This window comes from Callithrix jacchus, chromosome 2, assembly GCF_049354715.1.
Source record: "Callithrix jacchus isolate 240 chromosome 2, calJac240_pri, whole genome shotgun sequence".
In the NCBI taxonomy this organism is placed as follows: domain Eukaryota; kingdom Metazoa; phylum Chordata; class Mammalia; order Primates; family Cebidae; genus Callithrix; species Callithrix jacchus.
In genome coordinates, this window is record NC_133503.1 from 117734046 (window position 1) to 117806134 (window position 72089).

General features: G+C 35.8%; 1 long non-coding RNA gene across 1 annotated transcript; it reads right to left on the reverse strand.

Moving 5' to 3' along the window:
- Nucleotides 1-5023: 5023 nt before the first annotated feature.
- Nucleotides 5024-56044, reverse strand: LOC144581579 (uncharacterized). Its single transcript, XR_013532580.1, has 2 exons — nt 55739-56044; nt 5024-10113 (listed from the first exon to the last, which is right to left on the reverse strand). It is a non-coding gene; the product is annotated as an uncharacterized LOC144581579 (long non-coding RNA).
- Between the last annotated feature and the right edge of the window lie 16045 nt (nt 56045-72089).

Here is a 72089-nt window from a genome sequence, read left to right on the forward strand (position 1 = left end):
ATGCTGCTTAGATCTCTTGCATGCGGAGTTCACAATAGGGTTTGTGATCCTATGAAAATTTAAGCCCACCGCTGATCTGATAGGCAAAGCTCAAGCAGCAATGCTTACTTGACAGCCACTCACCTCCTTCTTTGCAGCCTGGTTCCTAGCAGGCCACAGACTCGTGCCTTAGAGCATTTTAAAAAGAATTTCTACCCGTGTATTATTCTGCTTCACTTTTCTCAAAGTACTTCCCATTGCCTAACAATTCCGAAATAATATGTAACCCATGATTTATTATATACATTGATTTATCTCTCTATGTTATATTCACTGTGATATCACCAATTCCTAAAACATTTGTTGAATTAATGAATGTATAAACAGATCAAAAGCAATAAAATTAAATTCTATATAATCCCTTATGGTCTTTAACTGCAAGTCTCACCAATGTGAGATAACATCAACACAATAGGGAACTGGACAAGAAGTGTAAAGACCCTGAGTATAAATTTATCTTGATGCCTTGAAACTCAGCCTATTATATCTAATGTAATTATGAAAAACATGTTATATAAAATAGTAAAATTATGCACATTAATAAAAGCTAATGATAATAATGAATGTTATCTTAAAAATTTATTAGCATCTACTTGATAAGATCATGAAGATGATTTTTAGCAAATAAGTCTTTCATTTTTCCCGTACCTAAACTCCTCTTTGTCAGTTCACTGCTCTGGGCACTACCCCTGCAACTGCTAAAAGAGGCTATTGATTATACAATTATAGCTCAATTGTTGCTTTTGTTTAAAAAGAGCTCCACCTCTCCCATAGCTTATTGATATAAGCTGTTTCCCAGAAGCAAATTGTAATCTAATACTTGACATTGGGCTTCTGAGGCTATTCAGATTCTTGCTTGTACTAACTCTTTTTATGATTGGCATTTTTCAGCTCATCAAACAGAAATTGAGTTTCCGAAGTTAGTGAATATTTAGATGGTGATAAAATGACTGTTTTTTTCTGACAGTTTACTATTTATCTTTATGTATGAGTGTGAGATGTGGATAAAATGTTAGAGAAATCATCTCTCTCATTTTTACACACATATACATATCTAGTTCTGCATTTTTGTCAGCTAATGAATGCTATTACTATTCCTTTCTATGAACTCTGTCTCCTCTAAACCCTCTAGTTGATTGCTTTATTATTCATTTGATAATTGTCTCCTGTTAAATATAGTTGCCATGTATCATTTTAACTAGATTGTTCTTTAAAGGCAGGGATCATGCTTCACTCTTCCTAATTGATCTCCTCCAATGCTCTGTACAATGTCTCAGATGGTGTCTAACGTGGTGGGCAGTCAATATTTCTCTTGAGTTTTTGATTTGAGTTTGAGCTGTAATTTTATGTCCCCATGATTCTGTCATTACTGGTACTGATATGATACTATTAATAATAATATGTTCTTATACTTGAGTGCTTCTTATTTACCGGGATAATACAAAATGCCTTCAATAAGTTTTTCAGCTTGAATCTCACACCAACTTTATGATGTACCATCTTTTTACAATTGAAGAAACTAAGCCTTAGAGAGGCTGGCACTGAACACATAACCTTTAAGTCTTGGTCAAGCTCTGATTACAATGCAAAAGGCTAATTGGGTTCACGGAACTGAACATTCAAGTTTTCTTCCTGAACATTTGAACCCTGTGTCTCTAAAAAGAGAGTAGACTAATAAATAAGGACCTTGACATATACTGATTTTTCACGGTTACCATGAACTGTTTCTCTATCTTCTTTCTTCTTTCTTAGCTTTCATTTAAAACAGAAAATTATTGCTTTACACCTTGAGAATGATATAGTACATAAATCAGGAAAAGGAATATGAAGTCAATATACAAATAATAGTGTGATAGTAAACATTAATAAAAGCTAATTTGAAGATTAAATCTTCCCTCAAAACCCTGAGTGATAAAAGAGTAATGGGTTAGCCTATGATAGGCAGGTTAAAATTGTTTTAAAAGGATTTTAATCAAAGTTGTAATCTTTTGGCCTTTTTCATGACAACACTCACAAAATAAAACAAAGACAACTTCAAATATAAAACAAGTAGCCTTCTTTATATCAGTTAGCTTATTTAAAATGTTCCTTTTATTGTTGAATGCAATAAAATACCTTTGCATCTTTCCAAGTGTGTTTTTCCTACCCCAGGGGAAAATTACTTTGAAGAATGCAGCAAATTATTTTGTATACTACATCCAAGGCTACTGAACCAGAAGAATAAGGACATACTGCTTGTGAGTTCAGCTGGATCAATAGCTCAGCCCTGGGATTTGCTTGTCTGCTGGATACTGGATGGAAAGCACTAAGTTGCCAGTTTGTACTGTGGATATTTAAGACCCCAATACAGCCAACTGACATTTTTCATAAGACAGAAAGTAACTTACTTGTAAAAATGTTTGGCTATATGAGCACATACCATACAAAGACTATGAAATGTCTTAGCACTCTATGTAGGAAATTTTTCCTTGCTGTCATACTATTACTCAAAGAGCACAAAAACACACAATTCTGTACTTAAAGATATGTATTTGTAGAATGCTGCAAAGCACTCCACAGACATGATGAAATTCATTCTTACATCTTTTTCTTGCTAGAAAGCACTGCATAGCTGGCCAAACAGGCTCAGAAGCCAGTTGTCTTTATCTCCCACTTTCTTGACTACACTCTCCCCCATTCTACACTGTCTGGGTGCATAATGTGTGATGTGTGTGCAATTTGATGAGTCATTAAATCAGAGTTCCGAAGAGGACTCATTCCTGTCTGCTTTTAGGCCATTTCTAGTTTTTACTCAGTAAGCAGCCATATGGGTCCTAATATCAGAGTAGCAAGATATGCAAGCAGTCCTATTAGACAGGATGATACTATCTGATATCTCACTAAAAGATACTAGAGACAGGTTTTTCTGCTGAGTTTGAGAGCTTTGTGATACTGTCACTGTTTCGAACATACAAGACTCTCCAAAATGGTTTTTAAAAACTGCCATGAGTAAAGGGGGACTACACACAAAGCAATTAAAAATGAAAAAACCAAGCAAAGCAGCTAAGGAAATGGGCACTGAGACAACAAAAACTTTTAGGCAGTTGGCTGTACTTATTATTCTGTCCCTTCCATCCAAACTCAGAGCAGAAGCTCGCAATCCAGAGTGATAGGATAAGTGAAAGCTTTCAATATCTATTCAGGCTCAGTTGCTGTTGTGAAGATCTAGGAGTTTTTTCCTGGCACATGGCCCAGTCAGGGTCAGCAAGAGAGGGAGAGTTGCCACTTAAATCTCTTTGTCATTGCAAAGTGGCCCTTGCCTTGGTATTCCTCTGACTTCAGCTTCTGCTTCAAGCAGTGGTACAGTGACTAAACTAAAAGAAATAATATAAAAGAATAATAATGTTTGGCAAGACAACTCCTTCCACTGTAGAGAAAAGGAAAATTCTGCTTTGATTTGGCAAATTGCCTGTGTGTTGGGGCTGATAATAAACCAAGGAAGTCAAGAGGAATTTTTTCCTTCTCCTCTCTTCTTTCTCTCTTTCTCTCATATGGTGTGTTGATGCCTTTTAGGAAGTGATTAGTAAAAATTTTCTATACTTATCCTGAGAAAGTTATTTTGAGTCACATAGTTCTCAGTCTCTCTCTCTACTCAGGATATCTTTTCAAGTAGAAGCATACCTGAATGGCCTCCATGTAGCACAACCAAATGGTTAATGTAGCACAATCTCTGCAATCAATCAAATGTGAGTCCAGTTTTTCACTGATACTGTTAAGCTGTATGAGGTTGGGTAAATTGTGTAATGTCTCTAAATCTTAAATTTCTCTTCATTAAATTACAGGTAATAATGTTTATATCATAAAGGGGTTGTGGGGATTGAATTAGACACTGATATGGTTTGGTTGTGTCCCTACCCAAATCTCATCTTGAATTGTAGCTCCCATAATTCTCACATGTTGTGGGAGGAACCTGGTGGGAGATAATTGAATCATGGGGTGGTCTCCCCAGTACTGTTCTGGTGGTAGTGAATAAGTCTCAAGAGATCTGATAGCTTTATAAGGGGAAGCCCTTTCATTTCATTCTCATGCTCTCTCTTGTCTGCCACCATGTAAGACATGCCTTTAGCCTTCCACCATGATTTTGAGGCCTCCCAAACCATGTGGAACTGTGAGTCCATTAAACCTCTTTTGCTTTATAAATTACTCGGGTACGTCTTATCAGTATGTGAAAAGAAACTAATACAGACACCATATGTAAATAGCAAAATCTAGTGTCAGGCATTAATTAAGTCCTTAGTAAATGGTGAGCAATTGGTATTTCTTGATGGTCCAACATTGTTCTTTTTCTGTCACCAATTAAAGACTTTTAAATAAGTGGATTGCCAAAAATTGTTTTGCTCATGGCAAGGGAACGTTGATCTGTGTCGTATGACTGTAAAAGTTTCTCCTCACAACTACAGTCTATGCTGGGTTTTGCACTCCCATTTACAGTATATTTTGATAGGAAACAAAGAAGGGTACAAAAAGACAAACCAGAATTAAAATAAAAAAAGAAAACAAGTTGAAAATAATTTCTAGGTGTGGGAAGAAGAACGTGTAATAGAAAATGTTATCTTATTAAAGAGCCAGTTCTATATTGAAGCACATGGTGTGGAGGTTACAAACAAAAATTAAAGATTTAGACACAACTAGCTTCAAATTTTGCCTCTAAACCCTTATTGTTTGTGAGACCACGGGTAAGTCATTCACCTTATCTGATTTTACATTTTTTTTCCCCTTGTGTCAGTGATATTAGAACATTAACTACTTCAAGAAAGTGTTGTAAGTATTAATGAAGGATATTTTATCTTGATTAAACTAAGAACTTTCTTCTCACCTTCTCTGTTGAAAATCATAGCCCTAAACACCCTGTGAAACCCAGCTCATTCAATCACTCAGCCCTGTAAAATAAAGATGTACACAGTGTTTTTAAAAAAAGTGGCTAAATAAAAACATATTCAACACATTTAGGTATAAAATTACTTTAATATAATCTTAATATTATGTGTTCTATTATTTGTTGAAATTCTACAAACAAAATGAAGTGTTCAATTTAATATTAGATCAGAGGGTACAGTATTTCAAACCTCGTAACCACCATGACATTGTGTTTTCAAAATAAATTTTAAAGTCTATCCAAAGCAGCTAAACAAAGGTACTTGTACCGACACCCATTTCAACACAGTTGTTAACTGAACATGGACTGTTTGATTTTATTGGGAAGTGGGATTGAGGTTGTAAGAAACAACCAGCTCATCAATACCAGTCATCATTATATATATAAAATATATATAACATTGTTTTTTATGTGAACTGCAAATTGTGCTCAGCTCAAATTCTACTTAGCCTATAAATGCTCAATATAGTAAAGCTTTCTTATCATGCTTTCAAATTTCTTGAAGAAAAATGCTATAAATAATAAAATATTTTAAATGGAAAGCATTTCAAATATCTACCTCAGGCCATACCCAAAGAGTGAGCACTAGAAATAAAAGTGTTTCAAATTGACTTTATTGTTTTGTTTTATGGATAGGAATTTTTTTAAAGGTAAAACTATAGAAAATGGCCATTAGCAATCTCTTGATCTCTTAAGTTAGTGGCTGTTTTTGGAAGTATGAAAAATTTTTACAGAACTACTGATGTCAGTATAGGTTTTAGGCATAGGAAATGATTAGATTTGATTATAAAAGGTTGAACCTTACTTTAGTTAAATAAAAAACTTCAGTAATAGGTTGAAATGAAGATAAAAACATTTTCTGCTTGTTATTCCAAGTCTCTCTAATAAAACTTCTATTTCTAATTGATAACATGTTTTCAAGCAGCCACAAAATATCCCAGAAAAACTTTTCTATATTAACAAGAAACATTCCAGTTCTACAGAAATCATTTTTGAACATTTAAAACAAATATTTTAGCTTAGTTTTAAACTGGCATCATTTGAAGAGGAAGTAAGAGTGTTTGTTTAGATCAGCTGACATTAAAAATAAGGAGATCTGAAAATAAGTCATAAATATTTTTACAATAAATATAATTAACTTTTCCCAATTATTTTTAGTTATATTGATAATTTAGGAGGAAAGTGGTGCATGATAATTATAAATATCACCCAAGTGTTCATGAAATTTCTGGTAGCCATTACAAAGCAAATCTTTTTAAAATATCAATTTGATCACCAGTATCCAAACATGTATCATGTATAAATGTAGTGACTGGACTTTTTCAACTTAAAATCTCCCCATGTCAAGAAAGGCTGCTATGGTTTTACCTCTCTGTTCTCTTACGTTATGTAGTTTATTAAAACAACCAAAAACTTTCCTCTAAAGTCCATCTCCCAAATTCTCTTATATTTCTGCTGCTTTAGGAATCTTAATCTGATACAGTTAGTCTATAAAGATGAGGCATTTCAGTATAAAGAGTTGATGTCTCTGCTCCTGATGGGATACTAAAGAGAGGACAAAGCCTACCTTGAATGTTCGCAAATGTCTTCAGACTCTGCAGCTTCTATAATGTCACAATCGTTACCTTCCTCTCACTGTATCTAGGTAGTTTTACAATCCTTCACCCTGAATTTTGACCTTGAGTGAAGAGTCTGGATTTTAGTCCTAATCTAGTGTTCTTTCTTCCCTCTCGAGAAAGAAAGTAATTTTCTCCCGTCTTCCCATTAGGTGGGAATTTGTCCCTGCCATGTTAGTTTTTCTGTTTCTCAGTTTTATGGAACTACTAATGTCAGTATAGGTTTTAGGCATAAGAAATGATTAGATCTCTCCTATGAAATCTCTCCTTTAAGCATTCTGGCTTGCTGTTTTTAGGAGAAAGAGTACTGATTCAACGATTTCAAAACCTTATCTCCAAAATATTATAAATGTGTCTGATATTGGGATGGGTTCTAGAAAACCAAGAAGAAAAAGCATATCCCCTGACTTTGAAGAGGTCACTGCTTATCGACCAGACAAGTTTGATATACAAGAAGGCTTGTAGCAAAGAGCAGTGGCAGGGAAGGCTTTTCAGAGGTAACATTTCAGTTGAGACCTGAGGAGTTTTCTCCTAAATTTGCATTCTAGGTAGAAGGAACTGAATTTCAAAAGTGCAGAAGACATAAGAGAGCATAGGGGTTGTAAGAAATGAGTTCAGTACATCTGGAGTTTAAAGCAGGAAGGGGAAATGATTAAAAATGAATTTGGATAGTTAGAGCTCTTTCATAAGGTTTCTAGTATGTCATGGAGCCTGTTGCCATTGGAAGCCTCTGAAGCATATGGGAGAGATCAAATTTGCACACTAGTAAGAGCTCCCTAATGGTAGAGTGAAAGGTAAGTTAAAGGTAAGAGTTGGAATTGGGTGGGAAATATTAGACTTCGAGAGACCAGGAAGGAAGTCTGAGTAACCCAGCTGTGTGCTGATGACTGTCAAGACAGGGTAGATGTGAACTTTTTGGCAAAGTGGAATTGATAGATTCAGGGATTAATTGTGAAACTTAAGAGGGAAGAAACATTAATAATAATGTATTGTATATTTAAAAATTTCTAATAGATTATAAATGTTTTGACTATAAAAATGATAACTATGTGAAGTGATGAACGTCTTAATTATCTTAATAGAATAATTTCACAATGTATACCTATTCCAAAATCTCACATTGTACTCCATAAATACGTACAACTATTATTTGTCAATCAAAAATAAAACTTAAAAATAAATGAATAAAAAAGAAGTTTTAAAACATACTGTTTTACTCTTCAAAAAGTAAAAAAGAAGAATGAGACTGACTTCTGGGATTCTGGCACAAACACTGAGTAGATGCCTTTATTTCCCTTAAGATTCAGAATAAATGAGGAGTGTTGGGGAACTGAGATGATTTTGCATTGGATGTCTAGAATTCTGTGTATATATCAAAGAATCCAGTGGCAGATAGCGACCATACTACACATACTTATTTTTAATTCCTATTGGCTCAGTTTTATACTTTAATGGTTAAGATAAAGCTGGGACAGAAATCTCCTCTGTGATTAGAATTTGTTAGAGTTGTAATTTTATACAAACTATTTAATGTCTCTGAACCTTAGTTTGCTATAATGGATGTAATTCTAACTTTATAGAATTGCCTCAGGCTTGTTATTGTAAAGAGCCTAGCAGAGAGCATATACATAGTAGGTACATAAAATATTATAGTTATTACTATTAATAAAAAGGAAATTTGGACAAGGGGGAAAAAGTACATCGTTGTTATTTTAATCTGATGATTTCAGTATTTAAAGGTTAATTTTTTTCCTATGTGTTGGTTTATTGCAACAATACATTCCAATGATGTTATTCAGGAATCTTCATTTGTATGTGATAGAAACCAATGCAAAGTAGTTTTAGGAAAAATTAAATCCACTGGCTCATGTAACCAGTGAACTCAGCGTGGGATTGCATTTGGTTTCTGCGGATCTAGAGACTCAAATGATGTTGTCAGGTTGCTCTGGCTCTCTTGCTCTGGCTCCAGCTCCCCATCTCTCACATGTTCTTCTTTGCTCCTTGTAAAGTGGTCTTCTCTCCTGTGCAGACAGACACCCTCCAGGTAGGTAAGAAACACATTCACCACTAGCTCCAGGTTTACATCATTCCAACCTGGCACAGTGGAAAGAAAGTTGCTGTCTCCTGACATTTGTGATTAAATTTGCTGGGACGTCCTCCTCACCCACAATCACAGTCCAGCCAGCTTTCCTCAGGAGCACTAAACCCTAAAGCATTATCGCATGTAATGAATGAACTTATCTCTGTTGCTTCTAAAATGGTGCTAATTTTGTCATCTGAATGATTTTTCTGAGTTCTGTGGCCCAGGTAAAAAACTCTGAGAAAGGCTGGGCAAACGTGTTGTGAATGCACTGGCCCAAGTCAGAGAGATGGTCAGAAATATGAACTTGAGAAATCTTCTTGGATATCTAAAAAAACAATAAATACCACCTTGCTTAGATGATGACATTTTAGAGAACATTGCCTGTGTGCCTCAAAGAACAAAAATGTGTTGGTTTCTCCTGTAAAGATTCCCTGCCGCCCCCATCCTACCCCCAAGTGAAGCTGTTATCATCCCTAACTCCCCAGGCATGGAGGAAGCAGGGATATGCCAAGTATATTCTTATGGCTGGCTTCCCAGGTCCTCTTCTTGAGCTCTTTATTGAAGTGCCTCAAAAAGTGGGGGGAGAATTTTGAGGTGAAAGAGTGGTAATATTCTGTTGGTTGCTAGAGTAACATTCACGCTCTGCCACAAAATGTCCCTTGGTGCCACTGTCAGAGCTGTAATAAGGCTCATTTGTCAGTTCCAATGTGACATTTCTTATGTTTCTATATAATGCTTGTTAGATTACGATCCTTAGACAATAATCATTGTCAGAGTGATCATCTTTGAAAACAAAGGAAAACATGAGCATCCAACACCCCAAATCTGAACTGTTCCATTTGCTCTATGCAGTGTGTGCCTGCTGAGGTGTGAGCCTGTTGTCTTCAGCTTCCTTCCAGTGAGTAACATGATTGACTATTCTGCAATGAACGAGGCCCAGATTTTACTTCACTTCTGGAGCTGTTGGATGGACTTCCTTTTTTCTTCTGTGTATTGTGTGTAGCAGGTTTTTGCTAAGAGAGCTATTACCCCTTTGATTTTCTTTTAAAGTTTACAAGGCCCATTAGGCAAGATCTGCAGATTTTGCCAGATCTTTGGTAAGAGGCAATCATTGCTGGTCAGTTTCCTTCATTGATACTTATGTACATTTTTAAAGAATAGGATGCTTTAGCCCAAATTATGTTGCCTTGTTTTCTCCTCATTTTTAGCTAAATATCCCAAATTTTAGATATAAGAAAAGCCAATAAATCAAGATAAGGTCCCAGAGGTCAGTTAGCATGTAGTGATTTCTAGTTTGTTTTATTTTTAAATAGCCTCTTTTAAAGAAGGTAAAGCACAATACACAAAATATTGATCTGCCATTATTAATACCCATTTTTAGAATAAAGCAATATTCCCATGCTCAGTCCCTCTTTTTCTTCCTCTTTCTTCCTCTCCTTCACTCCTTTTTTTCTTTCTTTCTAGAAAAAAAAAAGAAAAGAGCAATATATACTGATCTGATTAGGGTACTCATGATATCCACCACCTTATAGATTTATCATTTCTTTGAGTTGGGAACATTTCAAATCTTCTAACGATTATGGTAATGTTTAATAATTGGTTCACAAAGTTTTTAAAATCTAACAATTGCCTCTTCTTTTTTTTTTTTAAATAAAGATGGGGTTTTACCATGAAATAATAATAAAAAAAAGAAGGTAAAGCACTTGTAGCCAGTCCATGTCAGTCAACTGAGAAAAGCTGACAAAAGAATCCAATAATAGACTTTTTCATATATAATAGAGCCTCTTTTTGTAGAAAAGATCTAGCTAATTTATACTAAAGCTTTTGTGTGGATATTTAATTATTCAGATAATTACCTTAATTTGCAAATGGAAATTCAGCTACGTCGAAATGGCGTTAAGTTTGGGAATATAGGCCAGTGCTTTTGATTTTGTTATATTACCTTACTTAGAACATTGTTTTTTTTCGATCTTCTATTGTTCTCTTTACACTTTTACTTCAGGTGAATTTATTTTTACAGCTCCAAATTGCCCCTCTGTGTGAATAAAGTCTAAACTATAGATAATTTCAAATTTATCTTCTCAGACAACGTCAATTCCCATCTTTCTAGGTATCTACTGAACATTTCCTTTTAAATAGCTCATCACAATCTCAAGGTCCATGCACCTAAAATCAAGCTAGTAATCTAAAATTCACATTTCATTTTTTATCTCCAAACCAGCTAGCCTCTCTGTGGTACCAACCTTCACTTTCTTTTCAAATCAACCCCTTTCTCTTCCATTCCTTGAAGCAAAATTCCTCAGAGTTTTTCATCTGTTTTGTTTCTAAGCTTTCTTCCCTCTTTCTCTCTTTAATACAACCTAATGAAGCTTTTGCCTCCATTCCTCCATACAAACAGCTATCATGAAGGAACTCCATGTTGCTAATTCAGTGTTCAAATCCTGACTCATTTTACTCTCATCTGTATCTTGACACATTTTCTTTCTTTACAATGTCCTGGTGTCTTTCTGGCTGATCCTGCACAGTCACCTAAGTTGGTACTATATCCCCTGACACCTACCTATAGACTGGAGGTGGGCTCAATATTTAGACTTCTCTTTTATAATTTCTACTGGATATGTGGATTCTTTCTTTCAGTTTTATGGGTTCAATTACCATTCAAATGTTGAACAGTCCAGACTTATGTTTCCAACCGGACATGCTCCTTTCAACTCCAGACTTCTCTGCTTGGATGCTCTAGGCATCCTACACTTTTATAGGTCCAAAATTAAGCTTCTGACCCTTCTACCATAGTTCTGTGCCTTTCATTCTTTTTCATCTTAGTAAATCTATTCCTCCAAGTGCTCAGGGAAAACATCTTGGAGCAATCAAGACTCCTCTCTTTTCTCTCACATCATCCAGACTCCAATATATCAGCAAATCCTGTGATCTCTACATTCACAGTAAAAATTGCCCACATAATTTGTGAGTTTTAATGCAAAATAAAAATGTAGGATTGTCTATTCAAAAATTATTAAGAATTTCAAGACTGTAAGAGCAGAACATTAAACCCTCTGCAACTGTCTAGGACACCTTTCTATAAAAGCCTGTATACAACTACTGATTCCAACGACTTTTCACCTTTTCCAATCTTATGGGGCCCAAAGCCATCATTATTTATTTTTGAATGATTTAAATAATATCCTACCAGGTATCCCTGTTCCCTCACTGACCCTTGGCATTTCTTTTCAACTGAGCAAAGTGACCTATTAAAAGATAAGACAGATCCTGTAACTTGTCTGCTCAAAATTCTCCAGTGACTCATGTTCCATTGACAGTGAAGCCTCTATTTCTTTATTGCATCCTAAGTTAGTACATCATCATTCCACATCCAGGTAACTGTGACATCTTTCAAGTCTACCTATCCTACTCTCTTCGATTTTGATTGGCCTGCATGCCTTAATAAAGCCAATCTTTACAAAACACTGTTTAATAATACATTTAATAATACATAATCCCTATCTCATAGTATTTGAAGAAAAAGCTACTCTGGCTCATAAGGTTTTCACTGCCTACCCCAACTCGACAAAGAAAAACCATTGTCTATTTTTTTCTCTAAAGGACATCAATCACAGATTTTTGTTCTTGTACTTTCTACCATGTCATGAGACAACAAGAAGGCCTTTACCAGATGCCAACATCTTAATCTTGGACTTTACAGCTCCAGAATTACATGCATTACTTTGTTGGGTTGATCATGTTGGGAGCTAAAGGAATATTGCTTTCAATGCATGTTATTGTAGCAGCCCTTATTATAAAAAAAGGGGTTCAAGATGGCTGATTGGAGGCATCTGGTACTTAGTTCCTTTACAAAGAATAACCAGAATAGTAAGTCAGTAGATACTCACACTTAGAATAGCTCACCTAAGAGAGAACACTGAAATACAACAGAAACAGAAAACAGTGACAGAAAACACGTCAAGTGTGGACAGAAAGGAAAGTGAGGCAGCCTGCTTGGCAGAGATAGTTTGAAACCTGGAAAGACTCCTCAACTTTGGGAGAGCATAAGTGAGAAAACCTTTGTAGTAGTCTGTATTCCCACCATAAACACCTGCAATCTTAGCCACAGGGGAGTCCCTAAACTCTCACAGGCCCTGAGACTAACATAAGAACCTGCCGGAATACTTTGTGAAGGCACTACTCCAGGGAGGAAGCTCACACCATGTCCCACATACCTCCCAGCCCACTGAGTACTACGCAGCCACTGTAAGACACCACATTGAGATCCCAGCCCCTACCAGAACACATCCTTCCCAGAGACCCAACAGCACTTTTATCTCCACAACCCTGAAGCCTATTGACATTCCATGCCCATGGCCACTACTATGGCTGACTGCTGATGCCAAGGCTGAAGTGTAAGCCATTGGTAAGGACATAGCACCCTCTAGCAGCAAAGCCACCATGCATTTTTATGTCCCCCAAGAACAAACTTCCTTACCCATATCCATCATACTGCTGGCTGCCATCACTAGGGACAAAGTATGAGAGAAGGATGAGCTCCCAGCCATCTCAAAGTGCTGCTGCCACTAAAAGCAACTTCACCCTCCCCAGGGCGGGGCTTCAGTGTAGCTTCTGCCACTCCCACTGGATTGTTCTGCTGCTGGTGCGGAGATCACTGTGTCCCTGCCTAACACAGCCAGTACCTGCATGCACAACTCAAGGGCCTAAAGACAGTTCCACCTCACCTGACTCTGTCTCCCTTGTACCTGAGCATGTCATCTGGGGACATGGGGACCACCTAGGCCAGTCTGCCATCACAACTGCTTGAGCATATCTCCTGGGGGCCTGAGGTTGGCCCCACCCAACCAACCTCTACTACCACAGTTGACATCCAACTGCATGTGTGCCACCTACAGGCCAGGGGATTAGCCCACTCAGCTCATTGCAGCCACTGTCAACATCAGTGCTTGGGAACCAGAGAATTCACTCACCTACCTGGCCCATTGCTGCTACTACTACTACCTATGAAAGCCACCTGGGCACCTGGGAGCCCAAGAATCAGTTCACTTAGTCCTGTTAACACTGATTACAGCATATGCTACACTAGGGCCCAAGGACAAGTATGCTTGGCCTGTTGCTGCCATGACTAGGGTACAAGGACAAGACCACCTGGCATCCACATGATCAGAGAAGCTTCACCACAGCCTCACTAACAACCACACTCTAAGCCACTGAGGAAATAACAGACACCACTGGCACTGTTTATAGCTGAAGAAATCATACAGAAACTACACTACTGCATGTGCTTAGAATCAAAGATAATGTACCCTACTCAAACAACACCATAGATATATCTTCAGGGAAAACTTCTCCCCTAAAAAAGCAAATTCAAAAAACTGAATGAAACAACTGTTATACCAGATGCACAAATATTGAGTTAAGGACACAAAAAACATAAAAGAGCAAGAAAATGTGACACTTTCTAAGGAACACAATAGTTTAAAGCAGACTACAATCAAAAATAAATTTATAAAACCCTGGGAAAATAATTTAAAATAACACTAAAGAATCTCAGTGAGATACATGAGAATAGAGAAAAAAATATGAAAAAATCAGGAAAACAATTCAGGATCTGAATGAAAAATTTACCAAAGAGATGTCACACAAAAGAACCAAACAGAAATTCTGGTACTGACGAATTCATTTTGTGTAATACAAAATACATTAGAAGGCTTCAATAATAGACTAGATCAAATGGAAGAAAGAATTTCATAACTTGAAAAAGGGTATTTTGAAATAACCCAGTCAAACGCAAATAAATAAAAAAGAATTGGAAAGAGTGAGCAAGGCCTACACAATTATGAAATACAATAAAGTAACCCAATATTCAAATTTTCAGGTGTCCCAGAAGGCATAGAGAAAAAAAGAGGTTTGAAATCCTATTTAATAAAATGATAGCTGAAAATTTCCCAAGTCTAGCAAGAAATTTAGACATCCAGATACAGAAAGATCAAAGATAGCTAAACAGATGCAATTCAAAAATATCTTCTCAATGGCACATTATGGTAAAACTGTCAAAAGTCAAAGGAAAGAAGAGAATTCTAAAAACAGCAAGAGAAAGCTAAATTGTTCCTTATAAGGAAACCCCCTTAGACTAATAGCATATTTGTCAGTAGAAACCTTACAAGTCAAGAGAGAATAGGATTATATATTTAAAATATGGAAAGAAAAACGTTGACAGCCAAGGATACTATAGCCAGCAAAGCTGTCACTCATAAATGAAGGAGAAATAGTTTTTCACAGATAACCAAAAGCTGAGAAAAGTCATTACCACTAGACAAGCTCTATAAAAAATACTTAAGGGATTACACCTGGAATCAAAGTGATGGCAACAACCATCATCTAAATTCATGAAAATATAAAACCCACTGGTAGGGCAAACACACAAATAGAGAAGAGAAAGGACTCAAGAGTTATCAGTACAGAAAACCACCAAACCACAATGATAAAAATAAGATAGGAAGAAAAGAACAAAGGGTATAAAAAACAACTAGAAATCAATAAACAAAGTAATAGGAATAAACTCTCATGGATCAATGATAATCCTGAATGTAAATGGATTAAACTTTTCACTTAAAAGTTATAGACTGACTGAATGGATTAAACAACAACATAACCCCACTGTATGTTGTCTGCAAGAAACTCATCTTATCTTTAAAGACACACATAGACTGAAAGTAAAGAGATGGAAAACATTATTCAACACAAGCAGAAAACAAAAGGGAGCAGGAGTAGCTATACTCAGATAAAACAGACTTTAAGTTAAAAACATTAAAAAAAGAAAGACAAAAAGTTATTGTGTAATGATAAAGGAATCAATTCAATAAAATGCTGTACTAATCTAAACATATATGCACCAAACACAGGAGCACCCCAATATATAAGCAAACATTATTAGATCTAAAGGGAGAGATAGACTCCAATACAATAAAATTTGGGGAATTTAACACCCTACTCTCAACATTAGATAGACTGTCTAGACAGAAAATTATCAAGGAAACATTAGATTTAAACTGCACTTTATACTAAATGGACTTACAGATATTTGCAAAACATTTCACCCAACAGCTTCAAAATATGCCTTCTTCTTATTAGCACTGAATGGTTTGGCTCTGCCTGCCCACTCAAATCTCATGTTGAATTGTCATTTGCATTGTTGAGGGAGGAACCTGGTGGGAAGTGATTGGATCATGAGAGCAGACTTACCCTATGCTGTTCTCATGATAGGGTGAGTTCTCACAAGATCTGATGGTTTGAAAGTGTGTGGTACTTTCCTGTTTGCTCTTTCTCTGTCTCTTCTGCCACCATGTGAAGAGGTACCTGCTTCCCTTCACCTTGTGCCATTATTGTAAGTTTCCTGAGGCCTCCCAGTCATGTTTCCTGTTAAGCCTGAAGAACTGCAAATGAATTAAACCTCTTTTCTTCATAAATTACCCAGTGTCAGCTAGTTATTTATAGTAGTATAAAAATGAACTAATACAAGCACATTGAACATTTTCTTATATAGACCTATATGTTAGACATAAGTCTTAAAAAAAATCTTAAAAAGTTGAAATTACATCAAATATCTTCTAAGGCTACAGTATAATAAAACAAGAAATAAATAAGAAGAACTTGGGAAACTACAAAATACATGGAAAGTAAACAATGCACTCCTGAATGACCATTGGGTCAAGGAGGGAATTAAGGAAGAAATTAAAAAAAATTCTTGAAACAAATAAGAATTGAAACATTACATTCCAAAGCTTATGGGATATAGCAAAATTAAGGTAAAGAGGGAAGTTTACAGCAATTAATGCCTACATCAAAGAAGAAAGATTCCAAATAAACAGTCTAACAATGTATCTCAAGGAATCAGAAAAGCAAGAATAAACCAATCTCAAAATTAGTAGGAGGAAAGAAATAATAAAGATCAGAGCAGAAGTAAATGAAATATAAAGACTAAAACAAAAAATACAAAGGATCAATGAAATGAAAATTTGATTCTTTGAAAATATAAATGAAATCAGTAACTTCTAGTTAGACTAATCAAGACATTAAGAGAGATGACTAAAAGAAATGAAAAATGAAAAAGGTGACATTTCAACAGATACTACAGGAATACAAAAGATCATCAGAGACTATTACATACTGGGACACCTAGAGAAAATGGATATACACTGCTGGACACATACAGTCTACCAAGATTGAGCCAGGAAAAAAATAGAAAACATGAACAGACCAGTAACAAAACAATTAAATTTATTTGCTAATAAAAAGTCTCCTAACAAAGAAAAGTCCAAGACTGATGGCTTCATTGCTGTATTTTACCAAACATTCAAAGTTGAACTAACATAACAACAATTCTAAAATTATTATGAAAAGTTGGAGAGAATACCTTCTAATTGGGTCCATGAGACCAGCATTACCTGGATACCAAGATCAGACAAGGACACAAAAACAACAAAAAAAGAGAACTATAGGTCAACATTCCTAATGAATATAGATGCAAACATTCTCAATAAAACACAAAACTGAGGCCGGGTGTGGTGGCTCACGCCTTTAATCCCAGCACTTTGGGAGGCTGAGGCGGGTGGATCATGAGGTCAAGAGATTGAGATCATCCTGGTCAACTAAGCGAAACCCCATCTCTACTAAAAATACAAAAATTAGCTGGGCATGGTGATGCGTGCCTGTAGTCCCAGCTACTCAGGAGGCTGAGGCAGGAGAATTGCTTGAACCCAGGAGGCAGAGGTTGCGGTGAGCCAAGATTGTGCCATTGCACTCCAGTCTGGGTAACAACAGCGAAACTCTGTCTAAGAAAAAAAAAGCAAAACAAAACAAAACGAAAAAACAAAACTGAATCCAACAGCAAATCAAAAAGATAATACATCATGGCCAAATGAAATTTATTTCAGGGTTTCAAGAGTAGTTCCACATACTCAAAAAATAAATGTGATACATCATGTCAACAGAATGAAGGACAAAAGTCAAATAATCATCTAAGTAGATACAGAAAAAGCATTTGCTAAAATTCAATATTTCTTTATGATAAAACTCCCTGGAAATTAAGTAGGTATGTACTTCAACACAATAAAGGCCATATATGACAAATCCACAGGTAAAATTATATTAAATGGGGAAAAGCTGAAAACCTACCTCTGAGAACTGGAACAAGGCAAGGTTGCCCACTTTCATTAGTCCCATTCTGGAAGTCCTAGCCAGAACAATCAGGAGAGAGAAAAAAATAAAAACCATCCAAATTGGAAAGGAAGAAGTCAAATTGTTCCTCTTTGTAGATGACATGTTTTCAGATCTAGAAAAACTTGAAAACCCCACCAAAAAAATTTTTTTAGATCTGATAAGTAAATTTAGTAAAGTTGCAAGATACAAAATTAGCACACAAAAACTAATAGCATTTTGATACACCAATAATGAACTAGCTAAAAAAGAACTCAAGAAGGCAATCCCATTAACAATATCTATAGAAAATTGAAATATTAAAATATCTAGGAATACATTTAACCAAGAAGGTGAATGACCTCTATAAATAAAAAAAAACTATAAAACAATGATGCAAGAAATCATCAAAGGGGACACAAACAAATGAAAAGGCCTCTCATGCTCATGGATTGGAAAAATTAATATTGTTAAAATGACCATATTACCCAAAGCAATCTACAGATTCAATGCAACCTCTATCAAAACACCAGTCCTAAAATTCAAATAGAACAAAAATGAGCTTGAATATCTAAAGCAATCCAGAGCAAAAAGAAAAAAGGCTGGTGCCATCACACTCTCTGACCTGAAAATATATTAAAAAGCTATAGTAACCAAAACACCATGGTACTGGTGTTTTGATAGATTAAAGACTTAAATGTCAAATCAGAAAATAAAAAACTACTTGAAGAAAACGTAGGGGAAACACTTCAGGACATTGGTCTAGTCAAGGATTGTATAGTTACAATCTTGAAAGCACAGACAACAAAAACAAAAACAGATGAAATAGATGAATGGGACCATATTAAACTAAAGAGCTTCTCCTAGCTCAGAAAACAATCAATAGAGTAAAGAGACAGCATGCTGAATGAGAGAAAATCTTTGCAAACTATTCATCTGACAGGGAACTAATATTTAAAATATACAACTCAAATAACGAAACAGTGAAAAGAATCCCATTCAAAAGTGGACAAAGGACACGCATAGACATTTCTCAAAAGAAGTCATACAAATGGCCAACAGGTTATGACAAAATGCTCAATGTCACTAATCACTAGGGAAATGCAAATCAAAACCACAATGAGATATCATTTTTACCTCAATTGAAATGACTACTATTAAAAAGAAAAAAAAAAGCAGATGCTGGCAAGAATGTGGAAAGCAGGGAACTCATGCACTGTTGGTGGGAAGGAGAACTAGTTTAGCCAGTACAGAAAACAATATAAAAATTTCTCATAAAACTAAAAGAACTACCATATGGTCTAGCAATCTCACTACTGGATATTTATCCAAAGGAAATCAATACATCAAAGGAATACCTGCATTTGCATGTTTATCACACCACTATTCACAATAAGAAAAATATGAAATCAATCTAAATGTCTATCAGTTGACCTCGGAATAAAAAAAATGTGGTTTACTTGCACAATTGAATACTATTCAGGTATAAAGAAAGAATGAGATTATGTCATTTGCAGTAACATGGATGGAAATGGATGTCATTACATTCAGTGAAATAAGTCAGGCACAGAACAACAAATATTGCATGTTCTCACTCATATGTGGGAATTTGAAAAGTTAATCTTATAAATGAAAAGAGTGGAATGATAGATACCAGAGGCTGGGAAGAGAGAGAGAGACAGAAAGGGGGGGGGAGAGAGAGAGAGAGAGAGAGAGAGAGAGAGAGTGTGTGTGATAGAAGAAATAAGTTCTAATGTTCCATAGCAAAGTAGGGTGACTGTAGTTAACAACAATGCATTGTACACATCAAAATAGCTAGATGAGAGGACTTGAAATGTTCACAACACAGGAATGATAAATACTTGAGGCGATGGACACCCCAACACCCTGTCTTGATTATTATACAGTTTATGCTTATAACAAAATACCACACTTACCCAATAATTATGTACAAATATAATATATCAATAACAATATTTTTAAAACTTCATTCATATTAATCAAGCCAATCTCAAATATACTCCATATTCACCCAGAGTCCTGTGTTTCCTTTAATAGGCAGTAGGTACCATTGCTCGACATTGGTGTCAATCATACACATCCTCCAAGGTGTCCTTTATTTTCTACCTCCTCCCTGAAGCCTTCTCTGATCATCTTATTCTCATGGATTCACCCTGCACTGTAATAGTTTTCTTTTTCTTTCTTTTTTTTGAGACAGGAGCCTACTCTGTTGTGGCGCAGGCTGAAGTGCAATGGCGTGACCTCGGCTCACTGCAATCTTCGCCTCCCCTGTTCAAGCAATTCTCTTGCCTCAGACTCCCAAGTAGCTGGGACTAAAGGCACCTGCCACAGGGCCCGTTTAAGGTTTGTATTTTTAGTAGAGGCACAGTTTCACCTTGTTGGCCAGGTTGGTCTTGAACACCTGACCTCAGTTTATCCGCCCTTCTTGGCCTCTTAAAGTGTTAGGATTACAGGCATGAGCCAACAGGCTCGGCCTCTAATGGAATTTTGTACTACCTACTTTAACATAAAGTTGTACTCTCTGAAACTGGTCACAGATTAATTCACTTAATAAGCACTTTTTGGGTAAGGTCCATATCTTTTCCGTTCAATTTCCATTGCACTCTTAGCCCAAGGAAAATACTCAATATACATTTATTTATTGACGGATGGTAGACATGATCTTAGCTTATCTAATAGTTATAGATTTATTAAACACATTATATGTGTTATTAACAAAGCATTAAATATTAAACAAAGCAAAGTAGATCTTTCTGGAATAGTGCCAAAGAGGATATTCAATATACATAGAATAAGAAGAGCTATCATTTACTAGTCACTTGGCAAACACTTTACTAAGGATCTTACTTAGGTGAGCTCATTTAATCTTCACAATAATCCCGAGTTTGACATCATTATTATTCCTGTTTTAGTTATGAATAATCTGAAGTTCAAAGGGAAGTTCAAATCTGAAGTTCAAAGTTCAAGGCACAAAGCTAGGAAGTGACAGAATGCATTTTAAATATAAGTGTTCTCAGAGCTGAGTTCATACACTGAGCAGAATTTTCTCTCGTAGTCTATATTTGTTTACTGTAAAATTTTAAGACCTAGGTCACTGTCATAATTTCAGTACAAAGTTCCCTATATGCTTTGCTAAATACAAATAATACATTTCCCTTTTTGCTATATCAGAGGAGCATCAAAGCTTGTACTTTGTTTCTGTCAGCAGAGAGAAAACTAGTCAAATATTCACCCATTTTTCAGTTATGTCCACTTAATAAACAGCTCCTGGCAGCACAGAGGCCCCACATGGTGAGTGCTTAGTGCTGTCTTTCAGTCATTCCACCACTGGGACAAGAATTTCAAGGATCTGCCAGTCTTACAAATTAGTTTCAGAAAGACTTGTTTTCAATAGCTGAGTTTAAAAACATTCTAAATTACATTTACTACAGTTTGTTTAAAGCATTTTTTTCCTGGTCTATCTTTCTGAGTTGCAGCTTAATTTTTCACTGTCTCATTATAATTTCTCTCTTTTTTCTGGATTCCATCCTCTCATTCATTATTCTTTGTCTCCTCTCTTGTTTCTGGCTTTTCTTCCTGCAGCTGGGCTTTGGTTAGAAGGAGTGGACGCAGCTGCCCAACCGTTTTCACATTCTTTACTGATATGATTTTCTTGAGGTAAAACATCATTTAAGAAGCATTACTCAACAATTAAATGTTTCTGTCCTCCTCAAATTCTGTGTCTGAAAGTCTGCCAAGAAGACCCTTTGCAGTTGTTTGTATTGGTTTGGATTCCTTCCTGTTATGCATTATTTGTTCTGTGCTTGTTTGCCTTTTATGAAATATTTTGTCATAGTTCTAATTTCCTGTTTCTATTTAATCTTCACCGCTGACTTGGTTCAACTGTTATCTTTCCTTTTTTGTTGGGGGGAAGGGGTTCAATGGCTACTTCTCTTTACAAGTTTTGACACTTATTAAACTAAATGTTCCTTCAATTTGATGGGCTAAATTTTTATACAGTTTAGGGGCTATTGTGAAGAGGAGTTGGACTCCTGTTTAGTTTTGAAGACTCTAATTAGTCCACTTTACTCTTGGTTTGAAGCAGCAGCAAGTTTTGTTGATATTACTACTTAAGGGTACAGAATTGTGCCCATGAGAAAGTGATCAGGTGTGGAAACCTTACACTATCTGGACTTGAGTGTTATTTCTAACTGGAACTGTCTTAATCTTTCAAAAATTATCCTAGGCTTTTCAGTGCAGCATCTTACCTGACTTTTCAGTGGAACATTGGATAAATTAAATATCAAGTTCTTCCTAAGTAATTGAACAAACCTTATTCATCATGCCTAGCTTATCTTGAGACAAATAGGGATGTAACAGGGTAATTAAATTAAATGCTGCTCTTCAACATTTACAAAGGTAAAGGGATGGGATGGGTACAGAGATAATCTTAACATATTTAACAATTATAAGCACCAGCAGTCAAAACGGAAGCCAGCTTCAGAGGAGTTGGAAACCTTTGTCATGCCAGTACTTTCTACCTTGGTCACTGAATTATTGGGAGGCTGGGGTCTTAGCAGTGGTCAACAGGGGGTGCACTTAAGTAAGGGCCTTGACCTAGTGTGGAATTAATTATCTTAATACTTTAATAAGTGGCTACATGTTAGTCTTGGGTTAGAGTGTGCTCACTGTTGATTTATTTTTCAGTGTAGCATCTTAGCTGATTTTTCAATGGAACATTGAAAAATTAAATATCAATTATTTGATTTTTTTCAATTCAAATGCAGTAATCCCTTTCCAATTTATACATTGTGTCAGGTTGGCCCACAGAGACTATTGGGATGGCATTTGATTTTCTATAATGGTTCCTTGTAAAATCCTGTGTGCAGGTCAAGTTTAGATCTTTATTAATTGAGCTTCTCAATTCTATGGGAATCAAAGCCTACCATTGTCTGTAAAATGAAAATAAAAAATATATATATATTTCAAAATGTACTGAACTTGGGTTGAGTTTTGACCGTACAAGTTATTAACTGTACTTTCGGGTCAATTGCTTAATAACTTCATTTTCACCCTCTTTATCAGTAAAAGTGAAGGAATTGGATCAGATAAGCTCTAAGTTCCCTTCAATATCTAGCATTCTGTAACTCTATATAAGTACCAACAGAAAGACTTCCTTTGTCTGATATTTAATAGATAATTGAATAAAAATCAACTTTTTTTTAGGACTTGTAGGAAAAGGCACAGTATGACAAACTTCTGGGCATATAAACCATTCCTGATAACCACTTAATTTCTTTCCACAGGTTTCCAACACTGTTTAAAGACTATCTGGGTAAACTTTTATTTTTTTAATTTGTATACAGAGGCAAATAATGACTACATAAAATAAAATGCCTTTTCTCTATATGCTTAGCATTCAGTTATTTTCTGAAGCATCACTGTAGTCTTTCTGCAATGAAGGTGCAGTTATACTAAACTCTTCCCTCTGTCTTACACGGAAAGCAGAATTTTCAATGTTTATTTCATTTTAAGAACGGATCGAACTTTTGGAAGTGCATTGTCATTTTTGGAACCATGGCAGAATTAGTTATTTTTTACATTCATTAATACCTATGTACTAAGTCAGAACCTTAAAAAAAATTTTTCCCCTTTTTTTAAATTTTATTTTTATCTTTGTCATTAGACTACCAGGGACAGAACTGTTCATATGTAGTATAAACCATCCTTACCCAAGCTAAATAAAAAAACAAGAAAGAATAATTTATTCTTAAACCTTAAAACTGGCTCTGAAATTATCCGAATCACACACAAAATTTCTTTTAGCCTTTGGCATTTCCACAGGTCTCTGATGCACAACAGCTAAATGATTTAGGTCATATGGTTCTACCTTCCTGCTGATACCTGTTTTACAAGACAGTATCATTAGTGCCTAATCCTCACATTTTGATAATGCCTTTATTCAGAAGACAAATCATGATCTTTTGATTAAAAAAAATCCCTCTTAAGCTGAAGACCAATTTTGCCTTTTCTAGTTAAAGTATTAGTTACCGTGCTGTAGGTTCTCTGTGACAAAAATGCTTTCTGTGAGGGAAACAGCTCTAAGACAATGAGTGCCTTGTTTATGGTTGTGGTTCAATGTCTTTTTATTGACTTTAGGAGTAAGCTTTGTTGGTTTTAATTTAACTGGAGTGTATATGTTTATTAAAGACTGTCCAAACCAATTTGAGAGTGAAAATAGGCTAGAAACTAGAAGGAAGAACTGGGACTAGGAACTAGAGAAGAACTATGCCAGGAAGAGATTCAACCTGCTGGTTCAGCTAAAAATGTATTCATTTGTTTTTCCATCTATTCATCCATACAGCATCAAAGAAATATTTATTCAGGGCCTAATATTTTCTAGACAATGCGCTAAATTGTTGTGATATAAAAATAAAGGAAACAGATGTTGGTCTCATGAAATTCATCTTTTGAAGATACATGAAAGATATAACTTATTATGTAATTTACATATAATTTATAAAGATATAAATTATATAGTCAGATTTGTGAAACTAGGGAAATATAAAGTACAGTGGTGAGAATAGTAACAAAATTTATATATGTCTTATCTATGCCAGGCAATCTTCTAATCAGTTTACATTTACTCTTTACAATAAGAAGTATGAGGCAAATAACAATTGTCATTCTCATTTTACGGATGGAAAACTGAAGCACAGGAGGGTACTTGTCCAATGCCAGTGGATTCTGGGTCCTTTGAGAGAAATCACTTCTCAAAGAGTGGAGACTGAGTTTTGTCAGAAAAGAGATTTCAGTTACAAAGGATATTGTGTGTGGCAACCACTGAGCAAAGTAGGTCCTTTCAAAATCATGCCCCATGAAAGGGCATTTTATCCAGAAGGTCCACAATATCACTTGCACTCTTGAGGAAGGATGCCATGAATACTAGTCCTACCAGCACATTTCTCTTCCCAGTTATTAGTATGTCCCAGTTAGCAATTTTTAAAGCTTGTTCCTTGAAAAGAGTTCAATTGCTGACAGATTCTCCTTATTTACCATCTTGATCAATCCTGATACATGAAGCATCTGATTACAGCACATTGTATCAGGGACCTAAAGAGGGAGCGACCCATAGCTGCTAGCAGGTGTCCAGGTATTCACTTGCTGTGCCACAGGCATTTTGGTTGGTTCCCATTGCTTCCTGTTGAAGTTTCTGACTCTGAGGCATCACTAGAGAAACCTGTCCTGCCAGTCAGTCAAAAAAAAAGAAAAATTACTCTTCAGGCCAGGCACAGTGGCTCATGCTTGTAATCCCAGCACTTTGGGAGGCTGAGGCGATGGATAACTTGAGGTCAAGAATTTGAGACTGGCCTGGACAACATGGTGAAACCCTGTCTCTGCTAAAAATGCATAAAATTAGCCAGGTGTGGTAGGGGGTGCCTGTAGTCCCAGCTACTTGGGAGGCTGAGGCAGGAGAATCGCTTGAGCCCAGGCGGTGGAGGTTGCAGCAGTGAGCAAGACTGTGTCTCAAACAACAACAACAACAAAAACCCAAAATGGCTATTCAGCTCATATGTGTGAAAGTTACCTGCTATATATGAAAGCAAGACTTATTTTATGAAGTTTAAAATATTACATAATCTATTTTTTCCACCTAAAATAATTAGAATGATTATGTCCAATTTTGTTTTGAATGCAGGGAAATGAATTCACTTATCACAGCTGTAGAGCTGTAAATTGGCACAACCTTTTGGGAGAAAAATAGAAAATATTTTGATATAGGATATAATAGATGTGTACAAAGATCAATGAACAGATGTTAATTATAGATACTTTAATTGTAAAAAAAAATTGGGAAAATTACCTGGGAATAGGGAATTGACCATTTAAACTGTGTTATCTCCAAACAATAAGATACCCTATAGGCACTGAAAGTCACATTGTGAGAGATTATTGATGGGAAAAAGAGTATTTTTTTATTATTGATGTATTTAGTATTGAGTTAAAAAATTGGCTATCAAATAATATATGCAGTATACCATTTTTATAAATAATGGTAAATATATATAATGCAAATTCATAGGTATAAAAAATTGTACCTATAGATAAATATCTGTGTATGTGTATAAACAGATATAGTCTAGAAAATTATTGAAAAAACATTTTACTAGCAATGGAATTATAAGAATTAAAAAAAATCTGCATTTAGCAATTAGGACAAAGTAATAGCTATATAAGATTATAACTAGATACAGAATAAGAAATTAAGATAAAATGCCTCACTCACTCTTCATAAAATGGCTTATTACTATTATTTTAAATAAACCTGGTCCTTCTTATTTACACTTGGTCTACAGTTTGCCGACACCAGGTACCCGTCCTTTGGTTGATACCCTTCCCAAAGGTCTTTATTAAGGGATATTATAGGTTTTTAAATTGATTAGCCTACATTATTGCCATCCTGTTCACCTATGAGAAAACGGCTTAGATGTCACAATTAATGAAAGGTAGTGCTTCAGCATTGGCATTTGTTTTATTTGAATATTATTCTAGATCAGAGGTCGTTATGTGGCAGTGCTTAGGCTAAGGCTGGGCCACAGGTGTTGGGCTTAGCTCCTGTAGTGTTCTCCAACATTTAAAAAGCATAAGATTATTTCATATAAAAATCCAGATATGAGGATTCTTTTGAAAAACAGATAGGCCTTACAATGCAGAACTTGAATTCTGACCAGACAGTGATGGTAGGCCATTTTCCTTTATAAATGGGCACACATGCTCCAGTTAGCCACGGCTGCAGCCTCTCCTTACTTTACTTTACTTCTGGCCAAAATTCCTTGCCTAAGTTTATAAGCATTTTTGTTGCTGCCTCTTTTTAAATCACCCCTATTTTTTTCATATTTAAAGAATAACATAAAATTAATAAATTGATAAGATGATTTGATGAGTATTTTCTTTACCATCTTAAAAAACATCTTCGAGATGACAATTGGCCCTCTAATTTGAAAGTATGTTTCTGTTTTCTTTTCCTAAAAATAGTAAAAGGGAGAGATACAGAAAGCAGGGGGAGAGAGAGAGAGAACACAACAAAAGCATTTATCAGAGGAACACATGTAATGTCAAGAAAACTGGTAATTGAAAGATTTTGGTTGTCTGGTTTACAATTTTCTCAGCCATACAAAATTACTTTATTTGTATTTGGACAACTCAATATTGTTTGTGTTTTAACTGAGCCTTTTTTTCCAAGTGCCTCTGAGAATAGGAGAAGGAAATTATTGAAACATTAAAAAGAAACTAGCTTCACAAATTTATAGAAATGAAAAACCCCCAGAAAAACAAATTTGCTGGGAATACTACGAGGGGCAATGATCCCCTGGCCTGTTAGGACATGCGGTATTAACTAATGCGCAATTAAAAAATAAAACTTGTGAGAAGGCAAGGCAGGAGCGTAAAAGCCTATTAATGCACTCCTAAGGGTTGAGGTTCTTGCCAGCAAAGCCATCTGTCAAGAGATTACAGAGAAGGAAATTTCTGCAAGAATCTTCCCCTGGGACCAGATAAAGTGCCAAGTAAAGGTGTGTGGCATCAGGAGTGAGGACAAACTCTGAGAGTCCTCTGCAGTGCTTGTCATAGGCAGAGAGGAAATCGTCCACCCACTGATACTCAGGGAAGAGGAAGAGAAGAGAGGAAAGTCTCTGGTTTGCTTTTGACCAGAGAAGTGAGGTCGTATTGAAAAAAGTTTAAAAAACAAATTCCTTATAATGTAAGATAAACTTTGTTGTACTGAACTCTTAAAATTTTCCATAATACAGAGGCAATAAAGTAATTTATTCAATGTTTTATACTAAGGGCACTAATGAGAAAATGAATGTTAAGTTTATGACTCATATTACAGAAGATGATCAGAATTGATTGAGGAAAAGTAAAACATCATTTTTCTTGAAATCTTGAATCTTTGAAGTTTGTGAAAATGCCCAAGATATTATTTAGATAAAATGTTGTACTTATATGCTATTTTCACTTATTTCTTCAAAATAAATGCTGTTTAAAAAGTAATCAAGATAAACTCATAATTATTTGCCTCTTGAGAATTAAGAACATGCCATGCTGTGAAATAATTAAAAACCATATGACCATGAAAGTTACAAGACTTAATAATAGAGACACATATTTTTTAAGGTTTCTACAATCATGGCAGGAAATGGTACTTTAATTTTAAGATTCTAAATAGATCTTAGTTCATTTTTTGATCTATGTTTCTATACGGTGATATATTATATATTTTAATAATTATTATTCTTATATCCTTTGGTGATTGATTTTACTTTTCTCTAAGATGAGAAAAAATGTTGGCTATAAAGGAGGAGTAAAGGTATCACAAATTTATTATCTTGACAATTAGATAAGCATTATGCATTTTTGCTTACAGAATTTTTTCAGAAAGAGAGCTGTCTCTTTAAATGCAAGTATATAAACGTGTTAGAAGGTGTATCTTGTGCTAATTTGCAAGCGTTTTTAAACTTACATTGGTAAGAAGTTGTTGCTCAGAAATTAGGACTAAACATACTTTAATTTTGTTTTATCTTGCTCAAAATAGAGATATTCTGCTTAACTAACTGGTTACTGAAGGGAATGGAGATGTACAGACATAAACATAAATTCTAGAAGGAACAAGAAATACATCTCTGCCGGGAAAGAACACAAAGTAAAATAACACAGTGCTAAGTCTGACTGATCACAGAGGTCCAATGTTCATGCTGGCACTGTGCCCATAGGAGATTATTGCGTTTGTAATTGGAGAGAAATTAACCTGTGAATTTAAGTCAAGTTATTCTGTGAATTCAATTAGAGTGGACAATTAATTTTAATAACCCAGGCTTTTGAATCATCCTTCCTCTCCTACAAATGAACAATTTTGCCTGATTTATCAGAATATTATTTGAATTCTACTTTCCATTTAATTATTTTATTCGTTTTTCCATTTACTTGTTCATTCAACCAATACTCAATGAATAATGTCCAGGTGGAGGGCACTATTGGGCTAGGCATGAAATAATGAACTGATGTGGTCCCTGCTCTCAAAGGGCTTATAATCCAGTACACTGCACACAAAGTTTCCCCTAGCTTCATAAGAATTTAACAAACAAAATTTCAATCTATTTTACCAACATGAATTTGAGGTTGATGGAAGGTGAATGATAGCAATAGGAAGTATCCATGTTAACAAGACTTTCAGTACATTGGTTTTATTTGTTCTTTTGCATTTTTAAAATTTGTTTAAAGTAGCAAGGACTGTGCATTATTTTTAAAATGTTTTTGAGATGGAGTTTCACCCTTGTTGCCCAGGCAGGAGTGTAATGGTGCCATCTTGGTTTACCACAACCTCGGCCTCCTGGGTTCAAGTGATTCTCCTATCTCAGCCTCCCAAGTAGCTGGGATTACAGGCATGTGTCACCAAGCCTGGCTAATTTTTTGTATTTTTAGTAGAGATGGGATTTCTCCACTTGGTCAGGCTGGTCTCGAACTCCTGACCTCAGGTGATCTTCCCATTGGCTTCCCAGAGTGCTGGGATTACAGGTGTGAGCCACTGCACCTGGCCAGACTGAACATTATTTCCTCTGCTCTTGGGTTCTCATTAAATTCTTTACTTTAATAAACATGAAACAGATGAGTTTTTACATAGAAAAGGACAAGAATTCTTGTGCAACAAGAAGTCCTCGTCTATATAAAAACTAATCTCTGTATATTGTCTATCTGAAATTGGAAAATAGATTTTTACCTACCATATTTATTGTTATTTCTACAATTAATTTGGGTTAATAAACATTTTTATCATTTTTGGAAGTATTTTCATGGTTTATCCTGAACAAAAGTGATATTTAAGTTTTTCCGTTATGAAGATCTGCTCTGGGATCCTTGCCAGAAATAACAAAGTTCTTGCTTGGACAAGTGGGTCTGGAAATGGTCACTTCAAATAAAATGTGTTTGTAAGAGAGCAATGTCACCATATATTTTACAAATAATAAAGTACTAGGATCAATATTTTGGTGTCAATATTTTGATAATGCAACATATGTACAATAATATGAATATAGTATTCTTGCCATAGAGAATGAGTTAGTCAAAATAAAACAAGATGCAGTCATGTAACTGTGCAACCATTAGGAACAGAATCTTTAACATTAAAATAATATAGTTGTTCAAAGGCATATGAAAAAACTGATTACTTTTGAATCTTTATCAGATGAAACTTATTTTAGGCTTTAGAGTTTGATATTTTTAGTCTTCAAAGAACATTTATTGGTCATATAACATTTTATTATGTATTTTTGGATATTTACCCTTTTTTGTCTCTTTATATACATACAGTTGGAGTATACATTATTTTTGAGGTTGCACATAATTAAAAGAAGTTCTCACAGTCTCCTGTCTGCCTAATACCTAAATGCCTTTTATTTAGAAAGTGATAGATCCCAACCAAACAGCCTCTCAACTACTGTTGAAGTACATGTGACAGTCAGTCACATGAAGGGGTGTGGACACACAGGTGAGCATGAAGCTGAGCATGAGATACCAAACCTCCTAGGTTTCAGTCTTAACTGCTGATTACCACTTTGCGGGGGCAAGTCTCTTACTCACTTTCCCAGGTGTAAACTAGGGATAATACTAGCCCTATTGTTATTAGGTAGATCAAATGAGATAACATATGCATGGCTTTATCATATTGTGGTGGTAGTGATGATGATCATGATGATGGTGGTGGTGGTGGCGGTGGTGATAATAAGGAGATTCTGAAGAAATTCAGACCTTTCCAGGGACTGTGTAGATTTTTACATTAGCCCTTCACTGTGTCCAGTTTTGAGTTTCTTTATTGCATCCCATGCAAGTCACCAGAGACAGCTTTCTAAAGAGCGAATCTGGTGGTGTCACTTCCACAGAGTGGCTCTCCGTCACCTTTGGCTAAAGACCCACACTCTTCAGTGTGTAATATAAAGCTCTTCTCTCATGCCCCTTCAGTTTCTTACACCTCTGAGTCTTGGCACATATTCTGGTCTCTGTGCCTGGAACACCTACCCCTTGGCCCCACCTGTATAATTTGAATTTAACCTTCAACATGAGGTTAAGCTGCCAAGAAGATTTTTCTGATTTCAGCTTCACCTGCCTCTCTCCATACCCAGGACTGTGCATAGGTCTATCTTGGCTCAATTTTTAGTCTGTCAGCTTGTCATTTCCTTAAAAAAATGTGAGTTATTTGAACACTGGGGCTATATCTTTTTTCATTAACTAGAAACTACAATTTCTACCACATAGAAGATTCATCATAAATGTTAACAGATACATGAATGTTCTAGTGAGCAGGTAGGAAGCCTCTCCTTTCACAACTCTGTGTTCATCTTCTGAGTACTGATGTCATGCAGGGAATGTTGATATAAAGACATGGATTCATGAAAGATAAGGCAAGAATGGCTGTAAGTACACCCTGTGGATGGGGCTTTTGCTCTTTCGAGTAAAATTTTAAAATCTATTGTTTTATCTTTCTATGCTACTGAGCTGGAATAAGAGAATATATTATAGTGCTTCTAATTTTAAACATAATTTTAAAAATAGTACATTAACATAAAGAATGAATTATTTTTGTTGAATTTTTGATCAAACTAGGTGGCACATTATGTCACCAAAGTGGTAGTAAGAAAGTTCTGGGTCTTTGCTGTTCACTCTTCTCTGTGGAGGTGTTATGCGGAATCTTGTGTTGGATGTCATTATTGTAATGATACTTAGAATGATTGTATCAGTCTGGGTGTAAAGATGTGGGCTTAGGAAGTGAGATTAATATCCCCAAAATACTATATCAGACTATTAGTGTTGTCATGAATAATTTCAATCTGTTTATGGAAATATTGAACAGTGTTATGAGACTCTTAAAAATTCCCATGCTATACTCAGAAAGGCAAAGCAAGACAAAAATTTTAAAGGAAAAAAACGAGGAGTATTAATGTAATTGTTTTGAGATCTTGGCTACAAAGATCAGTAACAAGGGTAACACCAGTCTGAACTTGGACAGGCAGTTGTTGGGCAGATGCCCTGGCACAAGTGTTTTTTGTTTGGGGTTGTGATGGCCTTTGTGCAAGGTTGTGCACTTTGTGGAGTCTTTTGTGATATATATATATATATATTTAATTCCCATGCTACACTGACATTTTGAATTTGAATTTGAATTTTAATGTGTTTTGCATATTTTGGAATAAGCAAATGTAGACGACTCAGATATGCTCCCTATCAATAGTGAGCTGCTTTCAGGAGCTTCAATCTTAAATTTCTTGCACTTTGAAAGAAAAAATGTTTTCAAAGAACAAGGGCCTATATTTCCAGGTTCTTTCCTGCTGTGTCCTCTAGCACCTGTGTTGTTTGGGGTCTTTTCTGCTGCTATCACTAGAATAGCAGGAGAGAAAAAATATCTTATTACAGGCTGGTGCTCTCTGCTTCATTGCTGTTCTGCCAGCTTCAGCTCATCTGCCTTTGTCTTCTTTTGCTGTCCATATAGATATGACCCTTTTTGGAGTCTCCCTTTTGAGATTCTAAATCCTCTGCACAGTGCAATAAACCAAGACTCAGCACCCATTAGTTGCACATGTCTTGTTCTAGCACTAAACTTGTTAGACAGCTGTGCTATCCACACAGATTTTCTTAGGTGGTCTTTTACTTAACATGTAAAGCAATTGTGGCACAAACTGATTTGGGAGGAAAACAGAAGCACAACCCCAATCTTAACTGCTATGTCAATAAGTAATACTACAGTAGTAGTGAGTTAGAATGAAACTACACTACTTTCTAGATAGGCATTTAGTTTGCTTCTATTCTTTATGCTCTATTCAGGTGCCAAGGTTTCTTTCTTATTTTAATTTTTTTTCTTTCAACAATATTTATTGAAGTCTACTGTGTAGATGCATTTTTGATTCAAATCATACTTACTGAATAAATGAATCTACATGGTGAATTTTTGAAATGCTTCTTTATGGTTCTAGGACCTGGCATAAGTCTTGGCACAAGTAGATACTTAATCTTTGTCAATTCTTGAATATACTAAACAAAGTTGGACTACATGCCATGAGTAGGCAACTTAAAGAAAGTGGGTAGGTCCTGTTCCATTCTTAGGAAGAAGGGTAAACAACTTGAAAAATAACTAACGGAACATCCCTCAGCCCACTGAGTTTCTCTGAGATATTTTTAGGGGAGGATAATCACAGGAGGAAGCCTTTAAGCTCCATTCTGGGACCTCTGACACTGTCAGTTTTAAAGTCTGCCTCTAAGGTTACACAGGAACAAAACTGTAAGTGAAAAATCACAAAAATCCTTTTAATTCCATGGAATGCAATTCAAAAACGCCTAGGAAAGATATCTAGATTTAAAAAAATACTATAATAAATTTTTTAAAAATCTACATAAAATACTATTCTATGAAATTGAAAAGTCTAGATTAAGAGAATAACAATTAATTAAAGTGAAAAACTGAAAAATCTAGTGACAAATTTCAGTTGTGTAAATAATTAAAGTTCTGTTTCTTTTTTTCGCTTGTTTCAATAGCAGTTTCCTTGTTGCCCTTTTTCAAGAAATTGCTGAGGTAAATTTCTTACCATTATGCAATTTATTTTGTGGAGTATGTAGTTATAGAATTACTTTATTATTATTACTAATGATGAACATAATAGAAGTCCACATTTATATAACAGTTTATGATCTATTAATCATAAATGATAGCAATGTAAGGGACTTAGCCACACTCTAATCAAATTCCCTTCTTTTTACAGATGAGGGAACTGAATGATAGAGTGATTAAATTATTGGGTTTTTTTCCCAGGGAAAATGAACCACAATTTTTATTCAAAATTATGTTTTCTGTTATATGAAAGTGGTTGTCAATGAGACACTCAAGGGTGAAGTTGATATCTAGCTTTATCTTATTTTAAAAATGATTTTAATTACTTCATTAAAATATAAGAATATATAAAGGCAGCAATACCATCATCAGTTAACGGAGATTTACTTTTCATAATTTCAAACAAGGAATTCATCAAGTTGCAAATTCTTTCCAAGGAATTGTCCAGTATTCAAAGAACATCCATCATGTCATTGATGAAAATTCTGAAAACTTATTCTATATATAGCTGGAGGAGAGTTGCTTTATGCCTTAGCTAGCTCAAGGTATAGCTGAACAAGAGACAGAGTTAGGGAATTCCTCTTTTTTAGAGAACCAAGATGTGCACAGCATCCTGGGGTGTCTATTCTGAGTCGTTCCATATTCCCAGGTTAACATGTCTAGTTGTCGTTAAGGCTGTTTATCCTTCCAGGTGTCCTTAAGGTTGAGAACTGGCCTTTCGAGTAGAGTCAGCTCCCACAGTGGCTCAAGACCCAAGGCCATTTGAGAGAAAAACTAGAATCAAGCACAGTAAGACAGTGCCCAAGACACTGACAGACAGCCACGGAAGGAAAAGCAACACACACACACACACACACACACACACACACACACACACACACAATTTTTTTTTCTTTTTAAAATTATACTTTAAGTTCTAGGGTACATGTGCAGAGCATGCAGGTTTGTTACATAGGTATATGTGTGCCATGGTAGTTTGCTGCATCCATCACCCTGTCATCTGCATTAGGTATTTCTCCTACTGCTATCCCTCCTGAATCCCCTTACCCCTTGCTATCCTTCCCCTAGCCCTCCATCCCCCAACAGTCCCAATGTGTGATGTTCCCCTTCCTTGTGTCCATATGTTCTCTTTGTTCAACACCCACTTAGGAGTGAGAACATGGGGTGTTTGATTTTCTGTTCTTGTGTCAGTTTGTTGACAATGATTGTTTCCAGATTCATCCATGTCCCTGCAAAGGACATGAACTCATCCTTTTTATGGCTGCGTAGTATTCCATGGACTCCATGATGTATATGTGGCACATTTTCTTTGTCCAGTCTTTCATTGATGGGCATTTGGGTTGGTTCCAAGTCTTTGCTGTTGTGAACACTGCCACAATAAACATGCATGTGCATTTTCTTTATAATAGAATGATTTATAATCCTTTGGGATTATAGTCATTATCTCAGTAATGGGATTGCTGGGTCAGATGGTATTTCTAGTTCTAGACCCTTGAGGAATTGCCACACTGTCTTCTAATGGTCGAACTAAGAATTTACACTCCCACCAACAGTGTAAAAGCATTCCAATTTCTCCACATCCTCTCCAGACACACACACACTATTTATGGAAAGAAAGAGATATACTATGGCAGAAGGTATAGATATACTATACCTTCTTTAATAAGGTACTAACTTCTTTAAAAATATGTAGCATGATTAGAATAAAACTGTTTTGACTCAAAGAATAAATATTTAAAAATAGTTTCTTTCTTTGTGTCTAGCTTAAGATAGCATTTCTGAATATCTGTACTATGGGAACACCAGCTTTATGGAATGTCTTCCTACAGTACTCTGCCAACCACCACATTTTGAGAATTTGGAGATCACATAACATTGGGAAATATTGGTTTGAACAAAGATAAATAGCCGTCTTTGGTTTAGGGCTTAAAAAATCATTGTAAATCTGTAAAGGAAGTATTTAAGATGCAGAATTTTCTGTACCAATTACAGAAACTTTTGTGGTTTGAAGCATCTCATAGTACCAGTGTTCCATGAAACATACTTAGGAAGCAGTCACTTCATCATTTAACAGTGCACTAGGAATTGAGGTTAAGCAAGACATCTCTTCATCTTGTGCGGAGCTTACAGTTTAATACCATGAAGAGTCGTCCTAATTTGATAATTTTTTGGACTATGTAAGTAGTACATCACTAGTGACTACCATGTTTGTTCAGAATAGACCACCAGAAGTCTAATGAGTTGTTCAGAACTTAGATAACATAGGATACCCGTATTTCAACTTCCATAAGCAGCAGCAGACCATTTATTTAAGCATATTCTTTTATGGACATTCAATATGTAAAAGAGTCAGGCCGATTTGATTGATTTGGGGGTAGAGTGTCAGGCTTTGGCCTTCTGACTTCCACAGCGGTCTGTGATTTATATATTTGAAGAAAAGCAATTACAAGAAATTTACGTAAAGTTCTCCTTAATAAAGAAAACTCCTAATGCTCTAATAGTTTGGATATTTAAAAAATTTTGGTTAATAAAGCATCAAAAAGCAAGGGTTATTTTCATAAAATATTCCACTCAGTTTGCATCTTTTTTTTTTCCTGTAAGAAGCAGTTTTTATTTTATAGCAAGTGTTCAAAAATTATAGAGTGGGGTTTACTTGTCAGCCTTCTTGAATTAAATTTTTGAACATTCCACAAAATGAGATTTTTTAAATAAGTTGTTCCCTTAAACTTTTTAAAAAATAAAAAGTGCAGCTGGGCGCGGTGGCTCAAGCCTGTAATCTCAGCACTTCAGGAGGCCTAGGTGGGTGGATCACGAGTTCAAGAGATCGAGACTATCCTGGTCAACATGGTGAAACCTCGTCTCTACTAAAAATACAAAAAATTAGCTGGGCATGGTGGCGCATGCCTGTAATCCCAGCTACTCAGGAGGCTGAGGCAGGAGAATTGCCTGAACCCAGGAGGCGGAGGTTGCAGTGAGCCGAGATCGCGCCATTGCACTCCAGCCTGGATAACGAGAGCGAAACTCTGTCTCATATAAAATAAATAAATAAATAAATAAATAAATAAATAAATAAATAGTGCTTAAATAAGAATAGACTGACAACTTCTGAAAAAACTTGTGTTGGTTTTCTATTGCGATTGTAACAAATTACAGTTTAAAACAATGCAAATGTATTATTTTATGATTTATAGGTCACTCACATGGGTCTCACTTGCCTAATACTTTGGCAAGGCTGTTTTCTTTCTAGAAGCTCTAGGGAAGGATTTTTCGCCTTGTTTTTCTTCTGGCGTCTACAGGTTTCCTACATTTTTTCACTTACATACCCCTTCCTCAATGTTCAAGCTCAGTAAATTTGCCTCTCCTTGACCCTGCCTTCATTATCACATATTTCTCTGATGCTAGCCAGGCAAAGGATTCCACTTTGAAGAACTCACATGATTACATTCGGTGGCCTGGATAAACCAGGATGATCTCCTCATCTCAAGGTCTATATCCATAAACCTATCTGCAAAGGCCCCTTTGCCATGCAAGGTAACATTCACAGATTCTTGGGATTAGGATGTGAACATTTTTAAGGATCCTATCAGGGTATTTTAAATTCCTTCCCAAAATCCTATGTCACTAAATGTATTATAGTTTCATAAAATTAAGTAAAGTATGAGTCTTTTATTTTCTCTTTGCATGCGAGCCCTTTCCAAGTGACCAGGAAGATACTACTCCCTCTTCAAGGTCCTGGACCATTGAGCCCTACTCTGAGACCTCCTCCTCTACTGCATCTGGTTGCTGCTGCTTCTGCGTTTCTTCTCTATTTATAGGCAGTGGCTTCAGTGTCCATCTCCAGTGTGTCTTCTGGGCTCCTGTCAATAACAAGATCTCCTAAAAGCAGGGGCTCAATCTAATTCAGCTTTTTAAAAAATAGCAGCCACTGTAGGTGATGTTCCTAGAAATACTTTTTAGGTGACCCTCCCACATTGTATGTAGAAATACTTTTTAGGTGACCCTCCCACAGATGTATACTATCATCTGTATGCCCATGACTCTCAAAATCATTATCTCCAGTTTTGATTCCTCCAAGAATTCTCGATTCACTTAGCCAACAGCCTATAAAATATCTTCTCTTTGATGTCCTATAAACATCAGTGTTGTGGGTCTCAAAAACTACTCTCAGATTCAGTGATTTTTCTAGAAGGACTCATAGAACTCAGAAAAGCTCTTATACTCATGGTAACAGTGTGTTACAGTGAAAGGATACAGATTACAATCAGCAACAGAAAAAGGTACATAGGGCTAAGTGCAGAGGGAATCAGATGTAACTTCAAGTTGTTATCTTCTGCAGATAATATTGCATGGACAGCACTTAATTCTCCCCAAAATAATGTGTGTAATTCATGCAAATTACTGCCAACCAGGGAAACTGAGCTGAGTCCATGGTTTTGGCTATGAGTCACTCATATAGGCATGGAGCACCTATGTGATTAAACTTAGGGCAAGCAGATACAGTCTCAGGGACCCAGGAAACAAAAACAGGTGTTCACCATAAATCACACTGTTAGCAAGTCCCCAGGTATACAAAGATACTCTTGTCAAGAAGAATATTCCAAGAGCTTATAAATATATCTCTGAATCTGGTCAAGAGCCAGTAGTTTCTTGGAATGTAAAGGGTTTGAACACCACAAGTCTGAGTTAACCTTTTACTGAATAGCCTCTCAAATTTGACGTGGCTAAATCCAGAACACCTCATTTCCCCACAGACCTGCTCTTACATGAGCCTTTCCCACTGGTAAAAAGTATTAGCACCAATCGTGGCTCAAATAAACAAAAAACAAACAAAAAAATCTAAAAATTATTCTTATTAATGTCTTCTTACCCTTTACGTCAGTTTCATCAGCAAGTGCTAGCAATTCTGCCTTTGAAACATTTCAAAAAAGATCCCAAATTTTCCCACTTCTTTCAATCTCCACTATGTTCATAGTCCAAGCTGCTACTTTGACTATGGTTTCCTAAATGATTTCTTCCTTTAACCTTTGATCTTTTCTACACAGAGCATACGGAATGATATTTTTGAATAACGGAGATCATGCCATTACCGTGCTTAAATCGCCAGTGGTTTTTCATTATCAGACCCAATGCCTTCTCTGAATTAAAAAGCTCTCATCTAATCCCTGCTTGCCTCTTTAACCACACCTCAATTACTCTTTATCTCTCCACCTATATCCTATCAAAATGGTCTTCTTTTTGTTGCTTGAACTTGGCAAACTTGTATTGCCTCAACTGTTCTGCTGCTTGAAACACTTTCTCTATTTTCATATGGCTGACTTCTTGTCATCATTTGTAATTTTCAGCTTAAACGTCAACCTCCTCAGAGAGGCTTTTTTTTTGCCCATCCTAAAATAGGTAGTTGATTACTCACCTGACATCATCTGATTTTAATTCTTTGTATTGCATTATAGTCATTGATATCTAACCATTTTTAATTGTTAGTCTTTAAAAAATTATGTTTTAAATTTTCTTTTGCATAACATAAGATACCATGAAAGCTGAGTCTTGCTTGTTTCTTTTGTATTTCTTAGTTGATATATGACAGATACCCAGTGAATATTTACTCAGTGGACAAATTGTTTAGCATCATCACCAGAGTTTAAAATGTTGCTTGGAATTACAACTGGTGTTTAATGAAAAGTAGTTTAACTGAATGTTTGGTCTAATAAGAATCAGAGGAATTCCAATAAACTTATCTGCCTTTAACTTTCTTAATTTTTTTTTGACATTTCCTTTCCATTTACTCCTTTGTACGCAGCAGCGTTGATTTTTGGTCTTAACTATGTAAAGTCACCAGAATGATTCCTATGTCTTGGTAACTTTTAGGAACATGTTAAAAATTTGATCTTAAGTCCAAGATAGTTTTACATATTTCATAATTGATTAAACAATCAACCAGAACCACATTGAAGGGTTAGGTTTATAAAAATCCCTTACTTTTTTTGTTTTTTTGCTATGTCTAGCCTTTTAGACTAGGAATATCATCCTTGTGCTCAACATGTCATGTCATCATTTGTATAATGTTGTGTTGCATATGGGTTTTCTTTTAATTTTATTATTCATGTTGTTTGCTTCTATTGAATGACAATGATAGAAGAATGTCACTAAAGTTTACTTAAGAGTTTAGTTATCATGGATTTGTGATGATAAGCAAAATCAGTGACAAGCAAGCTAACTTATATTTTTATCCTAAACTGAATTATAATTGCCAAACATTTATTTATTTTTGGCTAATCTAGTAACCTTCTAAAATAACCTCACTTTGATAGCCTTCTATTGCCATTAAGAGCATGTTGTGACATTCCAAAAAGTATTGAGTAATTTACTTTAATATGCTAACAACAAATGTGCAACGATTGCTGAAAACACTTAAAGCAGATGAAAGCTCAAAAAATGAAGAGAGGGAGATCGATCCAAGATGGCCGACCACTAACAGCTCAGGATTGTAGCTCCCAGTGAAAGCTCAGAGAACGAGACGACGCCACAACTTTAGATGAATTTTCGTCACTCACCGATTAGCCGATTCCCAGTGGAGGAGCCCCACGTGTCGCCAGCACGACTCTTGTGGCCGCCATAGCGGTTTTGCCGACTCCTCAGCGCAGCAGCTCTTCACACAGAGCCAACGGGACTGCTTCCCCTACTGACCGGAATTTGGAGCTCCGGGAAGTCAGAGCCACTTGTTGCGGACTCAAGAGGGAAGCCAGACCAGAGATTCCCGGGCGGAAGAGCACCATCAGTCTTATCGCTGCTATTTAGGCTGCCACAGTGGGTGGCTCGGATCCCAGCACTGGGAATCAATAAGTCGGACGTCGACTCAGAAACCTAATTAGAAAGGCAGTTCATCTACAATGAAGGGGAAAAAACAGCCTAAGAAGGCCGAGTATACTCAAAATCAGAACCCATCAGCAACGGAACAAGCCCTGATGGAAAAGGACTCATTAACAACCGAACAAGCCCTGATGGAAAAGGACTCATCAGTAACGGAACAAGCCCTGATGGAAAAGGACTGTGTTCCATTATCTGAAGTAGGCTTTAAAAGGTGGATGATAAGAAACTTCTGGGAGTTAAAGGAACTTGTTCTAAACCAATGTAAAGAAACTAAGAACTTGGAAAAAAGGTTAGATGAAATGTTGAAAAGAATAGACAATATAGAGAGGAATACAAATGAACTTATGGAGTTGAAAAATACAATACGAGAACTTAGTGAAATATGTACAAGTTTAAACAGCCGAATGGATCAAGCAGAAGAAAGGGTATCAGAGGTCGAAGACCAACTTAATGAAACAAAACAACAAGACAAGAATAGAGAAAAAAGGATAAAAAGGAATGATCAAAGTCTCCAAGCAATATGGGACTATGTGAAAAGACCTAATATACGCTTGATTGGTGTACCTGAATGTGACGGAGAGAATGAATTCAAGCTGGAAAATACTCTCCAGGACATTTTCCAGGAAAATTTTCCTAATTTAGCAAAGCAGGACACTATTCAACCCCAGGCAATACAGAGAACACCACAAAGATATTCCTCAAGAAGACCAACCCCAAGGCACATAATCGTTAGATTCACCAAGATCGAAACGAAGGAGAAAATATTAAGGGCAGCCAGAGAGAAAGATCAAGTTACCCATAAAGGTAAGCCTATTAGGCTTACAGCAGATCTCTCAACGGAAACCCTACAAGCTAGAAGAGAGTGGGGGCCAATATTTAATATACTTAATCAACAGAACTTTCAGCCCAGAATTTCATATCTTGCCAATTTAAGCTTTACATTTGAAGGAAAAATAAAATATTTTAGGAACAAGCAAGTACTCAGAGATTTTATTACCACCAGGCCTGCTTTACAAGAACTTCTAGAAGAAGCATTATACATACACAGAAAGGAACAACCAGTATGACCCTTTCTAAAAATACACCAAAAAGTAAAGAGCATTAACATAAAGAAGAATTTTTATCAACGAAAGGACAAAATAGCCAGTTAATATCAAATGGCAGCAACCCTAAATTTAAATTGACCAAATCTCCCAATCAAAAGATACAGACAAAATCTAACGGTATATCCAAAGATATACATAGACTCAAAATAAAGGGTTGGAAAAAAAAAAAAACGTACCAACCAAATGGAGAGCAAAAATAAATAAATAAAAAGCAGGAGTTGCAATTTTCACATTTGACAAAATAGATTTCAAAGCTACAAGGATACAAGGGTAAAAGGATTAATGTAATAATAAGAGATCTTAACACCCAGATACATAAGACCCATAATGAGATTTAGATTCAACGAGACAGAAAATTGATAACAATATCCAGGACTGGAACTAAGATCCAGAACAAATAAACTCAATAGAGCTCTCCATTTTAAACACACAAAATATACATTATCCACAAAATCTAACGATATATCTAAATATATACAAAGACTCAAAACAAGCGGATGGAAAAAAACTCACCAACCAAATGGAGAGCAAAAATAAATAAATAAAAAGCAGAAGTTGCAATTCTCACACTTAATAGATTTCAAAGCTACAAAGATGCAAGGGTAAAAGGATTAATGTAATAATAAGGGATCTTAACACCCAGATACATAAGACACATAATGAGATTTAGATTCAACGAGACAACAAATTGATAACGATATCCAGGACTTGAACTCAGAGCCAGAACAAATAAACACAATAGAGGTCTCCATTTTAAACATATAAAATATGCATTAACCACTTTAAACACTCAAAATATTGCTCGGCCATTATTGAAACCCATTCTAGGAATGAAGTAATAATATTCCTTTTTCCCTCTTTTTCTTTTTTTCCAAAAAAAAAAAAAAAATGAAGAGAGTATATTTGGGTAACTATAATACACGTCATTATCAAACCTGAGATTGAGATTGGCACATACTAAAAAATGTTACTAATTCAATCTTCCATGCTTGTATGTTTCAAAATGTTGTGTAACCAATCACTAGCTTAGGAAAAACTTTCTAGGTCCAATCTCTTTCTATTAACACACATGCCTGTGAGTTGATCCTGATGCTGCTGTTCTTGTAAAAGTATGACAACAACAACAACAAGAAACCCAAGTGAGGTGCTCTGTCCTCTACTGCACCCTGGTTCCTGATGTCCTGCCAGATTTTGCTGACATTAAACAAAGTCTTTAGAGTTCAGGAAGGCTGGGCAGGTGCACCAGATACATCAGAGGCAAATGTGTAACAGCGTGGAGCGTTTCTGCTGGGCCTGTTGGGTTTGACATGCCAAAATAGCCCAGAAGGAATAGCAGTGCCTTTTGAAGTAGCTGAGATGCTTCCCTGATGTCACTTCTCTGAGTTTTAGATCAATGGCTGGAAGATGAATCGGAACATGTGAGGAGAGTCGCTGAGGGGAAAGGTGGTGGAAAGGTTGCAGGAGTGAAGCACCCAAGCCCGGAGAAAAGGTGCGATGAGATGTGCAAGCAGGAAAAAACAAAGGTCTGAGTCATTGGAGGCCTAATTGACAATGGCACAGCTGTGACAACAGTTTGCCGGCGGCCTGGCCTATTTGATGAAAGGGCTTCTGCTTTCCTTGGAACCCCAGAGTTGCAGTGGCTCATAGGAACGCGCCACTCATGTTTCCAGCTGGCTCAGCCTCATAAATACCTAACCTCACAGATGACATTTTTAATGCTCTGCAATTGCTATTCTGCATTTATATTTATTGCAATTCAACATTTCCATTAGTGAATCTATCATTGATAAATTTGTCACTGCTTCAGGAATACAGTCCATCATGCTGCATCACTTTCACTTTACAAGCTATTAATGTACTATAATGCAGCTTAAAATATCATGTGAATATATTTGAATAGAGAGGTGCCAGTGTCAGATTGAACTGAGAATTGCAAGAGAACCCAAATTCTTAATTTATTTATTGTAAAGATGAACAGCCTTGGTGAACAGTGAATGTGTTAATATAACAGGTGTATCTCTTTCACTTTCCCAAACAGGCACTGGAAAGAACAAATTTTAGGAATCTATTTTGACTCAGTTAGTTTGAAGCACAGCAGACTTAACAATATTTTGTTGACACTTGACATGTTTATTCTTTTAGCAGACTCATAATCATATTTTAATATTTTCTGTATTCAATTAGCAGCTTGATTCAAGAGACAATGATGGCATATGAGTCCAGGAGATTGGACCAACTATGGCTTACTAAATTAGGGTAAATAAAAATGTTAAACCTTTATAAATAAAATACAGATTTTCAATACAAGATGAGATATTTCTCGATGCTGTAACGATTTCTGTTAAAAATAAACAAAAACAAAAGGCCCCCGTGCAATGAACCTTTGAGATTGTATAGAAATTAACAATGCTCAGGAATATGGACTACATCAGTTCATTAGCAATTAGGATCTGGCAAACCACGGTGTCCATAGGCTCCAAAGGCTGAACTAGAGCAGGTCAATTTGAGCAATTTTAGTACTTCTGGCAATGGCCAAATGCTCAAGTCATTTTCTAAATCCCATTGTTCCATTTGTAAAATATAAAGGAAGACCTGTTATGTACTTACAAAAATCTGCTTGTGAAGTGCTAATAAATTCACCAGTGAAAATTATTTTTCTAGAGAGGTGATTAATGGCCCAAGTATGTAGAATGACATGCATTTCAAACCTTACTGAGTTACTTTTCAAATGAGTGGCAGCAAGCAAAGTAATAATTTTTTAAACCGCAGTTTTCCACATATTTAGTGAAGATAATATGATCCAATCTGTGGAGTTTTTCTTAAATTATATGAGATACAAATTGTGGTACGTCCACATAATGACATGCAGGCAGATGCTCATCAGGTTAAGGTGGCTCTATGTGTAATGAACAAAATGATTACCTAGAATTAGTTAGATAAAAACATTTAAGACTAGGGTATTATACGTATAACATATAAACAAGATTTACAATATGTATGCATAAAAAATTTTGGTAAGACATACAAAACATAGAAATCGGCAGTTTCTGTGGGATAGGAGGGTAAGACGAATTTTCATATAATGTCCTCTTAGGTTTTTTGATGCATTGCTATTTGTTCATTTACTTTTATAATAAAATTAATAGTTTAATTTTTTTTAAAGGATACAATGTTTTAAAAAGATTAACACATTGTCTGGCACATAACTAGAGCTCAATCAATGTTGGCTCTGGTTGTAATGCCAATAACAAATGCTCCTTCCTCCATGAATGTAATTGATACCTTTGCAGCTGCTCCAATAAGTATGTTAAGTTTGATTCTGAAGTTAAAGAAGAGAGCTGTGTGGAGACACGTGGATTTGCAAAGTCTATTTGATAAATGTCTCCAAGTGTGGGTACATTATGAACTCAGGAAGCACCAGTAGTATGAAAGTCTGCTTAAAAATGTTGCTAACAATTTGAGGATGTCTTCATAAATATAGAGCACACGGAATAAGGAAAGTGGTAGTTTCTGTCTGCTTTCTATCAGTCATAGCACTTGGGAAGCTTGTATTGCGGGTGGGTTTTCTATGTTGCAAGAGATCTGACAACTTAGAGGCTGGGCAGTGGAAAATGACTAGGACAGTGCAAGGGAGCAGACTCCACATCAACATGAATAGCTAAAGGAACTGAGGGGGAGCTGAAGAACTCAAGGGAGCCTTTATAATGACAGTTCAAGGGCTGCCACACAAGAGGGATTCAACTTAATCTGTGTTAGTTCCTGAGGGCAGAACTGGGACCACTGGGTAGAAGTTAAAAGGAGACATATTTCAGCTTAGAGCCACAGCTAAAACCCAGCATGTCATGATTTATAGCAACAAATGCCACCCTAGGCAAGGATAGACTTTTCTGTTAAATTCTGAAGATAAAATGTACCAAAGCATCTGGATTCTCACAAGGATAATGTCCCAAACCTAAACTAAATAAATAATCCCTGCATATATAGCTTTACAAAGGTTAGATACATGTAGTGGATGAACTTTGTGCCTGCTGCAGTTAAGCAGGCTGCAGAACTCCTGGCTATCCTTGGCTCCATCTCACTGCTGCCCCACCTGTATGCAAAAAAACACACCATCCTTTTGATTTTGCCTCTTCAGTGCTTTATTCTAATATCACAAACCTACAGAGTTTAGATATCAGGCACCACTCTGCTCTGATACTGGACTTGTTTCTTTGCCTTCAGTATTCTCCCTTTTTTCTTCCTTAGTGCCCTGATGGCTGTGCATTTATGCTTCTGCTGTTCTATTTAGCTTCTGCCTTGCATCAACATAGGTTGGGTAATATGGGTTTTCACTCACTAAAATATAAGCTTCTTGAGAGTTGAAGAGTGATATATTATTGTATCCTAGAATAGAGTAATCCTCAGTAAATTAAATCACATTCCTTTATAAAGAGTAATGGGAGCAAGTACAAGTAGATTTAAATGTTTATTAGTAAACTATTCACCACTTGTTTCCAGCCCTTAGATTATCACAGATCATCTACCTCTAATGGTTGTAAGCAACAACAAAATACAAAATATAATACATGATTGGAAGGCAATCTTTAGATAATAATATATGCGTCAAACTTGTGTCACTCATTAAGGGAACCTGCAAACCACATGTATGTTATTTTCCAAATTTCTGGAATTGCCATCATGGATAATTTTAAATTTGTCCAAGGGCAATAATTCACATTTTTTGCAGCCATAGCTACATAAGAACTAACAAATACAGTCTTTAATGCTGGAGCAGAGTTTGTTTGAGGGTCCCTTGCTGTGCTAGACATTAATCCTTTGACTTAGAGAACCCATTATCAGCACTGGAAGTACCAATTGAGGCAAACCTCAAGAAGACATGGTAATAGATGCTTACAATGGGTATTCAAACTACTTTCCTAAGCGTTACTGAGCCCTTCAGATGTGTCATTTATTCTTTCAGGCCAGTGGAATCCTAAGATCCCATGTCAGGACTTTTCACCAAGTGGCTTCAGTTTTCTCTCTGGCTTCTGGTACCCTGTTTAAAAGTATATTTGATGGTTTTAAATAAGAAATGCAGATTTCATAAGCACATCGCCTAAAATGAGAGAAGCAGTATAGGACTGCAGCCTCTGTATCAAAGAATTGTATCTCAGAATCAGGATCAGTGTTACAGTGAACTATACCAAATGTTTGCCCTAGATTTCCAAAAGCATAGCTCAAACTTGAAAAACTAGCACATTAAATATAGTCTGTATCCCTAAGAAATATTCATTTTTCTAAACTTTCAAATACTACTGAAAAAATGAAAAGCAAATATATTGATGGGAGGGAAAGGCAGTATTACAGAAATTTCACAAATCAAAATGTTCTTAAAATTGTTTTAACAATCTTATAAGAAATTGTTCTTACACTCACTAGCTCAATTTAAGAAACTATTGTTTATTAGGCATCTGCTCTGTGCCAGACATAGTCCTGATTGTCACTGGATATACGCAGACGAGATGAATCAGTCTAGACAAGGACTGCAGTCTAGGAAACTGGCATTTCTTTGTAACACTTATTAGAATTATAATTTTCACAGCAATTTAGTTAATTTTTGAAATGTCTGTCATTCTGAACTGTGACTCCATGAAGGCAGGAATCTTTTCTGTTTTGTTCACCAACAAGGTAACACCTACTAAAGTGACTGTCACATGATAAAAGTTCAAAAACTGTTCACGGAATGAATCAATTAGTAGATGAACAAATTACTATATTTCAAAGCAGGGTAATAGACATTTTATTAAAAAAAATACAAAGTACTGGGATCCAAAGATAAACATCTTACCTATTAGGGTGTGAATTCGTGAGTGTGTCATTTGAGATAGCCACTAATTATATATGTTGCATATATATAGACTTAATTATATTGAGACACCCACCCTAACCCTTCATCCCAAAACATTCTAAATAAGGTTTCATGCTTCAGTCCTTCAAATATCTCATGAAGTGAAGGCAGGGAATGTGTAAAAAAAAACACTGCTGAATTATCACCCTAACTTGCACCTACCTGCAAAGCCTGTGCAGTCATTGTCACCGTCCTTCCTAACCACAGGGATAGGGAGCGATCTTGGCTTGTATTTACAGATAACAGAGCTGAAGGAATTTCAAGCCATGTGTATGAGTGCAGACCACAAGATCAATGGAGTCCTGCAGAGAGTTCCACAGGCACAGCATGAAAGACATAGTCCTTTCCTAGCCTAGGAGCTGCTGGTGGGGAATCTTTTTGCTGTTAGCAATCCTACTGTGTGTTCACTCTTGGGCAGTATGACATTATTTCTATAGTGTGAGCCACCCCATTTCTGATTGCTACATGCCAGCACGCACTCCTGTTGCTACCCAGAAAATGACAGCTTTTCCTTGTTGCCTCTGGTGGTGTCTCTCAGCATCCCGATCGCTTGTGATCAACAGCTTTAGCTCCCCTTCCTACTGTTTCTTTAACATCTGTCTCTGTCAGTCCTCTTCACACTCTTAGTTCAGCAGTCCTTGGTGGCAATGGGCTTGGCTTTGATGCCAGTTGGCTTGCAGAGTAGGAACTCAGTACTGCTGACCCCTTCTTGTCATATGAGGTTATAGACAGTTGTTACTGACAAAATGAACACAAGATATCCTGAACTGGTATGTGACTCTGGAAGTGCTATTCACTCCAAGGCTGGATCTAGTCAAGAAGTTTGGGGTGATTCCATTTTCCAGGAGTTAGGAGGTTGGCACCCTGTGCATCAGTGCATCCTTTTAAAGGATCTAATTAGCTCTGAATTGCCTACTGGTACTCCAAATATATGCTGCTCCTCGGATGCATGCAGGTAACATATATTTCCTTTAGATTTTTGAGCAACACCTTGTAAACTTCATGAACAATCTATAATTATGGATTGATTCTTCTCTTTCTGGAGATTAATCAATATGTATTGATGGTCATTGAACTTTAGAAACTCACACTCTAATAATATGGAAGGTCACTTGAGGAATTTTCAAGTGTTATTTCCATGCTCTTTGTCATATCTTATAGCAGAGTCAACAAAAATTGCACTTCACCTTCTAGTGGCATTTTGATATCAAAGTAGGGGCCATACTAAATTTAACTCAGAAACACAAAGCCACTGATAGCCACAGTCTCTACTAATTATTGACTTCAGTTGTATATATTTTTAATTAAAAATCTTGTTTTTTTCTTTTCTAATGATCATTTACTAATTAAAACCATTTTGAGCCATGATAATTAATCAATGTTGGAAAGTGCCCTCATTGTTTATAAAGTTCAGGACTATGTGTTTTTCCAGAGAATTTACTATATTTTCAATGGATGAAGCATGTTGTTTTTTGGTGGTTGACAAATGTAATTGTTCTGTCAGTAGAGATGTGTTCAGCTTAGATAATTCTAAGTGTTAAGTCCAAATGCCAGCTTTTGATTTATTTCAAATGAGCAGGGCTATCTCTTTAGTATCAAACTATTAGCCTATTTGAAATTGTAGAAAAGGCTAAATATGCAATATTTTAATTCACTTAAAGTTCTTTTCTTGACCTGTTATTGAATGTCTTACTTATATTAACTAGCCCTCTTTTGGTTAAGTCCAGGGGATCCTCATTTAATCAGCCTCCATGTAACCAAATCTCTAGATTGGTAGGTGCCCTCTATTTCCCTTATAAGGTGCACTAATGCCACCAACATGCTAAATGGAAGAATTAGTTTGTTCTTCTCTAATTGCTGGCCCACTATTTCTCCTACCAGTGAGCTGAATGCTTAAGAATTAATAATTATGTGATTTAATTTAATATCTATTTCCTTATGAATTAACATTGTGAAAAAAAGTCATGAGTATTAAAATTAAAGAAATATTTGGGAAAATGTGGTAATGGCAAATCATTGAAAAATGCTCAGGAATCGGGTGTGGATAAGACAACTATAAATCTGAAAATAATCCTTAAAATTTGGAAGAGTTCTTACTCACATTGCTTTATAATTAGCTTACAATTCCCATTTCACTTTGAAGAAATTTAAACTGTAAATCACAATTATTGTATTTTGACTGTGATTATGGAAATTTTAATTAGAATACATAAAGTTAATTTGAAACTATGTATACATTTCACATTTCAAATAAACATAAAAAGTTTCAAGTGTTCATCACTTTCAAGGTTTCCCACTTGAAATTAATAATTTTTAGATTAATCAATCATCTACTGACCTAGATTATTCTGGAAAATAGTTTTGTATGGTAGCAAGAACTGACTCTGGCTAGAGGATTTGCTGGAATAATACTAAGAATCTTGGTAGCCAAGAATGAGCTGAACCAAGGTCCTGGAAGGGAAGGAAGCTCTGGGGAGCTCAGAAGCAGGAGTTTGTGACTACTCTTATTGCATCTCTGGTTATGTTGAGCCCTGGAAAATCTCAGTCTGTGTCTGTAGATTATAAATTTCAAGTTTCTGAGAAAGAGAAGCTGATTCTACCAGCTTGGATTCACTACTCTTGAATCAATCAACCATCCTGGATCAATCATTTACATCCCAGAGGAAAGGCCTGATTTGACAGTTACGAATCAAATAGCCGTTTCTGGAAAGAAAGATATGCTACACTCTTAAAATGGATGACTTGAGAATTCTGAAGAAAAAATAAAAAGAAGCTTTAGTATTAAATATATGATGATGATGGGGAATTTTACCCACTAGAATTCTGGAAAGCTGCTTCCAAAGCTAAGGGAGGTCAGAGTAGAATATCCAACTGTAATTTCTGAAGACAGGAGAGGCTGAGGAGGTCACACAGAGGTGAAGTGGGGCTTTTGGAGGGGTAGAATATGAGCAGCAATGGTCTAGAAGTGGGGAATAAAGAGGACAGCAGAAACGAAGGTGAAAGGGACAGAGGAAGAGCAAGAGAGGTATCTTGATATCTGTTCTGTATCTGAGACACTGGAGAGAGAGAATTATGAGTTTTCACAACATTTTCAGGGTGAAGCCCTGCATACATTTTGCATCCTCTATTTCAAGAAATCCAAAATAAATGTATACACTCTTTTTAAAGGATTTAGTTGTTAGGCTGGCCAAACACAACCCCATCTCAATAAGGCAGTCTATAATTTTTCATGTTTAAATATCTATACTGTAATACACATTAAAAATAAAGATTTTAGATTTAGCATTGCTTTTGGAATCATTTTTGTTCTTCTCTACTCATGCTGATATGAAGAAAAAAGGTAAAAGCAAACACATTTATACCATTCAAGGAAAAGTGGACAATTAGAAACTCGGGGACTAGTCTTTGCTTCTCCAATTAATAGGTCTATAGAGTAGTAGATGTAAGCCTCATTTTTCTGATTCATAAAACATACTGCACTAATATGAATATCAAATAAGGTGCCACATACAAATATGTGCAGTACAAAAGAAAAATATTATTATAGTGTGAAGTTATAAATGACTTTTTATCTGTATATCCTTAATCATTATAAAACCTGAGATCCTAGAGAGGTAGAATAAAACAAATATTAATAAGTATTATTAATAAAGTAATATTCCATTCCAAACCTATTACTTTCCTCCCCTTTATTATTTCTTAATAATTTAGTAATTATTATAATAATTACTTTAATTATTATAAATAAATTATTATTTATTATTCTTAAGGTCACAATGATCACTCATGTTTTTTATTTCTTCTCCAGTATCCCCAACACATTTAGATCTTCTAGAGTTCCTCCCCATGCACCTTCATAATGTGATACAAATATGGTTTTCTCCTCCTATATGACCCCAAAATAAATGTGTAGGGACCTTCTGTTTTGGGCTTTTACTGCTAAGGACTATCTGGAAATAAACACTAAGAGCAAACTGAATTCATATTGAAGTTACCCATCCTTAAGACACCTCAACATACTTTCAGGACATTTGGCCCTGGAATACAGGGAAGTGTCCATATGGCTAGCCCTCCACCATTTCCCATGATCTCTTCCCTAACTTTAGAAAATCTTGGGGATGTTATTATTCCTTTAGTATTTTATTTCCTTATTTCTGGGTTTGGTTCTCCCAAAGATCTCAATAAAATATTTTCAGTTCTTGAAAAGAGCTTTCTTTAAGGAACCTCCTGCCTGTTGTCCTTTGTCCTTTCTGTCCCTGCCCCAATACTCTTTCTGTATCTGGTATAAAATGCTCTCATTCCAGAAGATGATCTGAAAAACCTATTAGGACAAAACTAATACGTCCCGGTGCACCCAAAGTTAAGCAGATCATTTATAAATTAAGCAAACTCCTGGCAAATACCTGCAATTTTAATTTTCCCTTGTTCCTTACAGAATAAAGAAATCACCTTAGGTAAGAAATATAATTTGGGTCTCCTGTATATACCCAAGATTGAAAGAAACATGGATGAGTTAGTTTATATTACACTCTGTATTGCAGAAAGATTATAGCTTTTCATAAACTCAACTCATAAAATGACATTCCATATAAGTTATTTCCTTCTAGAGAGATTCCATGGAATGCCTGTAGTTTTAAAATAGTACTCATTGTTTATTGAACTACTTAAATAAATCAAAAGTGATTATGCTTATGTTTTTCTAAAGAAGAAAAGAAGTTTTTCATCTATTCATGTTTCCTCCATGAGAGTATGTTCCAACTGAGAAATGAGACAAAACAGGAAAAAACTTTACAGTTTCTAATGTGAAAAGAGGACTATAAGTTTTCAAGTTTTGCCAGCCTTTCATCCCCTCCTGATGAGGCATTTCTTAACGTTCCTCATACATAGTTATACAAATGGGTATTAACAAAAAAAAATTACATGAATTATTTATACAATACAAATGTTTTAAACATTACTGTGAGAAATCATATTACAACATTATCCTTATCTTTTGTGTATGAAAAGCCAACATTTACTTATTCTGGGAAAAATGATATATGTTCTTATGCCAAAGTTATTGAAAAAGTTTTTTATGTATTATTTGCTATGTGTGTGTGTGTATATATATATATGTATATATTTCTAATAGATTGAATTTTTAAATGAAATATTATGTCTCTCTATATTGTATGTGTTAGTGGTATTTAAATATATCTAATTCCTCCATAGTAATTCCTTTTATATAATATAAATTATTTGTACCACAATTATTAAAGTGCTTTTAAACAGTAAAATTCTATATAAGTAGGCAGTAATACCATTACTTGTATGGCTTATTTATGCCCCTATGAACTGCTTTCTGCATTTGATATAACTTTTTATTTTTAAAAATCATTGACAACACAGTGAAATTTTCAAATACCACCAACTATGATGTTTGCAAGCACTGAGAGAATCATTTAGAATTTTTGAATCCTAAGAAATGAAATCAACCTCTACTTGTGCAAATTCCTAGTATGTTATGAATGCAATGTGATCTTGGTATTTGCTTATCAAAGGCATGCACTCAAATATTGCAGAAAAGGTCATGGGCCATGATGGACTTCATTTTATTACTTCACTTTCTTTTGCCTATTAATTTCACATTCCTCTCTTCTATTGGTCTTATTAATGGATTTTAACAATGAGATAAAAGTCTTCATTCTAGTGTTTAGCAAAAAAATTGCAGAATTTCAACATGAATGAGACTTCATTTTATAGAAGATATTGTGGTTAGTGAATTGTCTGCATTTTGATGTTTTCAGATCTTATTAGGAAAGTATAACTCAACGAATAGTTTCCTCATTTGACGATTACTTAATTTTCTTATGTAGTCCTTGAATTCAAAATTAATTCACAGATATTGATTGAATTTGTATATATGCTTCTGCGGGGGTTCTTTAAAATGACTGCTTTAAGCCTTTTCTTCTGTGCTTGTTCTTGTATTATTTCTCTCAAGATTTAAAGCCCCAGTAAAGAGGCTTCAATTAGCCAAGCTCAAGTGAAGAGCTGCAAAGCAAGGTGAGAGGAAAGTTTTGGAAAAGATAGAGATGCAGGAACCCCTGATTTTCCTAGGCGTAAGACAGAAACCTGGGTTTTTCCCTGAAAAGTGCACTCATTAGGGAAAAGAAAATCTGCAAAAGTAAGATGGAGTGTGCTAAACAAAAGGAGATAAAGAACGGGTTCTATAATCAGGAAGTATGCATGGAGCCAGTGGAAATATAGCATAACCTTGATAAAAGTGCAGGTTTCAGATTGGTGTAGAAAGATCCAAAAGCATTTCAAGGATGAATCAATTTGGATTACTAATGTTCAATTGTTCATTTTCTTACAGTCTGTTGAAACAGGCATGAATCAATCACAGAGACAATAGCATTATGAACTATAAGAAGTGCTTTGATTGTAGTAAGTGAAGCCACTTTGTAACGTGAGTCTTGGTAAAAGTCCTAGTTTACTCTATCTTTATCTGAATTTCACTTGGTCATTACTAGTCTTATTGTGAAATACTAACATATGTACAATTTTTCACCTTCCTTATAAGGGAATTGAGATTACTGTGAGTTTATTAATGACTCTGATGCCCTCAGAGGGAGGTTCAAAGTATTGCAAACAAGGGATATGATAAAATAATTTTTTCCAATTGTTTTACAGTTGTGTCCTTCACTTGTTACGTAAACTTGAGCAAATGTCTTAAATTCTCTGGGTCTTCAATTCACACGTGATATGTACTATTCATTTTGATTGTTTAATGTTGATATTGAATATAATAGTTTTAAAAAATTATTTATGGAATTAAGTATATTGCTAATTACATTACTTACATTAAACTTCAGGAGAGAAATAAATGCATTCCAGAAGAAAAATATCCCAGTTTTGAAAATTCTATGCCATTTTATAGAAAAAAGCCTAAAAAAATTCAATATAAAATATACATGCACAGTATAACAATGAAGTTGAGGCTTTAATGTCTCAGAAATATTGTTTAATATTTCTCTTTTGATACTAAAACTATATTTCTTCAAATTTATATAAATGCCACCTCTACTTTCTCTAGTGTTTTGTAGGCCAGTAAACGGCAACTCATTTTCCATTATTAATAGTATCAGATTTCTTAGTTTAAAATACTAGTGAGAACAAATAAATATGCATTTTTTTCTCAATTATCTTCACCAAGGAAACAGTGATATGAACACTCTAAAACAGCAGATAGCACAAGCAATGCTGTTATCACTGGCTTGGCAAGCCTTGTCGCAATCACATTTTAATTCAGGTATTTCTGATCTTTGGAGAATTATTAGTCAGAACCAGACTTCCACAAGTTGGATCAGCAGTTGATACTTTCATTATGAGATGTAATTTGAGGGGGCAAATCCTGAAGTATCTCCCTAGTGTACCAAATACCTGAAAATCTTGAGAAACTCATTGAAATACCTACCTGGTTGATATAGTTTGGCTCTGTGTTGCACCAAATCCCATCTCAAATTGTAATCCCCACATGTCAATAGACAGAAGTAATTGGATTATGGGGGAGGTTCCCCCCTGCTGTTCTCATGATAGTAAGTGAATTCTCATGAGGTCTGATGGTTTTATAAGTGGTAGTTTTTCCTGTATGTTCTCTCTCTCTGTCTCTTACCTGCCACCATGTAAGACGTAACTGCTTCCCCTTCCACTATGATTGTAACTTTCTTGAGGCCTCACCAGCCATGTGGAACTGTGAGCCAATTAAACTTCTTTTCTTTTTAGATTCAGTTTCAGGTATGTCTTTGTATAATTGTTAAGAACAGACTAATATATTGGTTATGAATTATAACTTTATCAGAGAAGAGCAGCAAATTAAGTCACTAATGGTCAGCAGATGTTTTTCTCCCTCCCTTCCTGGGCCTTCCCTTTACTCCTTTTCAGAAAAAAAAAAAAAAAAAAAAAAAAAAAAGCTTCTTTCATTTTTTTTCAAATATTTCCAACTTCCATTTCTTCTTATTCTGGAATTAGCTCTCCCTTTTTCTTCACTTGTCACCATTCTACGTCAGCCTTTAAAGTTCAGCTTAAAGCCCAGCTTTCATAAAACCTTTATTACCAACTCAAGTCGAAAGGCGCTATTCTGTCTCTGAACACTTATAAGCTTTGTGGTCTGTCTGATTCATTTGGTGTTTAATCATTTGGTTTTGTCTTGTGACATCTATTCGATAACATGTTTGGATTTTTAAAAAATTGTTCTTTTCTTTTTTTTATTTTCTTTATTTTCTCCTCATTTTTCTTGTTCAATTCATTCTTTACACATCTTCCAGAAGGATCCTTCTAAATAGCACTCTTCTGCTTAAAACTCATTGCATACCCAATTAGTCTATATTTCTTACCTTTACCTGTGAAGTCAAGTGAGTCTTCCTTCAAATCACATAGGGCCATTGCCAATCCTCTTCTTTCAGCTTAGAATTTTCTCTGCCTGTCTCTTTGCATCGTTAGCTCTATTTTTCAATGATCCACCTATGTGTTACCTCTTCTATACTTTTTCTCTGACTATTATCAAAATAAGATTCTTCCTGGGATTTTTATCTTATGGCCTTACTCCTTTTTTTTTTAAGTCTATTCTAGCATTTTCCATTTGTGTCTCAGAATCTGCTCTTCAGCATTCTGCATCCTGCTCTTTGCTCTGGAGACTCCCTGGGAACTGTATCCATGGGTTCCTGCCTTCCAAACTGGGATTGGGTTTGTCCAATGTGAGGTGAATACAGAAAGTAGAGAGTGAAGGCTGGGCATTTATTCTCCTGGCTCCCCTCCTTCCACATAATCCAGAGTTGTTTGTTTCTTATAAAGTACTTGGTGTTTGTTTTTGTATTATGGGTGAAAAAAATGAACTCAGAATAGTTGGCTGAGTGCAGCGGCTCACACCTGTAATCCTAGCACTTTGAGAGGCCAAGATGGGCAGATTGGGTGAGGTCAGGATTTCAAGACCAGCCGAGCCAACATGGTGAAACCCCATCCCTAATAAAAATACCAAAATTAGCCACCCGTGGAGGTGCATGCTTGTAGTCCCAGCTATTCCAGAGGCTGAGGCGTAAGAGACTTGCTTGAACCCAGGAGGCAGAGGTTGCAGTGAGCTGACATCATGCCATTGCACTCCAGCCTGGGTGACAGAGGGTGACTATCTCAAAACAAACAAAAAATGGTTAAGTGATTTACACAATTAAACAATGACTGAATGGCACTGTTGGGATTTATACATCAGCATTTAAAAAAAAATCACTCTGCTTCATTTAACAATTGTATAATCAAAAGTGATCCAACTTTTATTTCTCAGACTAGTTAGAAGAATTAGTCTGAGATTAATTGCTCTCTACCACTAAATTCATTGTTTTTTTAGCTTATGCTCACAACAAAGGATGAGAAACAAGTTACCACAGTATTTATTCCATGCATGTTGAGTTGTAGAATCCTACGTAATTTGTTATCCAATGTGTTAAAAATCATCTAGCTTCTATAACAAATAATCAAGAATTGACCACATTTTCAAGAAAAGTGTAATAACCATCTTGAAATATGTCTTGAAGACAAGTATAATAAGATGTCATAATAATAACTTACTTTTAAGAATTATTTGAAGGTTATTAATTTTTAGGTTAAATAATAAAAATTTGTTAAATATCTTAATATTGAATTATATATATTGTCTAACTCAATAATATTGACCAAACTCTCAATGAGAGAGTTTTAAAATCATCATGTGACAAGTCCTTTAGCAGTAGTGTTTTGGTATTATATTTGTTAACTAGAAAAAAATGCTACTTGCACTTTACCAATTTAGAGAACAAATGCAAAAGATAGAAAGTAAATTTAGGCAGAAGGCAAAATTGTGAGAGGTTTTAAATCTTCGGAATAGTGTTGTGGGAAATAATTGTTTAGGTCTTGAAGGTTTAAACCTTCTACACGTTTTGCTAAAACATTGTATGTTCAATATCTCTACTCTTCCCTAAAACATGAAGAGCTGCATAAAAAGGCATTCATTCACTTAAGGACATCCATGAGTTTCCTTAAATATGGAAATGGCAAAATACATGAAAGATGAGAATGAACTCCAGTGTAAATTCAGATAAATATGGCGACAGCTGTTGCTGAATAGTTACAGAATTAGCTTGAGAAATGAAACCTCTGTAGTTACACATACACACACATTCACACACATACACACACACACACTTTGGATTTATTTATGAAACAGCATCTTCTAAACACAGAACCTTGCACTGCAGAAAAGGCAATTAAATAGAACAGCATGAGGTTGTCAATCACTTCAACAACTAACAAAAGCATTGACTATCAAAGCAAATAATGTAAATGTGCGAAAAGGTACCGTGCTATCAAAGCCAATAATGTAAACATGCAAAGGCAAATAATTCTCTGTATCAAATGTCACCATTTTAATGTTCGCCATTTTTGTGAATGTTTTTGCATATTCATGACACTATATCAGTAATTCTGAAATTTGACATAGAATTGGCCATTATTATTTCTTAGAGGATTTGGTCATCCTGTGATGCTTTTATAAGAGGTGGGGACTTTCTTTTTCCTTCTTTTCTTTCTTTTTTGTGTTGTTGCTAGTGTTGTACAAATAAATGGACAGTCACAGCTTATCATCATTTAAAGATGCATGTGCATGCTGCAGTTTACTGAAACATGATTGGCTGCTACATAAATCAATCTGATAGAGATCGGTTCCATGAAGAAGAGATAAATCATTAGCCAGAGCTTTTAGAATGTAATTCATTTTAGATAGTGATTATTGATGATTTAATTTTAGCAGTACATGTACAAGTCTAGACCATGATTTTATATAAAATGTTAACACAGAAGAATGAATTCATTTTAAAAGTAAGTATAGAGAAACCAATTAGAAATTTACATGCAAAACATGTTAATAAAGTGGCAGAGTTGTGAAGTCCACAAAGTTCTATTTATTAAATAAGTTACAGTGTTAGCATATTTCATGGGAAAAATTTTTAAAATATTTCCTGAAGACTCAGTGGAACAAAGAAGTGTTCTCAAACTTCATTTGACTTATCACACTCAGATGACTGAAGCTCAGGAAGATTTTGGATATATATCTTCTGCATCTTGGCCTCTAAATAGTTCGTTGTGCTTTAGACCTACCACTTCTACTCATTTCAACTGAACAGTGTTTAGTGAGAGTCCACCCGAGCCAAGATCTTGTGCTTTGAGATGCACTTTTTGTTTCCTGTCATGTAGATAAGCAGGGAAGAACGTGTGTGTGTTCAATGGTACTAACATCAGTAACTCCGGGAAGCACTGCTATGAGACTGGCCAAGTCATATGGAGAAGTTAACCAGCTGGGCAGTGCCCAGGACTGCTGTCTTTAGGGGATTCTAGGACGTTATTAGAAAATTAACAAGATGGAAGAATTATATTTATCAGAAAAATTTCAGGGAACATAATATACCCTTTTGAGTGAAATACTTTGAAAGGCCACTCGGAGTGAGGATGAACTGGTCAAATAACTGAACTGCTCGTCAGATTTTCCCAGAAATGTCTTTAGTATACTGAGTGGGATATTTGAGTGTAGGTCGGAGGTGAAAGCTGCTTTTAACAAGAATCTTTCTTCTTAATCTTTTCCCCATGAAGTCCTGCTCTGAATAAACGGGAACAAATATTTTAACTATACTGTTTTGCAGAGACAATGAATTATTGCCCTGTCTGAGTGCCTATGTGTTTAAGCCTGTGTGGATGAGGGCAGGTAAAAACACAATGACAGACTTCAGAGAAACGTTTTATGTCATGTCTCTTGTCTTTACCCCAGGCTAACTCAGAGTTAACCTTCCTGGGTTTTTCGAATTACCCCCTAGCCTTTACAAAGAAAATTCTCACCAAGGAGACACAGTATGTTAAAAATCCGAGTTTCTGATCAGTTTTGCAGTTTCCTTTTCCATCTCCTGTCTCTGATACACAGTCACTCTAGTTCTCACTTTTCCCCTAAGAGTGTTGCTATCCTCAGTCTACACTGGCTAAGGCTGGAACTAGGGGACGCACCAGCTTCCACGCTCCAGTTCTTGCCTTATCCCTTTATACTTGCCACTTTGATATTCGCATATTGCCTTTGATTCTGAGTGATCTCAGGTTGCCAGGACCTCTCCTTAAATCACACTGGGTGCTTCATTTTACACATGAACTTACCAGGGAAACAGGGTACCCAGGGGGTCACTAAAATTTGTTTGAAAATTAATGACTGGAAGCAAGGAGCATCCTGTTCTTTAAACTGCACAGCTTTTCCTCCCATCTTGATCAAAATAAGATAAAGCAAATATTTTATTCGGAATGAGAAATTTTGAGATATTGATGAGATAAACTGCCATATATGATAACACAAAGGATAATATTTTTTGTAGATCACATCATGTTTTCTTTCAAGAAAATGAAGTTTCCCCTCTATGGAAGTCACAAAGAATTTGAGGGTCTAAATTCTAGATGAGACTGAAGAAGTGTGTGTGTGTGTGTGTGTATAAGGGAGAGAGATGTTTAGTAGGAAACCCCTTGGAGGTGTGCACCCTCTGGGAAAGTCATATAAATCTAGGGTTTTATTCTATATTTTCTTTCATTCATTTTTTTTCTTATTATTTCCTTCTTACTGTTACCCCTAAGCCTTCAGCAAAATTTTGTTAAATATCTGATCCTGCAATTGACTGTGCTGTGGGGAATAATGAGACAGACTTATGTCCACACTTGGCACAAAATGGCATGAAGGGAGCAGAAATGGCTTGAAAGAAGTCAGACTCAGGCAGCCAGAGGGTGCCGGCAGAGGGTGTGGCTGTAGACAGAGATAGATGGCTGGAGGGGTGAAAGTGACCACCAGCACAGGTTCTGAGATATATAAGCAGTCTCTGCAATTCACAGAGTTACTAGGGCACCAGAAATTGCTAAAAGACTAAAGTCCCTGAGGGTGGGGGTCTCAGACTATTGTTGTACAGTCATTAAAGGGAAGGGTGACCCCTGGAGGCGAGAGCAGCCTACAGCGCAAGCTGTCTTCAGTCAGATTCCTTCAAGATGCATTCCTTAGTAAATAATAAAAATGCCCACTCCCTCCCCAAATGCCAGCTCAGCATTTTGAAAATGCATTATTTTATTAGACCATCTTATTGAATTAATGCACAGATACAGCTAAAGGAATAAATGCAGACTTAGCAGTGTTTAGCCTCCCAGGCACCACCTGCTCCTTGATTCTACTGAGCTAGGGATTCAAGAGCCCTTACTCCTCCGGAAGACAACACAAAACATTTGCAATGGCACACCTATCTTCTCATCCCTCTTCAATCCTGTCCACCATCAGAGAGTCATCGGTTTGTTAATGCAGTACATTTTCTGGAGTTAAATTATTTCCCCCTCATAGTCTAGTAAATAAGCTTCTTAACAAGATTGGAACATATTACATACTTTGGCTTCCCCATCAAGCCTATTGGAGGGAATTCTGCATGCAGTGGTGAGACTTTCCGGACTCACACTGCACAGCTAGGAAGTGATGTTTTCAGCTTGATCTCAACGTTTGTAAACTGGTCTGTTCACAGGGATGCAGAGGTATCCACGGTAGCTCTAGTGAACGTAGAGCTGTATCCAGGTCTGGTAGAATATCTTCGAACCTTTGAAAACGCATTAGTCTTTCTTTAATAACATTTTCAATTTTACCAGCTCAGAAAGAGATTTTGTATCTTTAAATGTAAGTTATGATCCCCAACTGCCTCACAACTGAAGCTCTGATCAAAAGTAAATTTGTTCTATAGCCTGGCTACTGCAAAGGTCTACTTCCTCTGTATCCTCATTCATAACTTAAAATAAATAGTATAATATACATATATGCAATTTCTAATGGAAATATTTTCTGAAGGGCAAAACTCAAGGATTACTTTTTTTAGTTCTCATTAAAGTTATTAAAGGTATTCTACTGAAGTAAAATAAATTATATTTATACAATATTGATTGTTTTACTCTAATAATTTTATTTTAAAATGTTGGTCAGTGCAGCTGTTTAGGCACCAAATGATCAGGTAGCGATGATTGTCTGAAACCTCAAATAATCAGTGCAAAAAATTGTCATTTATTGTGTTCTGACTTTATGGAAGTCTCAATGAATGCTACAAACTTTTTTCCAAGTGATGTTTTGCAGAATTGCTTTTAAAAACCCCAGAGGGTAAATTGTATTCTCAGAATAAACAGAAAAATGCTGACCTTGTCAGATTTGGCTGCTGAAAGCCAAGCTGTTTTAAGACTTGGAGGATCAAGGGTCACAGTTATAAACAACACAGATATAAAAAGAAAAAAAAGAGGAAGAAAGTAAGAAAGCTAGAAGGAAAAATAAAGTACAGTGAGGTACATCGTGAATATGAGTAATAAATACATTGACCTTGACAAAAAGGGAATGAGATACGTATGTGGAAACATAAAATAAAAATAACGCAAAATTTTTTTAAAAAACTCGCCATCCAAAACTACTTGAAAAAGATGTTTCTTAGAGCATATTTAGAACCGGAAATGAGTCACTTTAACTTCATCTGTTTTTGGTTTCAGAAGGGGAGAAAGGTCAAAGCTTCTTTGTTTTAAGTGAGCTGGTCGCTCCTTCTGAAGTGTAACATGATAGGGGGTCAGACGTCCTAATGAAACAGGCATTTCCCAGACACCCAGAGCTGCAGAAGAGGTCTCTATAGTGGCAGGCCAAGAAATGGGCTTCAAAAAGGTGTTTAAAACAAAGGCAAGGCGGAGCTTGACCCTTTCTTGACTTTCACCATATGGACTACAGGATGTAGAAATCGGCCAGTTCCTTCTATATTTTCATAAATTATCGCACATTATAGCCCCACAACCAAACCATTAGAGTGCCATTCACACCTAGGCCCTAGACACAGAGATACATTTTATATGATACAGGTGATATTTTCTGTTAAGCCTAGATGAACTGAAAAAATATTAGGAAGAAATTTTCATTGCTGAGAACGAAAGTACGCACTTATAAAAAAAAGTGACAGTTTTCAAACCTACCGGATTCAACATCCTTTGAATGGGAAGGTTGAAGCATAGTAAGTCCAAAACAGTGTTAGGCTCAAGCTACTGAAAAGATAGATTTTAAGAAGTGAGCCCTATCTTTACTCTGAGCCTGGAAGGCCAAAACAAACTGTCTTCTTCAGCATAGAAAAACATAGAAAAAAATTTATTCTATGTTTAGAATAAATTTAGACATAGAAATTTCTTTCTATGTCTTTACCAGATTTGTCAAGGTAAAAGAGGTCTGGACTATGGAGAAGACGGAATTTGGAAGGAAATGTAACTTATAAATGCCGTTAGACACAGAGGGTTTCTATTGCCTCTCCAGTTTGTTGGTGGCTGGCTCTTCCTTTTCTCTTTTATTCCATCTGGAAGGTTCTGTTAATGTACACCTCTGAACTCTAAACTAGTTGTTCCTAACTTTGACTCTGCAATATTTTTTCAGGCCCGTTGTATTCCTGACCTTGCTTCCTCTGTGCGACATATTTACTTCAGGTCATCTCTACCATGCCTGTCACCATTTTGCTTAATTGTTGGGGTTTGATGTTTTTGACCTTGGGTTGAACCCAGGAATGAATAACTTCTCTATACTGGCTCAGTGGCTGAATTATCAGTGTCTTTCCCTGACAATGTACTTGTTTTCGATGATTAGAAATGCAGCCTCCAAGGGAAAAAAATAATGTTTGCATAGGCTGTGATTAGTTGCAGGTTTTGGAGCTGGAGATGTTGAAGCATAGATGCTTGTTCATAGAAGTGCTCCAAAACTGTATTTGGTGCACACAGCCTCTTTAAAACCCTATACAATTTTCCTCCACCCTGGTCCCTTAAGAGGACAGAGAAATGTTTCTCAGCTACTTTGTGCAACTCTTTACAGGTTATCAAGATTTTTCATATTTATTGTGTCATTAGGTTTACCACAACCCTGAAAACTTAATAGAGAAATTACTATCTCCAAAAGTTATACCACTAGCAGGTGGTAGGTCTGAAACAAACATCTACGCCCTATTGACTATGATATCAGTACTCTTAGTATCATGTTATGCCTCTCTCCCATAGTATTATAGGAATAATAAACCTATAGTTGCAGCCTTGTAGAGCTGTATGAAGCCTTAAATGCCGTGTGACTTACCCACATTATTGTTACAAAAAGAATATTTGGCTCTAATGTAGTGGCTTACACAAAATTATTGGCAGAAAACATCATATCTTCCGACTTCAAATCACACAAACACACACACACACACACACACACACACACCCTGGAGAAGACTAAAGGAAAAGAGATTGAGTCCGAAACTAATAAAGCTTAGGAAACACTAATCCAGTCAGGTGCAGTGGTTCATGCTCATAATCTCAGTACCTTTGGTAGGCTGAGGCAGGAGGATTGTTTGAGGCTAGGAGTTCAAGGAAATGGAAGTGAGAAAATTTTCAATACAGTCATTGGTTTCATGGTAGTAATGTTTAGTTAAAGGCTATTCTGTATGACAAACTTCAAAATAATTAGTTTAATTTTTCTTAACTACACAGACTACGAAAAAAGTCTACGTTTTTCATAATTTTTTTTCAAAGCTAATGTCTTATAGCTCTTTTAAAAACTATTTATTGAATATCTTCTGATCTATAAGACATTGTTGATGATATAACTCTGACCGCAGATAGTGTTCATGTTCAAGGGATTCTTTGTGTCATAGGGAATTTGTGTCATAGGGAATTGTGGCAGTTTTAAGCCATGGCTACAGTTCTTTGACACTCCTCCCATCAAAAGATGGGCTCAATGTCCCCTCCCATGCATCTGAGTGGGCTTGCAATTGCTCACCCTCTGAGGCTAGTAATATAAGGTAATGCACTTGGGGGTTGAGCTGGTAGGTAAGATGCCCAACTACCATGACATCACCATGCCAGAGAGACAAGACACTATTCCATAGGTAGGCAATGGCACTTTTACTGACACTCCCACCCATGCCAAATATTCCCACTAGTGCTGCCAAGGCACCAAACATGTGAGTAAAGTCACTGATGGCTGGGCACAGTGGCTCATGCCTGTAATCCCAGCACTTTAGGAGGCTGAGATGGGTGGATCATAAGATCAGGAGTTCAAGACCAGCCTAGCCAATATGGTGAAACCCCATCTCTACAAAAAAAAAAAAAAAAAAAAAAAAAAAAAAAAAAAAATCCAGGCATGGTGGCACATACCTGTAGTCCCACCTACTTGGGAGGCTGAGGCAGGAGAACTGCTTGAATCCAGGAGGCAGAGGTTGCAATGAGCCTAGGTTGTGCCACTGCACTCTACCAGCCTGAGCAACAGAGGGAGACTCCATCTCATTAAAAAAAGTCATTGACTTTCTATGCCCATCTACCAGGTGGATGCCACCAAGTGACTCTGTTGCTTGTCAGTGACCTGGAATGGAAGAATCACTCAGCTATACTCTGTCCAAATTTTTGACCGACAGAAATTATGAGACCTAATAAGGTGCTTGTTGTTTAAGTTATTGTGTTCTGGGGTAGTTTGTTGTATAGCAAAAAACAATCAGAACAATGAGATAATAAATATATTTTAAGGAAAATTTAGACATAATAGAAGTAATATAAGGCATGATCCCTGATCTTTATGAATTTACAGTTCACTGGGTGAAGGGGTAAGAATCACTAATGAAGCAATTAGAGAGACCAATAAGAGCCAGAAAAATCAAGGAAGTATAGGAACAAGTCAAAATGGAAATGGATCTCGGAGACACAAAATGCCCTAGTGATGAAGCAATTCAGGAGAAAACAATGATATTTAGTAAACTTTAAAACGAGTATTATTATTATTATAGTAATAATGTTAGCGACCACTTATTCAGTGCTTATTATGAGCACAAAACTCTCCAAAGTTCTTTATATAGTATTTCAGTTGCCTTTTAATGAAATTTTAAGATATAAATTTTCATGCCTCTTATACTGAGAAGGAAATAGAGCAGTTTCCCAGGTAACATAGGTAGTGTGACAAGACCATGACTCAAACGGACTATGTGTGACTCATGATTTTAACCACAGTTCTACACTACTCCTGTGAAATCACTTTTCACCAAGGTAAGAAATACGACTGCATTATACTCATAGCTTACATAGAACTTGATTTGATCTAACAAAATCCAAAATAAATCCTTTAATTTTTAGACACTGAGTAAGTAAAAAAAAAAGGGGCACATATTTACCTTGTCTTGAGTCCACAATATAAATCTGGTTATTAAAATTCTTTTATTAATATTTCTGAAAAGTCATATAAACGTGTGATTTATTTTATAGAAGTTTCAATAACCCCCACTTTTTTAATTGTCACATTTTTCTAATGTGAGAAAATCTTAGTTTAAAAATGTGTAAATTTACTAAACCTCATTCTTTCATATGTTGTCTTTTAATTTTCTAAATGAATTTTTTTCTGATACATTATTTTGTAACCAATTATTTCAATATGTTCCTTAAGGTTTCTCACTTTGTTGTTATGATAAGTCAGCTATAATTTCTTCAAGATTTTTATGGTTCAATTATAAAAATACATTTTTAGTTCACCTTGATTTCATTTTGATGTATAGTGTTTGAAAAAAAAACCTAGTTTTTTCTTTTTTTAAAAAAAGTATATTAAAAGCTATATATCCAAATGAAGTTTTTCTTCAAAGTCATTATCTTAGGTAGTTAATAACATGTTTTAATGATACTCAGAACACATTTATAAATTTTCTCTAAAACTGTCTTTAATGCCAATAGAAACTTTTAAAGCCACATAAACACACCACTATGGGATTTATAACCATGCTTTGATTTTGCTCAGAAGTGAAAAGACTCAGCTTGATCACTTATCTCATTCAGCAGACTTGGCTTTGATTGGCTTTCTGCTCTCTCTAAAAATGAAATCTGACCTCAATTGATGAAGATGCACCATCACTAAGAATATTTCAAAGGGTCTATACCAAAGACACCTAAGAATTCCTGAAAGAGGACTTCCAAAAATATTCTGAATAGTGGAATAAGAGTCTGTCCACTTATAGTGACTAACTTGAAACTGGCAATAATCATTTTATTGTATCCACTCTGATTTGGTTGTTTAAACTTTGTTTTCATTATTTAACAATTTTACTCTTTATATTTCCTCAAAGAATCAACTTGCTAAGTGAGTGATCTTGTGTATTAAACATTTCTAGTGTGATTTTAGGGTGTTAATATACTTTTGAAAAACAAAACAATTCAAAACATATTTATACCAAAGCAGTATGTGTGTGTTTTTTAACCAGTAGATCTTGAACATATATAGCACAGTATCTCACACATAAGAATACAATTACAAACAATATTCTTATTAAACATATGTTCTTTTTCTAGTACATTTAGTAATGAGAACTAATAGTAAACGTAGGACACAAATAATGCATAAAGCTAGTTAATAAAATATATATTCTAACAATAATATTTTGGGCAGAAACTTCATTTTCAGAAATGCCAATAAAGCATAGGAATATGTTCTAAGATTTCAGGAAAGGGAAGAGAAGTTTTATTCAAAGATGACAAACTAGCGGACCTACATTCTTCCCGTGCATTTAAATTTATTTTTCTTTAATGTAAATGCTATTGAGTGAGCCCTATATCCTGAACCCACAGTTGGACTCTTACCTGGGCCCTAAGGTATTTGAGTTTGCAGTTTCCAAACTGGAATTTTCCAAAAATATTAAGCACAAATTAAACAAGTAAAACCTCACAAATTTGAGAATTATTTTCATTCTTTTGAGAAAGAGGCTATGATTTAAAAAGGAGAGTACAGGATTTATCCTTTAGGTATGAAATGAAGGATTTATTGATTCTTGTTTTTTGGAGTACTCTAACCTTAGGAACTATAACCACTTAATCCCTTCGTGGAAGTTCAAGCACACCTTAGACTTGGGGTCAGTTTTCTTTTTGATCAGGGAAGTTTCAGAAGCACCAGGCCAAGAGCACAGACAGAATCCCCTGGGCCATCCCTGCTTCTCTTCCCACTCCTAGCATCATTCTATACCTTGAATGGGCTTGTATGTCCTTGGATAAAAATTATAATCATATATCCAAATTCAAGCTCTGTCCATCTTTCCCTTTTTTCCAACAACTGCCTCACAGGTACAGCTCAGGACTAGTGGTGTCCCCACAGGTGGTGCTGACAGTTTCCTTATGATGAACCAAGAAATTGTTATTCAGGCCCCGGAAGTGGGCTCAAGGTCATTTGAGCAGAGTCTAGAAGGATGAGTGCAGGCTCTAAATGGACATATCTTCTTAGCATGGTCTGGAACGATAGACACAGAGCCCAGATGACTTGTCTCAGCAGAATATACTCCTTACTCCATGGGAAGCAGCATGGCTGGGGAAAGGTCCAGAGGAGTTCACTAAAACACAGGATTCAGAGCATAGGCCCTTCTTGCTTCAGTACAACTTTTATTTTATTTTATTTTTTTATTTTTCTTTTTGAGATGGAGTCTTTCTCTGTTGCCCAGGCTGGAGTGCAGAGGTATGCTCTTGGCTCACTGCAACCTCTGCCTCCTGGGTTCAAGCCATTCTCCTCCCTTAGCCTTCCAAGTAGCTGGGATTACAGGTGCCCACCACCAGACCTGGCTAACGTTTTTGTACTTTTTTAGTAGAGACGGGGTTTCATTATGCTGGCCAGGCTGATTTCAAACTCCTGACCTCAAGTGATCAGCCAGTCTTGGTCCCCCAAAAGCTAGGATTACAGGTGTAAGCCACCTCACTCAGACCGTACGAGTCTTCTTGTTTCCAAGAATTAGAATCCTACTCTTTGTTCTCAAACCAGCACTTTCATTCTGCTGTATTCTCCCCAGAGACCAAGTTTTGCCTGGGACCCTCATTGTAAAGATTATGTCTCCACTTCTTTCTTCTGATCACCTGGATTTAACGCGGTCTCAGTGCCTTCTGAACTTATTCTCCCTAAGTCATTAAAAGGCCATTTCAAAAAGAGGTCTGTTGTCCTTTCTGAGCATATGTACAATTATCCTAAAAGAAGTTCAGCAGATTTACCTTCAGAGTTGGCCTTACTCTCAAAAGCAAAGCCAACTTACCTGGAGATGCCCAAAATCCCTTTAATGGAGATTTACTCCTTTATTCCATAATTAGGAACAAAAGGATTATTATAACTAGACTTGACTGTGGTTAGACACTTATGGAAACTCATTCACACTCAAGGGTCATAGTCAGTCAACAAGTTAACACCTATAAATGGCAGACATTAGAGCCCTTCCCATTTCAATGAGTGGGTGGGGGGCAGATAATAGAAAGAATTTTAGAAAATCAATGCTTCTGCATATGTGGGTAGACTAACTACTGAGATGAGGAAAGAGGAATTTAAATGGAAGGTTGAAAACTTAGAAGACACTGAAAACTTCACAGATTTGCCCTTCTTGTCATTACCAGACTGAATGTGGAAAAGCCACACATCTCTCTAAGGACATAAGATTCAAGGAACATAATCTACAGATGATTAGTCAGTGATGCAATCATGTTCAAAGAATAGAATATTACACTTCAGATTCTGCAGTGAGGAGCCAATGGCTACCTTTGATTTACATTTTGAAGCTTGAATGCATAGGTGTAAAGCAGCTATTCACATTGCGTGGAGTCTGTGGGCAAGTCACAAATGGAAGCATGGAACCTCAACTGTGGTACCGTGACTAAAGATCTTGTGGCTACTCTTTGAATAGTTACCCATTCTCTGCTCTTATCTTTACTTTGGCATCTTAGGGCTAATCAATTTTATAAAATAAAAATCATAGTATCTAACAACTTTTGAACAAAGTCTCAGGCTAAACAAGCTACTTGGATTGCATTATTTAATCCTTATAGCAACCCTAGGCAACAAGTTTGAGGAAACTGAAGGGTAGAAAATTTACTAACATTTGAAGGTCACAGAGAGAACCTGACAGCACCAGAATTTTAATCTGGGCAATTTGATTTCATGAAAGCTCATCGAAATTTTCATTGTTCCCTGCTAAGCATAATAGTAAGAGCTATACCTGGTGATTTCTTCTGTATAGTTTTCTGCTCGTGTCATTGTTTGCTTTAAGACTTTGGGTTGAAGAGAGTGTTTTGCAACAGTAAAGGGATGAGTAGGTAAGTATCATTATTACCATTACCTATTATGTTTTGACTGTTCCGAGTATAACATATTTTCAGCTGATATGACTGTTCAGTAAGTGAGATAAAAATAAGTGGTACAAAGCTATCCTTTAACATGGCTGGCAATAAATGAATGCAGCAAGAAGCTGAATATGATCTCCTCATAGGAAACCAAGCAGAACCACTTACTTGAAATGCCTATTTTGGAGCACACAAAAAAGTTTGATTTAAACCTGTTTTTCACAGAATCATTGCAAGATTTTATTCTTCATGAGTAAACAAGCTAGAAGGCTCTGATTGGAAGTAGGCTATACTCCTTTTAGAACTTTCAGGGGAAGCAACATTTTTGTCACAACAGCCTCACTCTTGGAACTTCAGCAAATACTACAGTTATGGTGGGCATTAAAGAGTTATTTAAAAGTGGCTGTTAATTTATTAGTTACCTTTGTTATTAATTATACAAACATTTATTGAACAATCGATGAACTTGATGATGTAAAATTTACTATACTTTGTTCTATGTAAGATACAAATATTGGCCATGTAAAGGCTAAGGTTTCTTGGTAGTATCAAGAGAAACCAGCTGAAGCGAACATTGATTTAGGGGGAGTCATTACAAGGATAAATGAAAACCTGGAAAGAAAGTACACAAAAGCTGAGGAGAGGATATTCTAATAGACTATGGAACTTTTCCTTTTATTGTTGTAGCCATGAATACCGACCTAGTGCCTTGGCACTTTGTTTACAGTTGCAGAATAAATTAAGGGCTGAACCAGGAACAGAAAAGTCTGCCTCAGGAAATCCAGAAAATGGCCAGTTTTTGTGCTTCATCTGTTTATCTTTGCATTTGTGATCTCTCTACTCACTTGACAGAGAGTATGACTGCTCTACTATGCCTGGAGTTTGGCTATTACAATCCACCTATTCTTCTTAACTATATTTAATTCTAATAGGATTGAAGAGGATGCCCAGTCATAAGAGTTGAGTTACCATTAGTGACCAGGTGTGAGAAGATGTGGGAAAGAAAGGGCTGCTGGAGGCTTACCCTAGAAAGAAGGAAACAGTTCTCAAGGTGATGTTTATTGCAGACTTGGCAAATAACTTGGAAAGTGTTTATTCCAAACTAAAAATGGACACTGCAGTAGCAGAGCCTTTAGATAGGTACATAAATATGTATCGTTTCTCTGTGTTCTACATTTGAAACATCTCACTGTATTTATTCTCCCTGCAAATATGCTGCTCACACCCATGCTTGTAATAACTTCTTATAAACTGATCATTTTTAAATCTATATTTTCAGCATAGACTTCTTTCCTGAGCTACAGGTCCCATATAATACTTCTCAACAATTTCTATGCATGTCTCCAAAATATCTCAAATTTCATATGTTCAAAGCTGAAATCATCTTCCCTCCAAAATGTGTACCTCCATCAGTATTCTTTCTCTTAAGCATGTAAAAATAAATATTTTTTAACCCACAGCAAAGACCATGGTGAATATTGGCAAATCACTCTCATTAGAGGCAAAAATATGAGAGTACAAAAAGGGCATCTTGGAAATTAGAACACAAACTTAGAATCTGAAAACTGCTAGTAATACCACACATTAATAAAATGTGTGTCCATACATAGTCTGAAAACAATGTATAATTGAGAGACCAAATAAATTAATTTGGCTACTGGAGTAAAACTTAGTAATAGGTTAACTATACATCCTACTCTTCCTGAAATAGTTCCAATTTATTTTATGTTGGCCCAGCATCCTGTCTGGTTTCATATTTGTTTCCAATGTTTTATTTATAAGGAAGTATTAATTAGAAGTTTAATTAAAGTAGTCTTGGGTGGGCTCAGCAGAACTTCACTTTTTTCTCCAAGCTTCTGCCATAGGCTTGCTTACTAATGAGTAAGATGCTTTTACAGTGAACAAAGTACTCTCTCTAATATGTGGTAAAATAAGATATGGCTAGTGATTACCCATTTCTCTTTACTAAACTTTTTCCAGACACAATATAGCTAAATTCCCATTTCATCCCAGGGCAGATAACTCCATGTTGCCACATGGAGTGGTAATGGGAGCAGGTATTCTACCCTAATGCCCTTGATGACACTTGCTATATTAATCAATTGTGCTGGGGCCCATAGAGTGGTTGATGAGATGTAAAAAGACATCAGTCAGTGGAGTCAACGGAAAACATGGAAATTAAAGGCTGAGCAGCCCAGACATGGAGGACATAAAGAGTAAGTTAAATACTGTTTCTAGAATGAGTTTGGTATTTATGTATGATGCAAATCTAACTATTCAATTGTTTTATTTTTGGTAATACCTTTAAATGTTGTAATATATTTTCTTTAAAGCAAAAAATTAAATTGAAAATAGAAAACTACATGTTTACTGAACAAATAAGCACTGGTTTTCCATATCTTAAGATATTTTGATGTTGAATGTATAACTTGCACGAAATATTTGTTGACATTTGCCGTCAACCATCATCAGGAGACATAATTGAACATATGTAAATAGAAGATGACAAATTCTCTAAGGCAA